This window comes from Astatotilapia calliptera, chromosome 13 (assembly GCF_900246225.1).
Source record: "Astatotilapia calliptera chromosome 13, fAstCal1.2, whole genome shotgun sequence".
Lineage (NCBI taxonomy): Eukaryota > Metazoa > Chordata > Actinopteri > Cichliformes > Cichlidae > Astatotilapia > Astatotilapia calliptera.
Genome location: NC_039314.1, coordinates 33,072,914 through 33,131,265, shown reverse-complemented (window position 1 = coordinate 33,131,265; position 58,352 = coordinate 33,072,914). Strand labels below are relative to the sequence as shown.

At 45.1% G+C, this 58,352-nt stretch overlaps 3 protein-coding genes across 7 annotated transcripts; all 3 read right to left on the bottom strand.

Moving 5' to 3' along the window:
- Window positions 1-5,471: 5,471 nt before the first annotated feature.
- On the bottom strand, window positions 5,472-33,457 carry eml4 (EMAP like 4). Of its 3 annotated transcripts, XM_026189261.1 has the most exons (24): window positions 33,184-33,457; window positions 28,958-29,143; window positions 28,741-28,861; window positions 27,227-27,418; window positions 25,534-25,674; window positions 25,381-25,406; window positions 25,185-25,220; window positions 24,457-24,580; window positions 23,966-24,115; window positions 23,809-23,878; window positions 23,551-23,652; window positions 23,369-23,464; window positions 23,152-23,286; window positions 20,023-20,158; window positions 18,646-18,794; window positions 18,398-18,523; window positions 18,155-18,292; window positions 18,011-18,078; window positions 17,843-17,931; window positions 17,356-17,453; window positions 8,969-9,056; window positions 8,757-8,855; window positions 8,493-8,623; window positions 5,472-6,592 (listed from the first exon to the last, which is right to left on the bottom strand). In XM_026189261.1, exons 1-24 carry the CDS (start codon window positions 33,206-33,208, stop codon window positions 6,137-6,139), a joined length of 2,982 nt encoding a protein of 993 aa, XP_026045046.1. In that variant the 5' UTR covers window positions 33,209-33,457; the 3' UTR covers window positions 5,472-6,136. The 3 variants fall into 3 exon arrangements, with proteins under 3 accessions (XP_026045046.1, XP_026045047.1, XP_026045048.1); XM_026189262.1 differs by lacking the exon at window positions 25,185-25,220; XM_026189263.1 differs by lacking the exon at window positions 27,227-27,418 and having other exon boundaries at window positions 33,184-33,454.
- A 3,274-nt stretch (window positions 33,458-36,731) lies between these two features.
- Window positions 36,732-46,703, bottom strand: tspan14 (tetraspanin 14). 3 transcript variants are annotated; one of them, XM_026189264.1, is made up of 9 exons: window positions 46,508-46,703; window positions 43,462-43,594; window positions 42,849-42,899; window positions 41,037-41,183; window positions 40,780-40,950; window positions 40,537-40,662; window positions 40,421-40,468; window positions 40,130-40,243; window positions 36,732-37,501 (listed from the first exon to the last, which is right to left on the bottom strand). In XM_026189264.1, the coding sequence occupies exons 2-9, from the start codon at window positions 43,540-43,542 to the stop codon at window positions 37,436-37,438; spliced, it is 804 nt and encodes a 267-aa protein (XP_026045049.1). In that variant the 5' UTR covers window positions 43,543-43,594; window positions 46,508-46,703; the 3' UTR covers window positions 36,732-37,435. The 3 variants fall into 3 exon arrangements, with proteins under 3 accessions (XP_026045049.1, XP_026045050.1, XP_026045051.1); XM_026189265.1 differs by having other exon boundaries at window positions 43,462-43,542; XM_026189266.1 differs by lacking the exon at window positions 46,508-46,703 and adding an exon at window positions 45,212-45,258.
- Window positions 46,704-54,380: 7,677 nt separating this feature from the next.
- LOC113034928 (potassium voltage-gated channel subfamily G member 3-like) lies at window positions 54,381-57,888 on the bottom strand. The gene is made up of 2 exons (XM_026190104.1): window positions 56,228-57,888; window positions 54,381-55,737 (listed from the first exon to the last, which is right to left on the bottom strand). The coding sequence occupies exons 1-2, from the start codon at window positions 56,794-56,796 to the stop codon at window positions 55,092-55,094; spliced, it is 1,215 nt and encodes a 404-aa protein (XP_026045889.1). The 5' UTR covers window positions 56,797-57,888; the 3' UTR covers window positions 54,381-55,091.
- Between the last annotated feature and the right edge of the window lie 464 nt (window positions 57,889-58,352).

Below are 58,352 nucleotides of genomic sequence, written 5' to 3'. Positions count from 1 at the left end.
TTCATTTCACCGAAACAATAACGTGGCGCACAGTGTGATGTCAAAAAATGCACACACCTTTGACACTGCGTTTTCTCCGCTTTTCTAGTCCACATGTAAATGCAAAAACAGAGTTTTCAAAAATATCCACCCTGGCCGGAGTTTTTAAAAATCTTCGTTTTCAGTGATCAAAAACGCCGTTTACGTGTGGACGAAAGGTGCAAACGCATAGAAAAATCTGCGTTTTCAAAAATACCCGGGTACGTGTGGACGTAGTGCATGCACCAGTTTATTGTATTTCCAGACTTGCTTTCAGCATAATTTACAGTGCACGCTACTGTTTTTTGTCAGACTTGAAATAGCCGAAATACCTTCACACTACGGAACTTCTATGGCTCTTCCGTTCGACAATCTCTCCGGCATTGGAACCATCATCTGTTTTCTCTTCTGTAACCTTCGGTCACGCTCGGTTGATTTTTCTAGTTTGCACACTCATTTCCTCCATTACCCGGGCGGTACGGTGGCTGGCTGCTTCCCAAACGAATACACATGTGCAGCTTGGCACTTCTGCTGTACGTAACAAGTCACGTGACGTGACGCTGCGGCTGTGATTGGTTCGGCTCTGCGCTACGTAATTTGGATTGGCTAGACCCCCTATGCTAAGCAAGCCTACCGCAGACATGAGCGAGACAGATAAATATGAAGGCATGCCGGCTCGGACGTCGCCCGGATCAACAAGGTCCGCATCAGGTGTTGAGGAACCAGGGCACCCTGACGAAAAGTGGGCTACTGGAACAAGAAGGCATCGGTGGGCAAGAGACGAAAACAGGGCATTGTTGGAATGCTACTACGCAAGTAACCCCGGCGGAAGGGGCTACATGAATAGGATGAGGGACCTATGGATTCTTCGATACCCAACATCCACAATGACGGCGAAACAACTAGTAGCTCAGTGTTCCAACATTCGAAAGAAGGGACTGCTCTCACAGCTAGAGATTGACGAGGTACAACACAAATGCTACAGCAAGGAGGAGTCAGGACGCCAGGTCAGGGGGCGATATCATCACCCCCACCCAAGATTGGGTACATAGCCCCAAGTGCGAGAGGAGAAGGATCGTTGAGTGCGAGAGGAACTGACCTGAAAAATAGGATCATGGCCAAGCTTGAAACCTGGATCCCCCGTAGCCGGTTACCAAGATTACGTGAAGTACCCTCAGAAGGTCTGCTAGATGATGTTAATGCAGCACTACGGGCAATACCTACAACCACGATTACCGACACTAACAAGCTGATCTACAATACGGCAGCAGTGATCAGTGAGATGCTTGGCTACAAGTTGAACAGCGACAAGGGGCAGTACCCTCCATGGAGAAGGAGGCTAGAGGGCAAGATCAAAGTAGCACGGAGGGAGGTTAGCCAACTAACGGAGTTGCAGAAAGATGCGACAAATAAGGTGCCTAAGAAATACAGCAAGCTGTCCATACCTGAGGCCTTGGAAACTGCCAAGCAAAGACTCAGCCTTGGCCAGCCGCTTGAGGAGGTACACCAGAGAGATAGAAGGCAGGAGAATAAACCAGCTGTTCTCCACAGAACCAGCAAAGGTGTACTCTCAGTGGCAAGGGAACAATAAGAGAACAGCACCACCAAGGCAGGAGACGGAGCAATACTGGAAGAGCATATGGGAGAAGGATGCAACCCATAACGGCAATGCTCAGTGGCTAGAGGATCTGAGGGCAGACCACAGCGACCTCCCTGAACAGGGTCCAGTAACCATCACAGTGGCAGATATCTCCAGTATGAAGAGTTGGACATGTTGAGCCCTGGTGCTGTTGGACAGCACCAGGGCCCGACATGGTTCACGCCTACTGGCTGAAGAAGCTGACTGCACTCCACGGGCGTCTGGCAGCACAAATGAACCAGCTGCTAGTTAACGAGAGACACCCGGAATGGCTAACTGAAGGCCGGACGGTCCTGATCCCCAAGGACCCCAAGAAGGGACCGGTCCCCTCCAACTACCGACCAATAACCTGCCTCAGTACTACATGGAAGCTCCTGTCAGGCATCATATCGGCTAAGATGAACAGGCACATGGGTCAATACATGAGCGGGACACAGAAAGGAATTGGCAAGAATACCAGAGGCGCAAAACACCAGCTACTGGTAGACAGAACAATCAGCCGAGACTGCAAGACCAGACTGACCAACCTGTGCACTTCCTGGATTGATTACAAGAAGGCCTATGACTCAATGCCCCACAGCTGGATACTGGAATGCCTAGAATTGTACAAGATCAATGGGACCCTAAGAGCCTTCATCAGGAACTCAATGGGGATGTGGCGTACAACACTAGAGGCCAACTCCAAGCCCATAGCACAAGTCACCATCAAGTGCGGGATCTACCAAGGAGATGCTCTGTCCCCACTGCTGTTCTGCATAGGCCTGAACCCCCTCAGTGAGATCATTAACAAGACTGGCTACGGATACCGACTACGGAACGGAGCAGTTGTCAGCCACTTCCTGTACATGGATGACATCAAGCTGTATGCCAAGAGTGAACGAGACATCGATTCACTGATCCACACTACCAGGCTATACAGCAATGACATTGGAATGTCGTTCGGACTGGAGAAGTGTAGTCGGATGGTAACAAAGAGAGGGAAGGTAGTCAGAACTGAGGGGATTGAACTACCAGAAGGCAACATTGCAGACATAGAGGACAGTTACAAGTACTTGGGGATCCCGCAGGCGAATGGGAACCATGAAGAGGCCGCTAGAAAAGCTGCAACCACCAAGTACCTGCAGAGGGTCAGGCAAGTCCTGAGGAGTCAGCTGAATGGTAAGAACAAGATCCGGGCCATCAACACGTACGCCCTGCCCGTGATCAGGTACCCTGCTGGGGTAATAGGCTGGCCAAAGGAGGAGATAGAAGCCACTGACATAAAGACAAGAAAGCTCCTTACCATGCATGTAGGGTTTCACCCCAAGTCCAGCACCCTGAGGCTGTACGCTAAGCGGAAGGAAGGGGGCCGGGGACTGGTGAGTATCAGCACCACAGTCCAGGATGAGACAACGAACATCCAAGAATACATTGGGAAGATGGCCCCAACTGACCGAGTGCTCAGTGAATACCTCAGGCAGCAGAAACCCAAGAAAGGGGAGGGAGACGAGGAACCATCATGGAAGGACAGGCCCCTGCACGGTATGTACCACCGGCAGATAGAGGAGGTTCCAATACCTTCTTGCTTTTTCTTTGTCCCCCAAAAAAGTTAAGTACAAAATGAAGGAGAACAATGCTGGTCCGTACAAAGACAGACTTGATGAAAAGTCAAAGAAAAGATACGAGGAAAAATCAAAAGGAGTGAAAGGGTTAGACCCGTACGAGCACACAGAGTGGACAAAATACGTTAATGTGCTGCCCAACTTTCACCACGCTCATATTTATAATTATACGGTTCTTGGAGTGAGTGCATACACTCGTGAAATTTAGTAACTTCAGGTCACTGCAACAAGCCCAGGTACAGTTTACCGACGGATGGGTACAGGACCTTGAAATGCACCGCGTAGAACGAAAGACCATCGTACCTATCATAAGTTTACCAGTCTCACAAATCGTCTTCATAAATACACATTCGCTAACAGTTTATTAATAGGACCTTTACGCTCAACGGTAATTAATTAGTAGTGGAAATAATTTCTGGTACGCATTACAGAAATGTAGCAGTGACAATAATGCTGTAATCGTACTGGGCAATTGGTGATACAAAAAAAACCCTGTTTTACCCTGTGAATAAAAGTATGTTTTTGTCAATGTACCATGGTAATAACAGAATCGAAACGCAATATTGTGTCAGGACATTTCACTATTTATGCACAATAAACAAAGGAGCATAGCGCGACAATTTCTGTTCAGTGCCAGACTTGCTTGTAACCTATATCACCAGTTATGTTATGAAAAATGACGTATTAACTACTACAAAACACTGACCTTTGTGGGAATGCTTGGAGCAGACTAACATGTGAGCTGGAGTGTTCTGGGACGTTATATTTGGTCTTTGAATGGCTGCAATCCAGGTCATCCGTCGCCTGTTTGTTACTTCGGAAAGATAGCTCGAACAATTTCTCTTCAACGACGTAATCCGATAACAACCAATCTCTTTACCCGTCAGGCGACCGGCTATTGCAGTTAATAATACAACAGCTTCTTGCCATTTTTTGTGTTTCTTTTTATCGCTGTGTGACTGATTTCAATTGAAAGCCTGCGTGCGCTAGTACCTCTTGCCACGAGTTCCCAGAATCCTTTGCGGTTTTACCCCTGAATGACATCACATTTTCAATCTCTATAGCTGTGGGGTGTGGTCGGGAAAGCCAACGCGTCTTAAATAAATCTCCACATCCCTGCACTTATAGAATATGTAGAGAGTGGAGAGTCTCTCACCTAGAGAACCACAGTTACAATGTAATCATACGTTACTAGGTGTTTTTATTGTAAATGCTTGCAAATGCTGCGTGACCGTACACATTAAACACTGTGGCACCTAAAGTCCGACATCATCAGACAACGTGCACAAAAAAATGTCTGTTTCTAAAACATTTATTTGCATTTCTTGTTCAAATCTTTAGTACAGTCCGTCCTCTGACAGGAATGCATGAGAAAAAACATGATTGGCTCAAAAACAGTCACATGAACATCATCACTGTCTCTGATGAACGCTCAAAAGTCCCCATCATGGCCCCACCCCTTCATGACCATTCAGGTGGGCTCCTGAACTGTGGACAAGCCCTTCAGAGACAAGTGTAAAAACATGGTATTAAAAAGGCAACAACATGAACAACCCAACACCACCCCTCCCTTAACCCACCTGAAAGGCCACGGCCCTGGAGTGACATCATCATGCCATCATTCAGAAAATATTTAACAGATGTGGTCCAGAAGCGACAAAAACATCACCAGCAGTCAAAATCACTGAAACCAGGTAATCAGAGGAGGGGAGCTATTATTTCCTGTCACCTGATTGGATGAGAGATGTGTGGCTGAGTGCTTTTACAGTGTCGCTGAGGAGCTGCTGCCCCTAATGGTGAACAGAAATATACACAGGTATCTGCAGTATATACAAACAGATCCTCAGAAGGAGACACGTCTCTGATCACCGGCCGTCAGATCAATAAAAACATTCACAGTTTTACTCTGGAGGTTGACTTCACGTTCCACATTTCACATTCTGATTACTTCCTGTTTACAACCCGATTACTTCCTATTTACATGACTGTACTCTGGAAACAAGCTCACATGTCTGAGGCTCAGACATGTCATCTTTGATTTTAATCTGAAACCACCATGTTTTTGGATTCAAATTCACACTTCCCGTGTTTCACATTAAAAGCTTCATGCCATTGCTTCCTTAAAGCTTTTATTCTGAAAAATGTGTTTAACCCTTTCTAAAAAAAAAAAAAAATCCACCAATAATCATTTACATTGTTTAAAAGACAAAAACAGGATTATTTTGGGGGTCTAAATACATTTTGGAAAAAAAAAAATCAGGAAAGTTTTAAGACTTTCAGATTCTCCCCAGCCCCACAACACTTCCTGTTCCTGAAACACAGGTGTGTGTGTGTGTGTTCGGAAAACGCTCCCCCTCCCTTCGCTTCTTCTAATGTGACCTTCCAGATGTTTAACTGTGACCTTGAGGTCTTCTTATCGCGTGATCTGTAGGTTTCAGACATTTGTACTTCTTGTGGGGATTCTTATTATTATTATTGATTAGAATTAATAACTATTATTAGAACTCAGAGTTTGTTCACATTCAAAGCAGCTGAAACCCACTGTGAGTAGCTCCTGTGAATCATGGATGTTCAGATTATTTATCACTAACCACTGCAAGGCTGAAGAAAACCAAAATCAGACTCTCAGGCAGCCTTTTGAACTGTCCCATTTCTCTGGTTTCTGACTGTGTGAAGAGTGGAGGTTTATTCTGAAGTAAATCAGAGACAATGACATCCTCTGGAAGTTTCTATCGTATTAGCCGTCCCATTAACATGCTGAACTATAACCCTAAACTGAACTGAAGCATCATAAAACCCAACAGAATCTCTTCGTTTGCAAAGCCATCCTCACTCGGAGCACAAGTGTGCCTGGTCCCCACAAAGACGCACAAACAGTCTACGATGGCGGGGTCAGAGGGGGCAGCCCCTCGTCGCTGGGCGTAGCCGTATCATCACTGGGCTCCAGACTGTCCTTCAGGCTCACCGTGCTGTCTGAGGGAGGCGGGGTTGACTCAGAATTGGGTGGTGTTAGCTCTGATGAGGGTGGAACTAATTGTGTAGGGGGCGGGGTTTCAGGGGAGGGTTCCTGAGTCCCATTGGCTGTCGGAGGAGGGTTGGGTTCCTGCGAGTGGGTGGTTCCAGTGGGAGGGGGTGGTGCGAATACAGGCTCAACTCGGCGGGGGGTAGAGTTAGAGATGATGCTGTCATTGAGGGACAGCGAAGACTTCTCAACCAAACGCCACTGCATTATGCTGGTGTCCTTCCCGCCCGTCGAGATGAGGTAACTGTCGTCATACAGGAAGGCCACGTTGGTCACATGACTACTGTGGGCGCTGTACTTATGGCTGGGGGCCTGCAGACAAAAACTTTATTAACAGAGCTGATGACACTGACATTTAGAATAGTCACACCCAAACCCTTTTACCTCTAATCAACACTCAGCAATTGATAAGGAACAGCTGGGTGGCTGTAGCTCAGGTACAGCCACCCGGTGGAGCAGGTCAGCTGCTGATCGGAAGGTTAGTTGTTCGATCCCTGCCTTCCCCAGTCTGCATGGGCAAGATACTAACCCCAAGTAGCTCTCTGATGCATCCATCAGAATATGTGTGTGAATGTAGTTAGAAAGCAGTCAGTGTAGAGCAAGTGCTTGTGAGAATGTGTGTGAATGTGGCTTTGAGTACTCCGGGAGAGTAGAAAAGCTATATAGCTATACAAAAATCAGTCCATTTACCATACCCCAATTATCTAATATCCAATGTGTACGAGGGTTCACGTGTGCACTGCAGACCTGCTTTTGGTTTACCTGCTGATTGACCAATCAGCAGGACACTTCTGGAGCGCCAGCTAGTTGAGGTGTTTGTGTCTGACTGGAAGCAGATGTCAGAACAAACAGAGGACACACTGAACAGATTAAACCTCTCGGCTGGCTTGGGAACAACTCTGTGTCCCACCAGAACAGTTAGAGGAGGAGAAGACAGGGAGGTCCTGGGATCTCTGATCAGATGGCTGCTCTCAACTCAGATCTCAGTCTTTGAAACCATCCATCCATCTTCTTCCGCTTATCCGAGGGCCGGGTCACAGGGCAGCAGCCTAAGCAGAGAAGCCCAGGAGACATCCTTGTCAGATGCCCGAACCAACTCAACTGGCTCCTTTTGATGTGGAGGAGCAGCGGCTCTACTCTGAGCCCCTCCCGAATTGCTTAACTCCTCACTCAAAGGGCGAGGCCAGCCACTGTTGGGAGGAAGCTCATTTCCAACAACTGTATCCACGATCTTGTTCTTTCAGTCACTACTCAGATCTCGTGACCATAGGTGAGGGTAGGGACATAGATCAGTAAATTGAGAGCTTCGTGTTTATACTCAGCTCTCTCTTCACCAAGACGGACTGCAGCCACTGCACCAATTCGTCTGTCGATCTCCCGCTCCCTTCACTCGTCACTCGTGAACAAGACCTCGAGATACTCAAACGCCTCCACTCCGGGGCAGTAACTCATCCCTGACCTGGAGTGGGCACTCCACCCTTTTCTGGCTGAGAACCATGGCCTCAGATTTGGAGGTGCCGATACTCCGCTTCACACTCGGCTGTGAACCGTTCCAAGGCGAGCTGGAGGCCATCACCTGTTGAAGCCAACAGAACCACATCATCCGCAAAAAGCAGAGATGAGGTTTTGAGGCCACCCAAGTGAAAGCCTTCCGCCATTTGGCTACGCCTAGAAATTCTGTCCATAAAAATTATGACCAGAATCGGTGAAAAACGGCAGCTCTGGCGGAGCCCATCACCCAGCAGGATTGACTCCAACTTATTGCTGCCTATGTGTACCAAGCTCCTGCAACCGTTGTATAAGGATTGAATGGCCTGTAGCAATGGGCCAGACACCCCATACTCCAGAAGTACTTCCCACAGGGCACTCCGAGGGACACGGTCGAATGCCTTCTCCAAGTCCACAAAACACATGTAGACTGGTTGGGGAAACGCCAATGCACCCTCGAGTATCCTTGAGAGGATAAAGAGCTGGTCCAGTGTTCTGCGACCAGGACCGAGGAAAACCGCATTGTTCCTCCTGTATTTGAGGTTCGACTAACGGACGGACTTGCCTTTCCAGCACCCTGGCATAGACTTTCCCAGGGAGGCTGAGGAGTTTGATCCTCCTCTAGTTGGAACACACCCTCCGGTCCGCATTTATAAAGTAAGCCTTTGAAACCATTTCAGTTTGACGATTAGCATTTTCAAATGTGTGTTTTTATGTGTGTCACCTTGAAGGTGGAGCATGGGTAGGCGAACAGGTGAACTTTACAGAAGTCGTCAGCCAGAGCGATCACCTTCCTGTTGTGGGACCTGATCAGAGCATTGATGTCGGTGCCGTCTGAACCCTCTGGCCAAACACCTGAGATAGGCAGACAGAATTTCAGAGTTAAGAAAGTTGTCCTGATTCAACAGTCAGGGAAGTATAAACATCTTCAGAATAAACACCCTAACACACACACACACAAATACACACACTCTCCCATTGTACTGACCAAACACATGATATCCCAGGACACAGGTGTAAGTCGCCCAGTCGATGTCTTTACACTCTGAACGATTTCTGATATATTTACAAGCGTTTGGAACGTCCCCTGAAAACAGACATCTGTCACTGTACATCAACAAAATACTGCAGTATTACAGTACTCTGTGATAACAGTACACAGTACTGTAGTGCCAGAGCCTATGATGAGAAGGTACTCACAGTAGAGGATCTCGTAGTCTCCAGAGTTGGACATGATGAAGTTGTTGTCAGGTGACCAGTCCAGGTGGGTGATGTAGCTCGAATGTCCCTGTTGAAACATTTAGTTAACTCATGAACACACCTGAGCACCACCACAAGTGTTTCCAAGTTTAACCCACAGAGGAGCTACATTCAATCTTGTAAAGTGGAATTTGTAGTTAAGGAGAGCAAACACAAGGGCCACTCTTGCTTGTATTGTTGTTGCTCCATGAGCCGCAAAGGAGAGCAAAGTTATGACACACAAAGAGTTAAAGTGAAACATAGTGTTAAAAACAATGAAAAGTTTCACTGTTGTCTGTGCTTGTCATGCTACATTTTATTATCTTTGAAGTGTTTTTACTGCAGTTCTCCCGTTCAGTCGGTCTCTGCTCTTTTCCGGCCCACTTGCAACCAATCAACATTAGGCAGTCGCTTACGTCATCCGCTTTGTCGAACGAACGGTTAGGATCTTGGAGGACTCCTCTCCTCCTCTCTGTCCAACCGAGTGGGACATGGATGGACACGTTTGTGGGACCATAAATCCCGCTTCAGAGACCTCTCCTCTCAGGTTCGCCTCTTATCACAGTAACTTGCACATGTGAAATTAACATCTACCATTAAAGTTACGTTTGGAGGTGAGGTGAGGCTTTCAAACCTAAGAAATCTGAACCAACTGCCAAGCACATAGTACCATTAGGGTTGGGCGATTGGACTAACATATCGGCTATCGACGATATGCTGAGCCCATCGACGTTATTACATGGGCGATTTACAGTGTTGGGAGTACCGGAATACATGTACCGGCATTATGCATTTAAAATACAAAATATGAGTAACTGTATCCCGTTACAGTTACTGTTTAAAAAGGTGGTATTCAGAATACAGTTACTTTGCAGAAATAAATGGATTACACAGCGGTCTTTTCCTGTTTCATATGTTAGGCTATGGTCTTTCTATTATTGGTAATTCCACACCGGTGGAAACCCAAACAAAACACACATTAAGAGGCTGTAATGTCTGTGTCTCAATCTCGCGGCCCATGGTGGCGCTGTCACTTGGTGTTCGCTCGCTCTGCGGTAGAGTATCACTTCCTGTTCCTGCTCAAACACAGTGGTGTTTCTGAGTAGCTTATTTGCTTAGCAATTTAATTAACAACTTTTAAATACATTCTTTTTCATAGTATAATCTTCACGTGCTTCATCCGAAGCACACTTTCTGTGTACTCACTACCTAATTTATAGCCAAAGTATTCACTCACTGTCTCTGTACTGTTTCGCTAGCTTAGCTTAGCTCGTAGCCGACTCGTTAGCACCATGGCTACTTCACCTGTCCCTCCTGCACTTTCTTGCTCATTGTGTCAGATGTTTAGTTACTCCTCGGCCTCCTTTAGCAGTAATGATATCTGTAACAAATGTAGCATATTTGCAGCTATGGAGGCCAGGATTACTGAATTGGAGACTCTGCTTCGCACCCTTCATTCACCCATAGCTAGCCAGGCCCCTGTAGCTGGTGCAGCCAAAGATAGCGTAGGCCCCGCTAGCTGTTCCCCGGCAGACCCCAAGCAGCTGGGGAAAGAGGGCGGCTGGGTCACGGTGAGGAAGAAGCAAAGTCCTAAACAGAAGCCCCAGGTACACCACCAACCCGTTCATGTGTCTAACCGTTTTTCCCCACTCGGCGACACACCCGCCGGGGGTCAAACTCTGGTAATTGGCGATTCTGTTCTCAGACATGTGAAGCTAGAGACACCGGCAACCATAGTCAATTGTCTTCCAGGGGCCAGAGCAGGCGACATTGAAGGAAATTTAAAACTGCTGGCTAAGGGTAAACGTAAATTCAGTAAGATCATAATTCACGTCGGCAGTAATGACACCCGGTTACGCCAATCGGAGGTCACTAAAATCAATATTGAATCGGTGTGTAACTTTGCCAAAACAATGTGGGACTCTGTAGTTTTCTCTGGTCCCCTCCCCAATCAGACCAGGAGTGACATGTTTAGCCGCATGTTCTCCTTAAATTGCTGGCTGTCTGAGTGGTGTCCCAGAAACGATGTGGGCTTCATAGATAATTGGCAAACCTTCTGGAGGAAACCTGGTCTTGTTAGGAGAGACGGCATCCATCCCACTTTGGATGGAGCAGCTCTCATTTCTAGAAATATGGACAAATTTATTAAACCCCCCAAAATATGACTATCCAGAGTTGGGACCAGGAAGCAGAGTTGCAGTCTTACACGCCTCTCTGCAGCTTCTCTCCTCCTGCTACCCCCCCAAAAACCCATCTCCATAGAGACTGTGTCAGCTCCCAAACAGACAAAAAACAAACTAAAAACCATCAACAAACAACTTAAACATAAACAATTACAAAGAAAGAACAATAAAGTATCCACATCTGAACCAAAGAGTAAAACGGTGAAATCTGGATTATTAAATATTAGGTCTCTCTCCTCCAAGTCTCTGTTAGTACATGACTTAATAATTGATCAACAAATTGATTTACTCTGCCTTACAGAAACCTGGTTGCAGCAGGATGATTATGTTAGTTTAAATGAATCAACACCCCCGAGTCATTCTAACTACCAGAAACCTCGAAGCACAGGCCGAGGGGGTGGTGTGGCAGCAATTTTTCACACCAGCCTATTAATTAATGAAAGACCAAGACAGACTTAATTCATTTGAAAGCCTGATGCTTAGCCTCGTCCACCCCAGCTGTAAAACTCAGAAACCAGTCTTACTTGTTATCATCTATCATCCACCTGGGCCTTACACAGAGTTTGTCTGATTTCTCAGACTTTATATCTAATTTAGTTCTGAGCTCAGATAAAATAATTATTGTGGGTGATTTTAACATCCATGTAGATGCTAAAAATGACAGCCTCAACATGGCATTTAATCTGTTATTAGACTCAATTGGTTTCTCTCAAAATGTAAAAGAACCCACCCACCACTTTAATCACACTCTAGATCTTGTTTTAACATATGGCATAGAAACTGAACATTTAACAGTGTTTCCTGAAAACCCTCTCCTGTCTGATCATTTCCTGATAACATTTACATTTACAATAATTGATTACACAGCGGTGGAGAGTAGACTTTATCAAAGTAGATGTCTTTCTGAAAGCGCTGTAACTAAGTTTAAGAATATAATCCACCCACTGTTATCATCTTCAATGCCCTGTACCAACATAGAGCAGAGCAGCTATCTGAACGCTACTCCAACAGAGGTCGATTATCTTGTTAATAATTTCACCTCCTCACTACGTACGACTCTGGATACTGTAGCTCCTGTGAAAACTAAGGTCTCTAATCAGAAGTACCTGACTCTGTGGTATAATTCTCAAACACGTACCCTAAAGCAGATGACTCGTAATCTGGAGAGGAAATGGCGTGTCACAAATTTAGAGGATCATCATTTAGCCTGGAGAAATAGTTTGCTGCTTTATAAGAAAGCCCTCCGCAAAGCCAGAACATCTTACTATTCATCACTGATTGAAGAAAATAAGAACAACCCCAGGTTTCTCTTCAGCACTGTAGCCAGTCTGACAAAAAGTCAGAGCTCTTTTGAGCCAACAATCCCTTTAACTAGTAATGACTTCATGAACTTCTTCACAAATAAAATTTTTTATCATTAGAGAAAAAATTACCAGTAATCATCCCACAGATGTAATATTATCTACAGCTACTCTTAGTACCATTGATGTTAAGTTAGACTCTTTTTCTCTAATTGATCTTTCTGAGTTAACTTCAATAATTACTTCCTCCAAACCATCAACGTGTCTTTTAGACCCCATTCCTACAAAACTGCTCAAAGAAGTCCTGCCATTAATTAATTCTTCGATCTTAAATATGATCAACCTATCTCTAATGATCGGCTATGTACCACAGGCCTTCAAGCTGGCTGTAGTTAAACCTTTACTCAAAAAGCATCTCTAGACCCAGCAGTCTTAGCTAATTATAGGCCAATCTCCAACCTTCCTTTCATATCAAAAATCCTTGAAAGAGCAGTTGTCAAACAGCTAACAGATCATCTGCAGAGGAATGGTTTATTTGAAGAGTTTCAGTCAGGTTTCAGAGCTCATCACAGCACAGAAACAGCTTTAGTGAAGGTTACAAATGATCTTCTTATGGCCTCTGACAGTGGACTCATCTCTGTGCTTGTCCTGCTAGACCTTAGTGCAGCATTCGATACTGTCGACCATAATATCCTATTAGAGCGATTAGAACATGCTGTAGGTATTACAGGTACTGCACTGCAGTGGTTTGTATCATATCTATCTAATAGACTCCAGTTTGTGCATGTAAATGGAGAGTCCTCTTCACACACTGAGGTTAATTATGGAGTTTCACAGGGTTCAGTGCTAGGACCAATTCTGTTTACATTATACATGCTTCCCTTAGGCAGCATCATTAGAAGACATAGCATACATTTACACTGCTATGCAGATGACACCCAGCTCTATCTGTCCATGAAGCCAGATAACACACACCAATGAGTTAAACTGCAGGAATGTCTTAAAGACATAAAGACCTGGATGGCCGCTAACTTTCTGCTTCTTAATTCAGATAAAACTGAGGTTATTGTACTCGGCCCTGAAAGGCCTAGAAATATGGTATCTAACCAGATTCTTACTCTGGATGGCATTACCTTGGCCTCCAGTAACGCTGTGAGGAACCTTGGAGTCATTTTTGACCAGGACATGTCCTTCAATGCACATATTAAACAAATATGTAAAACTGCGTTCTTCCATTTGCGCAACATCTCTAAAATTAGAATTATACTGTCTCAGAGTGACGCTGAAAAACTAGTTCATGCATTTATTACTTCCAGGCTGGACTAGTGTAATTCATTATTATCAGGATGTCCAAAAAACTCACTGAAAAGCCTTCAGCTAATCCAAAATGCTGCAGCAAGAGTACTGACAGGGACTAGAAAGAGAGAGCATATTTCTCCTGTTTTGGCTTCCCTTCATTGGCTTCCTGTTAAATCCAGAATTGAATTCAAAATCCTGCTGCTCACATACAAGGTCTTAAATAATCAGGCCCCATCTTATCTTAATGACCTTGTAGTACCATATCAGAATCAGAATACCGTAAATGTCGGGCTATAAGCCGCTACTTTTTGCACAAGCTTTGAACCCTGCGGCTTTTAGTCAGGTGCGGCTTTTCTATGGATTTTCCATGATTTTTGTGATATCGTAAGACGATTTGTTTTGTTTGTTCCGCTGTTGTACGGCACTACGTTGCCTGGCGGAAGGATCGGGGTTCAAGAGTGGTATGTTAGTCACATGTCCGTCCGCCAGGCAACGTAGTGCCGTACGAAGTAGCGCGAAAAACAAACTTCAAAGTAGCGCTACGCATTCAGCGGGAGGCATGGATGACGAGCGGCGATAAACTTGCGAAAAGCAAGTTATGCCCAACTCCACCGGTGGATTCTGACAGCGTGGAAAAGTGCGAAAACATCCACGATCACCAACGGATTTTGAAGGGCTGGACTGCTGCATGATGGAGAGGAGGACACCGCCACGGCCCTTCTGAGGGTGTTCGACTCTGACACTGACAACGAGGATTTCTTTGGTTTTGAAAGTGATAACGAAGGAGAGAAGCGGAGAGTGGATGACGAAGCCATCCTGAGCCTGTTTGTATCCGACATTGGAGAAGAGGACTTTGGTGGTTTTAGAGCGCAGGAAGAAGAGAAAGATGGTGAATGACTGACTTTTCTTCTTGTTACAGCCGTGTCACTGCACCTGAGCCTAAAAGGTAGTCCGAATCTATTTTTCTGGTGTGCTGTAGGTTACTGTTATGTACTACATGTGCAAATATGTACCCATAACTTGTTTTTCAAAATATTAATAAAAGGGGTGTGTCTCCAAACAGCCATCTCTTTCCTGACAATTCCCTTTGTGCATATTCTCTTACATATGATAAGTCAACATTGAAACACCTGCGGCTTTTAGTCAGGTGCGGCTAATGTATGTACAAAACAGGATTTTCCCCTGATTTTAGCTTGTGCGGCTAATATTCAGGTGCGCTTTGTAGTCCGGGAAATACGGTAATCAGAATTTATTGATCCCTGGGGGAAATTATTTTTTGTTACAGTGCTCCATTATAAACCAACATTAAGACAAGACAGAGAATACACTAACTAAGAATAGTACAATAAATATCACCCTATTAGAGCACTTCGCTCTCGCTCTGCAGGCCTACTTGTTGTTCCTAGAGTATTTAAAAGTAGAATGGGAGGGAGAGCCTTCAGTTTTCAGGCCCCTCTTCTGTGGAACCAGCTTCCAGTTTGGATTCAGGAGACAGACACTATCTCTACTTTCAAGATTAGCCTTCAAACTTTCCTTTTTGCTAAAGCATATAGTTAGGGCTGGACCAGGTGACCCTGAATCCTCCCTTAGTTATGCTGCAATAGACATAGGCTGCCGGGGGATTCCCATGATGCATTGAGTTTTTCCTTTCCAGTCACCTTTCTCGCTCACTATGTATTAACAGACCTCTCTGCATTGAATCATATCTGTTATTAATCTCTGTCTCTCTTTCACAGCATGTCTTTTATCCTGTCTTCCTTCTCTCACCCCAACCGGTCGCAGCAGATGGCCGCCCCTCCCTGAGCCTGGTTCTGCCGGGGGTTTCTTCCTGTTAAAAGGGAGTTTTTCCTTCCCACTGTTGCCAAAGTGCTTGCTCATAGGGGGTCATATGATTGTTGGGTTTTTCTCTGTATCTATGAAGTGCCTTGAGGCGACTTATGTTGTGATTTGGCGCTATATAAATAAAATTGAATTGAATTGAATGTCACCTCTACTTGCAGCCCGCATAATGACGTAAAGAGATATTTTTAAAAATTATTTAATATGAAGGCAATAGGCAGAGTGTTACAGGCATAGCCCTAAAGAATGTAGCCATATGGGCAGTGTAGTCCAGTTGTAAGTATTAAGACACTGCAAAAAGTGCAGCCTTACCTAATGTCCACCTACTGTTACTCATTTATATTAAGATTTAAACATCTAGTTGGTGTTGGTATGGAGAGTAACCTTCAGTAATAGTAATGAATCACACAGCAATAGTACATTCATGTAGCTGTAAAAAGATGATAATATATTAAGTAATCCAAAGTATTCAGAATACGTTACTCTCATTGAGTAACGTAACGGAATGCATTACAAAATACATTTTGGGGCATGTAATCTGTAGTGGAATACATTTTAAAAGTAACCTTCCCAGCACTGGCGATTTATTCGTTTGCCCATGAGTAAATTTGATAATAATAATGGAGCGAATAGAAGCAGTCAAAAGAAAGAAAAAAAAGATAATAGAGCTCTTTTAACAGCACCCTCTTTCATTTGAGAGCAAATGCCCCCTCCTCAGAGAGCACCCAAAAGCTTGTTGATGGAGCTGCAGAAGCTGGTGATAGCCTAGCATACTCAGCCGGATGGTGGACACGGACATCCTCATGCAAGTTAGTCAGGTTTGAGTACTTTGCTCGCATTTTACATCCGCACAAGTGGCACACCGCTTTGGTTACATTCTTAGGTTTACCTCTTTCATCCCAAATTGGTGACTTTTTTTATTTATTTATTTTTAGCGCTGTTAGCGTTAACATGCTGTCATCACGACAATTAACCCATCTGGAGCGTAGACTCAGTCAAAATCTCTGAAATGTCTCGCATTTTGGGTAGTTTGTCCAAAGTTTGTTCATTCTGCACTCCAGATGGGTTGAGCAGGTTAAAAATGTTAAAATTTCTGTGTTGTAAACGCGCAAATCAGTCCGTGCATGATTACAGTCGCCCATCGTTGATTATTGAACTGATGATTGTCGTTTGTAAAATTTTTATATATTGCCCAACCCTAAGTACCACGCCCATGGCTCTGGTACATTGCACAAAGTGGATGGAATACAGAAGGACGACAGCCTTCTTCGACTTTTCCTCAAATGAAGTTGAAGCTTGGACATAGCCGTGTGTTCTAGCAGAACAATGATCACAAACACACATCAGAAGTGATTTTGGACAAAGCAGGCTAACATTAAGCTTCTGGAATGGCCTTCCTAAAGTCTGCCCTCAGCACTAGAATATTTGTAAACTATGCTTACAAGCTGGGTCTGTGCTAAGAAACCAACCAAAACAAGCGTTACCAATTCTGCCAAGACGAGCAGCCTAATATCAGTGAGAAAAACGCCCGAAGCTTGTTAACTGATACCAAAACGTTTCGTTACTTATCCAAGTAATTCACCTGCATGATGAACCAATATTTCTCCCACTGAAAACACAATGTCCAGATGAACAGATTTAACTTTTTGGGGCAAACTGAACAAACTAACGGATGCAACAGGGGCAGACAGGTGTTCACTAAGCTGCAATTGTTTTTTTGACTCACCGTGCACTTTCCGTATCGGCTGTATTTGCGTCCTTGTTCAGAGACGTTGTAAAGGTAAATAAAGTTATCGTGAGATCCGACAGCCAGCATGCTTCCATCTGCAGAGAGAGATAGAGAGGTGCAAGCTGAGATTTGTAGTTCTCTCATAACACCGTTATGATCTTCAGTTTAATGAGTGTCCATGTTCAGGGGCTGCGTCCTGTGGCTGACACCGCATACAAGGTGGAGCTCTGTACAGCATCACAAACATCTGCTCTTGTCACCTAGCAACCACATCAATGACAGCCTACATTCTCAGAAATCTCTTAAATTTATTTACTACTGGAAGCCGTTACACAGTAACATGATATCACACCAAGAGGGCTGCCCATTGTTAGCGAACAGATAAAGATGCTCCGAGGTCAGCCGAAAGCTGGCGACCTCCAGACATCTGTTAGGCACACAGCGTGTTCCAGCCACAGCCCGTGAACAACGTAGCTCCACCCACCAATGGAGAAGCGCATCACTGACAGCTGCTCGTTCCCATCGGTGTGAATCCCCACCAGGTCGTTGGTTTCAGCATCCAGAACGTACCACCTGACAGGGACCAGAGGTCAGAGATACAAGGAAAGGATCTTTGAGTTCAGGTAGAAAAAAAACAAAACTCTGTACTGACTTTCCTGATCGCGTTCCTATGGCGACCACAGCGCCACTTGGATGGAAGTCTGCACAGTGTCCGTGTTCCTGAGGAGGAGAAACATGCGATCACCAATGACCAATCGATAAATAATCAATAAATTGCCTCCCCGTCACCACGCACCTTTTCATCCAGCGTGCGACTCCACAGCAGACTGTGATCGCTCGAGTTCCAGAGGCAGACGAGCCGGTCCTGAGCGCATGTCAGAAACAGGTCTTTGGACGGGTGAGCCGCCAAACCCCACAGCTCGTCTGTGTGGCCCTGAACACATCACAACACAGAGGTACTGAAGTTTTCTGGTCAGTGACGCCATGCGATCATGTGACCTCCTGGTCTGTCGTCACTTCCCGGAGGCGTTTTACTCACCTGGACCTCAACCAGGAAGCCATCGTTGAAAGTTCCTCTCAGGATGAAGTTACGCGACGTCCCGACCAGAAACTCGTCCCCCTTCCCCTCAGACACTGCTCTGATGGTTCCATATTGATCTGGGACCTGTGGGGATCAAACGCGTAGCCTCAGTCACATGGTTGACACTTTAGATTTGTGGAGATTGACGGCCGAGATGATGTCATCACAGCTGAGTTTCATTGAGGTGTGCATGTGTGCTGCGAGACCTCGATCTCACGGTGACGTTGCAGTTCGTGGTCCCACAGGATGATTTTTTGGTCCTTTTTTCCTCCAGTCAGCAGCATGCCGCTCCTCATCCCACACATACAGAAAACACTTCCCTCGTGACCATCGACATGATGAAGTATCCGAAAGGCTGCGTAGACAGACACACACACACACACACAGAGGTGAGTTATCAAACAAAAAAATAAGCTTTGATTAAAGGATTTTTTTTTTTAACTCTGAAAGTTGAAACAGGACGTGGCTGTTCCTAAATCTGAGAAACGCATCGTTCGTCTGTGACACGTCCTCTGGGGGTCACGTGACTAAGTGTTCAAAGCACAAAAGTGACCTCTGAATGAACAGAAAAGTTATGTTTCAGCCGTGACCACGTCACGCACCTCAAATGTTTTCCCACATTTATTAATCTGAAACTCTGATCATGTGCGATGTCACGTCCAATCATGTTTAAGGCGTCCCGACACAGATTTCTGCTCAGGGACTTTTCTGGACTTCCCCATGTCCTCACTGCTCCCATGGAAGTGCAAGCGGTACATGTTGGTTCTTCATGTTTACACAGGAAGTCAGAAAGTATGTTGCTGCTGATGTTCCTACAGGAAGCACCAACGTGTAACGTTCATGTAGATGAAAACAAACTGCTTTAAATAGGTTTAGTTCCTGCACTCTTTTTACAGAGCAGCTCACAAAACAACCAGCGGGAGGCAGCAGATCATAATGAAAACACTTCCTGTTCCTGCAGATTTCCTCCAAAAACCAAGTTTCCTGTTGCTTGTATGCACCAACGTGCTGCCGAGGGGTAAAAATCCATCTCCACTTTCACTGTCTTTTGTCCCCTTCTCAGAAAAAAAGCGCTCAGAGTAGAATTTCAGTAGAAAATCGTTTAATCCCTGGCATCATGTCTCTAAAAACCAGTTTAACAACATGACAAAAACCATTACTGAAACTGGGCCAACACACACAACCTGTTGTTGTTCTGTGGTTTTTCTGTAGTCGGTTGCTTACAGGACTCTGGAGCTGCTGGTTCTGGTCGGTTTAAATCAAACTCTTCACTCTGACATTTTCTGTGACCTTAAAATCAGCGAGACTGTCATTTGCTTTAGCATCGAACTCTGAAGCTGTAAAACCTGTCGGGATCCGTCTCGTGCAGGGAAACGCTTCAGGGCGGATACCAATGCAAACTCATTAAACAGACCGAGCTTATTTCATTAACAAGGCGAATGCCGTTTTACTCAGGATGAAAATATGCACGTCGTTTCCCTCACAGCGTCTCGGCTTGTTTGTTTCTCTGCTCTGCGGCTGCCCCGTGGCACACACCTGCACGATCTTTATGCAAAACACTGTGAACAACCCCAACCCGATACCTCGAGGCCCCTTCCCGGCCGGGTTCTCCGTGGCGCTCCTGGTCCAGACCAGCAGCCTACCCCCAGAATCTCCAGTGACGATGTCTCCGGTACTCAGAAACGCCAGGCACTGGATGAACTTTGGCTTTTCGTATTTCTAGAAAACAGGAGAAAGCAGGAGAGGAGTGTTGGAGTGAGTTCAAAGAAGGACCCGGGTTTCCTCTAAAGACAAAAAGCTGAGAAAAATCTTTGATTTAAATCAAGTAAAAAGTGTGTAGGTGCAAGTTTAATAAGCTCGATGTTTCTGCTGTGTTTTCATGGATAGATGCTTTTGTGTTTTGTGGACTCAGCAGCTGTTTCAGGGGATCTGCTGCAGAAATACCACCTTCATATCATCTGTTTAATTCTGTGATAAAGGGTTTTCTTTCTGTCCTCAGCCGGGTGGAGCTTCCTGTTCTCCTGTAGATTTTTACTGATTTTTCCACTAAGAGCAAACAGAGGAAGCGTTCACCATGATCACTTTTTTGACTCCTTTCACTTCATCTGCTGCAGAATCTGTTTATCAGCTCACTGGAATTACGTCACCGAAAGTGAAACCAGCAGAGAAACAGGGGTCCGACTTTTCACACCCGGGGGTCCGTCTGTCTTTGCTCCAGATCCAAACATTTAATCATGTACTCACTTCCTGTCGTCACGTACAGCTCGTTCAGCTCAGCAGGCAGCATCACCAGCTCGTGGTTGTATGCCTCTGACTACACGCTGCTTACAGTTTCCCTCTATCACGCTCCAGATTCACCTTTAACCTCTGCAATGACAACTGTTGTATTTTATCCATCGAGTGAGGCGCGTGTGACATTTTGCCATCGCTGGAAAATAAAATCTTAAGTTATGGTCAAAGAAGTGAATTAGTGAGGTCACAGAGACTTCTGAATCCAAACTGGCACAACCACGCCGAACAACCATCACTGCTTAAACTGCTGTGTTTTCAGCCCCTGCTGGGCGTCACTACACAAACCCTGCCTCTAATCAGCTCGGAGCTCCTTCAGCCTCTCTGCGTCTACACCGCATCTTCTCTGCTGTGTAACCACAGAAAGCTGAGGGTTCTTACTGGAACAAAAAACGAAACACTTTTAGTGCAGCTTCAGTTTAAGATCAGAGACCAACAGGTATGAAACCACTGCTTGCTGTCCATTCAGATCACCTGTACCCACCGTTTATTGTTTATTGGGGCGATCGTGGCTCAAGATCGTCTTGTAATCAGAAGGTTGCCGGTTCGAGCCCCGGCCCCGTTGTGTCCTTGGGCAAGACACTTCACCCGTTGCCTACTGGTGGTGGTCAGAGGGCCCGGTGGCGCCAGTGTCCGGCAGCCTCGCCTCTGTCAGTGCGCCCCAGGGTGGCTGTGGCTACAATGTAGCTGCCATCACCAGTGTGTGAATGGGTGTGTGACTGGATGTGTAAAGCGCTTTGGGGTCCTTAGGACCAAGTAAAGCGCGTAAAGCAAATACAGGCCATTTACCATATTGTGTTGGTAATAATAATAATAGTAATAATAACTTTATTTATAAAGAGCTTTCAAAGTTCTGTACAGCTATTTGAAAATAAAAAGGTAGATAAATCGACACATAGCAATTAAAGTTAAAAAGATAAGAATTTAAAAAACGAAATGGGACAGAATTAAGACATGTAGGAAAGGGTGAACAAGTGGGTCTTCAGAGCATGCCTGCCTAATATCTTGAGGGAGGTTGTTCCACAAAAACGGGGCACAAAAAGAAAACGCACACTCTCCAATTGTTTTTTCCTGGCCCTAGGAACCTTTAGAAGGCCAGAGTCCTGAGATCGGGGATGGAACATAAAGATGTAAAAGGTCGGAGAGGTATGAAGGTGCCACACTATTTAAAGCCTTGTAGGTGAGCAGCAGGACCTTAAAATCTGCTCGTAGTTAATGAAGAGATCTCAGTACAGGGGTACAGTTTTCGTTAAAATGCGAGCAGCTGCATTTTGCACCATCTGTAAACCTCTAAAACTTTTCTTTGGTAGCCCAGAAAGGAGAGCGTTACAATAATTGGCGATGTTCCTCAAGTTATCTTTGTTATCTCTTTTACATGAGACTCGAAGGAGAGCACCATGTCGAACCACACACCCAAGTTTTTAAATCTTGTCCCTGCAATTTATGACATAGTCGTCAATTTTCAAGATGAAATTTTAGGACACTTATTGACATTTTTGTGGTCCAGTGACCATCAACTCTGTCTTATCAGTATTTAGAAGCAGGAAGTTATCTGATAACCCGAACTTAATTGCAGATAGACAAGATTCTAATTTAGACACCTCAGCACAATGCAAATATTTTTCTTGTAAAACAAAGTGGGGCCTAGCAAAAAAGGTTTGGGAACCACTGGGTTAAAGGAACATAAAGCTGCAGGTAACAATGCGTAACAATGAAAGGTTACATTAAAAGAACACCAAGAGGCAGCAGACACAGAGAATACAGCAATGGTCCAAGTACGGAGCCCTGAGGCACCCCATGGCTCACTGCACAGGTCTCAGAGAGAACTAACAGTCTGACATCTCCCAGACAGGTAGGTTCTCAGCCATGATAAAACATTTCCTGTGACTCCAATAAAATTTTCCAGCCTATCCAATAAAATAGATTGATCCACAGTGTCAAACACAGCACTTAGATAAACATTGCAGAACCAAGAGACGGCGTGTCATGACACCCAGCGTCATCGATGTGGCTGATAGCGCAGGCATCAGGCAAACATCTTTATTTTCATTGTTCTAAAAGCCTTCGTACACGAAACTGGACACGTTCTAGTATTTGCACGTACACCAAGCACAAGTTTGTATTTTGGTTTTATTTCAAATAGACTTTATTTGGACAGCAGCTGCTAGTACTGACCAAGGCATTTAAATCTGACATACTGTTACAGACCCCCATCTCAGGGTCAGTCTGTCCCATTTAAACCATATGGTGTTAAATACCGACCTCCCCCGGTGCAATCTTCTTCCCCACCATCAAAGCTCAGCACAGCTTGTTTGGCAACAAATTTGATGGGTCTTTTTTTTGTCAATCACAGGTGCCGATCGTGAATCTATGAGTGCTTAATCAGTGATGAGCACTGTTACAGTTAAACTGCAGAAACTCACCCCAAAGATTCCCTGTTTACGAGCAAGCGCGTTCCCATTCCAGCTCCAGAAAAAGATGTGGGACTTCCCGCAGGTGACGATGGTGTTTTGGTCCGTTGGGTGGAACTCCACAACCAGGACCACATCATTGGTGGTCTGCAAAAACACAGCATTTGAGCACAGGTGGAACACGTTGGAACCGGTAAAAACCAGTGCAGTAACAAAAACGTGGGCTCACCTTGATCTCTGCTATCTTTGACTCCTTTTTCCAATCCCAGACTGTTAACATGTGGTCGTTACTGTCATCAATCACACTCAGGTGCCGACCAGAATCCTGAGAGACACAGCAAGGTTGATGATGCATAGAGCTGCAGGTATGTGAGAACTACAGCTCCCGTGGTGCACCTGGCTGATACTTACAACTTTGGAGAAAGCCAGGGAGCCGACGCCTCGTTCAAACGTTAGCTCACCTATGACGTGGAGCTTGGCCAGACTGACGCTGTCCCAGACATGAACTTGAGCCTGAGAGGGACAGCACCCTTGTCTTAATTGTTTTTATTCATTTATTTAAAAAGTTCTATCCATCAGCAGCTCTCCTGTTAGCCTCGGTTTTCGACTCGTATTTACATTTTCCTTTTGTCTGAAAGTTGACCTTAAAAATGTGGTATGTGTTCTCACCCGTCCATCTTTGTCGACTCCTGCGAGCTGTCCCGTGGCAATCCGGATTTTATCGGGATGGATGGCCAGGCTGACAGAAACAAAAAGAGCAGCTCACTTATCTGTCGCCTCAAACAGCCAATAGGAGAGCAGCGAGTACTACGGAGCTCTTTCTCACCATTTGACGCACTCGCTGTGTCCGAGGTAATGTCTCTGAGTCCGCTCCTCGTAGTTAAACAGAACCACGACCGACGCAATGAAGTAAACAATCTCTCCGGTTGGAAGGAGGTAGATGTTTGCTCTGCAGTCTCTTCCCCGGTAACCGTACCTGCACGAAGTCAAGGAAACACCTGGACAACAGCTGGAGATGTAGTGACATTCACAACAGAGCAGGTGAGGGATGCATGAAGATCTCTGAAGGCCGTGACCTGCTGATGCTTAGACTTTGGTTTTACTGATATACACAGATAACGCTGACCTGCCACACCCGTGGTCTCTCCTGAACTTCCAATACTCTGAATTTTGGCCTGGAATTCTGCATTTAAACACTGAGCTTTTACACATCAGTGTCAGAAAAGTGTTTCACTGCATAACACCTGTTTCATCAAAGCGGCCAATATTTATCACTGCTAAGTGTAAGAGCACTCCCGTGTCCCAGGTGAAGGATACACCCACGCCAGCTTCAGTCTTTCTGGAGGAAGTTCGGTCCGAATGTCGTTGTAGTTCTCCACGTCTGAAGGGATGAACATGGTGATCGGTCGACCACGCATGAACATCTTAATAGCATTCCCCTCTGAAACATTAGACAGACATTCCTCAGACTAGCACAGCAGTCCAACCCCAAAGCATAAATCCCAAACTGCAAAGCTAATCCTGTCAGAGTCTAATGGGTCTAGTTTTTATTGATTTGGCAAATAAATATCGGCATTGAAGCAGATTTGGTTACAGATGTTCTGTCTTTCAGGTGTGACAGTTGTTAGCAGAGGTGAAACAGGCCAAGATCTGAAAGGTGCTGCTGATTTAAGAAGAAAAAAAAAAAAAAGCAAGACAGATGAAGAAACTGAGGCTTTAAAGCTGTGCAGGTGAGGCAGCTCGGGCACGCGTTTGTGTGTGCGCACGGTGGGTGATTTGTCTGATTGGGAGTGTGAATAAATTTATTTTATTACTTTTTCACCTTATATGGGGGTAAATGATGTCAGGGAGTCAAACACAGGTATGACATCACCTGAACAGCCTGAAGGAGTAAGAGCAGGTGTGCGAGCGAGACTGGCAGCATCAAGCAGAGTGTGAGAGAGCAAGAGAGAGAGCTGTGATTGGTGCAGAAACAGGGAGCGCTCATACAGCAGCCGCTAGCACATTAGACCGTTAGCTTGCTCCGACAGATCGTTACGACTTACCAGCTTGGCTGTTTTTCTCTCGAGTTGAGATTTTGGCTGGTTTGAGACAAAGACACGATCACTGAGAAAAACCAACAACAGACAACACAAACAGCAGCAGCACAGCCTCGAAGACAAGAACGCTTTGAAACGTCTCCGAGGCTTTCTGTCCATTTCTACACACGATGATGATGATGAAGATGTGTGTGGTGTTTACCTTGGCTCATGACAGGATCTCTGTGCCTGAAAGAAAACAAAGTCTCACCATCAGTTTGTCAATATAAACACACGAAGGCCTGACAGTCCACAAAACAACGTCTGTACCGCGCGCACTCTTTGTGTGTACTGCACATGGGCTATGCGTCTGTACCTCTCTGTGTTCTTCACCACCTTGGCCAGCAGTTTGGAGGTGGACGCAGCTTTCACCAGTTTGTTCCTGTTTTCATCTGAAGTGTCCCAGGTGCTGCTCTGAGAGCGCTCCATCCCTGAGGACCGCTTCACGCTGGGGCCCCTGAACACACACGCACACAGTGAGTATTGCAGTACTAATCGGGGTTCAGCTTGTAAGCAGGAGGAGGAGGAAGAATCTCTGAGTCGTTTGTAGATCTGAAGTTTTATTTTCCTGGATTTTAAATTTAACTTTTGAAGTTTCTCATCTGATTTTTTAGTTTTTTCAATGAATTTCTATGAGACGGCGATCCAGACCAATCAGTCGTCAGAGACCAAACACCTTCTCCTCCAAAGAGCCAGAGGGACAAAGTCAAACATACAACTCGCAGAGAGGTTAGAGCTGGGATACATCAGAAACTCAAGACCCAGGCTGCATGAGGCCTGCAGGAGGAGGAGGAGTTAAAAAGAGGAGGTCCTGGGATAAAGCTGGGATGAGATCACATTAGTAATCATATTAAAACAAGCAGCAGAGACTAAAGAGGAGCCAGGCAGAGTCAAAGGTCACTGCTCCGAAAGACACACAGTCCTTACCACGTCAGAAATCAAAGGTCAGTACTAAGAAGCAGGCTTTGTGGTTATGAATAAAGCTTTGTGAACGCTTTGAGATTAGAAAGCAACAGATACAAAATGAACACCTACTGACCAATCAGATCTCTGGAAACTAGCATCACCTGAAAGATCCCACAGAGCACCGAGGGTCTCTGGGTTTAAGTTCCTCATCTGCACTCAGACAGAAAACTTTTCTACCATTTAAACATAAAAAGCAAACTTAAACTCATCGTGACTTTTTTCTACCTGCTTATTAGTATGGATGTGTGATATGACCAAAATCTCATATCTCAATATAAGACATCTATCATCCCGACAACGATACTTATCACAAAATTTTTACATTTTCTGTAAATTCTGTGAATCTCAGGCAACTCGACTTGCGTGAAGTGTTTTCAGCTATGTGTCGTGTACCTGGAGTCGAGAGTTACATAAGTTGAAACGGCCACAATTTTCTTTGTGAGTATTTATTACACGGCGTGTTCTAAGGTTTATTTTTTAGCACCTGACGGCTCTTTTTAGCTTCTTGTCCGTAAACACTCTGCATATTATTTCACGTAATTCAGTTTATTTTAAAAAATCTCAGCAGGATCTTCAGCTTTATTGTGAAAGGTTTACGTGGAAAATAAACAAGCGGACGGCGGAGCCACGCGATGGTTTTACCGTTGTTGTAACGACAAAGCATAAAAACAGTCGCTAGTCTGTCCGTAGTGTGGTTATATTAAATATAAGAGAACGAGAGAACTTAGAGAAATTCTACAGTGAAAAACAAAACCATGAAAAAATAAACTGTAAACAGTTTATTTTGCGACACCTCGAAACAAACGATAGCGTAATATGAAATGATAGACGTTTTCATCGAACAGCCCTACTTATTAGCATAAACGTCAAATCAGCTGATCAGCAACACCTGTCCATGCTGGTCAGGTGATTCGAGTTTAGGTGGAGCAGAGCAGGACGGTGTGTCCCGGGAGGCAGGGTTAGTAGCTACGTATAGAGTGACATCGGAACAGTGACGTCACAAGCAGGCAGTGAAGCCAAACCGACAAATCACAAAATGAAACCTTTTAGGAGGGGCGTGGCCTTTACTGCTCTCAGAGGAAACAGGTGGTCTCTGTTGCATCTGGGGAGCGGGAGTGGTTGGGGGGGGGTGGGGGGAAAAGGGGACAGGGGATGGGTTTGTATGGTGAGCGATCTCCTCGTGTTCCTGGATCTCCGCCATCTGAGAACGCTGACCATCCTTCTTGTCTGCACCACTGTGGAAAAACCAGTAGCATGAGAAACAGCCTGCTGAGGTTCTGCTGGTTCCACTACGGTTCTGTTGTAGTTCTACTGATGACAGATCAAACAGGCATTCTATTGAGGTTCTAATCTGGTTCTATTGGTTGTCTGCAGCTGCTCACTGACTCGATCTATCAGCAAGTCTTCAGGTACCTTCAGGTGAACGGGCGCTCTGGAGCAAGCATACAGGTCACGTCATAAACTGTGGTGTGACTAGAGATGGGTACCGGTTAGGGTTAGGGTTAGGCCATAATGGCACCGGATCTGATATAAACGGTAGTAACCAGACCGAAAAGCAGCGCACATTTCGGTGCTTTTTTCCCCCCTGAGATGTCACACACTTTGGATTCTAGCCAATCATTTTACCTTTCCGAGGATAGTAGGCGGGCCCAGGTGTGCGTTCTTTTAGAGCAGAGCTACAGATTAAAAACGCCCAAGGCAAAGCGGTCAAAGTCTGGCTGTACTTCACAGCAAAAGATGCAAACTCAGCAGCCTGCAACAAGTGCTTTAAGCTGATACTGTCAAAGGAGGTAACACCTCAAATCCGATGAAACACCTGGTGACGCATAGCGTTTTTTAAAAGCACCGTATTTGATAGCTTGCTGCGAGACCTCATATCGAGCACATCTACTGTGGGTGGGTTGCCTGTTATCGACCTGGAGTTAGCAATATCCCCCAAAAACCCGAAGAGGAGAGTCCTGGCCCCTAGCCCTGCCAGTGTAGCAGAAATGATGACGGGTGATGATGGCAGCAGCAGCTGTTCTTCTCTGTGTGAGTAGCTTAATGTTGTTCGTGTGTAATTTACGTTGAGTAGGCTAACCACGTTATTACATTAATGCACGTAAGGTGAACTAGCAAACACCGTCGTAGTTACATGCGGCTGTCTTCTTGTTTGATGGCAGGTACTACCTTCACCCTGGCCAAAAAGGCTAAAATGACCAAAGAAAAAGTGGAAAACAGCTAAACATGAGAGGTTTTTGGACAAAGTTTGTGTTTTTTCCATTGTTTAAGCACTGCTTCCAGCCAAGAGTGATACCATATATGCCCCATAGCTGCAGAAAAGGCTAACATTGTTATCGTTTTACAAAAAAAAAAACAGCTGAACATGAGAGGTTTTTGGACAAAGTTTGTGATCTGCATTCAGACCGTTTGAGCACCGTTAAAGCACCGACACTGTTTCAAAAGTACCAGTTTGGCACCGGTATCGGATAAAACCTAAACGACACCCATCCCTAGGTGTGACCTGACATAAATCTGTGTTCCTGGCATCCGCTTGCACGTGTTGCGGCGTTTTTACCTCTTGGCGGCAGACGACACAGTCTCCTTCCTGGTGACGGAGGTGGAGTCTCTCTTACGTGCGGATGAGCCTCCGTTGGCAATGCAGGACATGGAGTAGGCTTCACGCAGTGCAGCTCCACCTGCAGGGGGCAGGACACGACACAAGACTGCAGATTAAAAAGTCTTACGGGCTAATTTCACACCTCCACACATAAAGTTTTAACAAACACACTCACCCTTCCCACCGTGCTGCTTCTTGCTCGCAGAGGCCGCCGAGTCCTCAGAGGCAGCAAGGCGACGAAGGACGTCGGCGAGCGCCGCTTTCATCACTGTCAGCTCGTCCTCCTGCTGCTGGACACGAAGCTCAAGAGAAGACAGACGGTCGTTGACGTCCGATACACTGGCGCCGGACATACTGTCATCTACAGGGACACGGAAGCACGAAGTGAACACAAAGCAAACAGGAAGGTTTGGTTTGGTTTAAATGGCGACTGGGGCAGGAGAGCTGCTCGCAGGCGGCCGCTGTAAAAACCCACGAGCGAAGCTTCAGCGGGAGAAAAGTCAGATTTGTGAATTCAGGTTGACCATCTCACCATGATTGCTGTTCCAGCTAGGGCTGCTCAATTAATCGAATTTTAATCACGATTATGATCTGGGCTTTCAACGATCATTAAAAATGACTGAGCCGATTATTAGCCCCTCCCTGGGTGCTTTACTCTCGCGCTGCTCTGTGTGGCAAATCGAGCGCACCTCTCTGCATTTCGAACACGTGTCACAACAATTAAGAGCAGCGGTCTCCAACCTTTTTTGCGCCACGGACCGGTTTATGCCCGACAACATTTTCACGGACCGGCCTTTAAGGTGTCGCCTGATAAATGCAACAAAATAAAACTAGTACCGGTATCGAAAAAAAAGAAGATTTATTCATAACACACGTGAAAAGACCCAGAAAAAACGAGTAAACGATAAAAACAATAACAAAATAACGCTGAAAACCGATAAAAACCCAGAAAACTATACATTTCACACCTGAGCCTCAACTCTCGCGGCCCGGTACCAAACGACTCACGGACCGGTAGGGGTGGGGAAAAAATCAATACTGTGTAGTATTGTGATATTTTGTTTGCTAATAATGTATCGATACAGGGACAGCAGAAATCGATATGTTGTTACAAAAAAGTTTTCGTGGACTGGAACTCTGACTTCAGAGCATGTTGATCCTTTTTCTGAGCAAGAATCCTGACATTCCTTCACTCCCCAAATGTGTTTAACTTTTTTTTTTGGCAGCAATAAACATGACCGTTTACTTATTTTAATTTAAGACATGTTTTATTTTAAATTTTTATTTAATTCAATTTTATTTTATTTTATTTTAATTAAGTTTAAAACTTTTTTTATTTAATGTAAAATTATATTTTGTTTTAATCTACTTTCAAATTCTTCAGTTGCTGAAGGGGCTGCATAGTTTTCATAAATTGCATAGTTCAGAATAGCTATAATTGTACCAGATGGTTGCATCCAGTTAAGTTGGACTAGACTGTAATACAAACCGTTCAGTTTGTCAACAATAAAACTGACTGAAATGAGAGAAAGACTGAGTGCGAGACTTTGTTATTAGATAAAATGAATATTGATAAAGTTTACCTTTATGTACAGAATCTCAATATTGCAAAATATTTTTAAAATCGTGCATTAAGTATTGTGATAATATCGTATCGCGGGATGTATGGTGATTTCCACCTCTACGGACCGGTACCGGTCCGAGGCCCGGGGGTTGGGGACCGCTGATTAAGAGGACCCGAGGGAAGCTCGGAAAGCAAAGCAGAAGTTATTTGGAGAGGAGAGTGACTGCCGTTGGTTGAAAAGAGAGGTAAAAAAAAACTTCAGTGGTGTGGAAGCATTATGGGTTCATGGAGTCAGACTGGATCAAGTAGACACAGTGTGTAAACTTTGCTACAGTGTAGCTGCACCACAGAGCAACACTGCAAAGTTCACTAAACATAGATGTTTACATTTTTCATTTATTTTTATATTGCAAACATTTGCACTGTTATCAGTATTTGCACTATATATTGCACTATTTTATGACAATCTTTAAAGTCATTATTCAATACATTGTTATTGTTAAATAAATATCGTCAAATAATCGAGATCTCAATTTCAGTGAAAATAATCATGATTATCATTTTTGCCATAATTGAGCGGCCCTAGTTCCAGCCTCATCTACTTAGCCACCAATGCAAAAGCAGCACGTTGAATGACACGCCAAGCAACAACACACTGACCCATTGTGGGAAAAATGGAGGTCGAACATGTTTGGGATTCCAATGAAGCAGAAAATCTACGTCTGTGAGGACCATTTCAGTTAGGGTTGGGATTCAGCCAATCAACACTGACGCTTCTGCTCTAGGACCCCCCCCCCAAAGCTCCATGACCTCAGACTCGTGTATATACAATCAAGATCCAAGATTCTTTATTTGTCACGTGCATGGTTATACAGGTATAACACGCAGTGAAATGTGACCTGATACGCTCCTCAACTGTGCAAAGAAAAAAAAGAGACTACTAATCGAAACCAAACGCGCACTCTCTGCGCTTGCTCCAGGAGGCTGACTGTCCTGCACTCGACCTGGAGGAGGGCAGTCGAACTCAGCTGATCTGTTTATTTGAAGATGGACGAAGAGCCTCGTGATCATAACCTGAAGCGTACAGGTATTTCCCCAAAAGTTGATTCTGTTCATCTGGACGTTCTCAGTGGGAGAAACGTTTCGTCATCATCAGGTGACTCCTTCAGTCTCAGCTGACTGCAAGCTTCCCCAACCTTATAAACAGGACATTTGCACAAAGACTGAAACCAGCACCACTGAAGGAAGAGCATATTGCATACTAATGATCATAAACTGACCTACCAGCCCATTCATTCAGTGGTGCTGGTTTCAGTCATTGTTCAGATGAACTGAGAACATCCAGCTGAACAGAATCAACTTTTGGGGAAATACCTGTACGCTTCAGGTTATGATCACGAGGCTCTTCGTCCATCTTCAAATAAACAGATCAGCTCCAGGTTGAGTGCAGGATGGTCAACCTCCTGGAGCGAGCACAGAGAGTTTGGTTTGGACATGAGCTCAAAGAAAAAGCTTCTGAAACAAATGTATTTCGTCTCTAATGTTAGAGAAGAAATATGGAGCAGCGCAGAGGTCAGTGCGCGATCGTCCTCTGAGATGATCGAACAAAAGTGTAATAATGAACTTTACCACCTCAATGCAGCAGGTAGAAACTGATGTTCACCAGGAAACTACAGCACAGTGCGACCTTCAAAGATCACATGACAGAAAACACCAGACACGGAGAGCAAAGCTCACCCTTCGCACCAGCACCACGACACACACTTCAAAATGAACTTAAACCAGACGCATTGTTTCTTCGCGCTTCCTTCAAACCTGAACTTGAAGATGGTTCTTATTGAAACACTCAGCCAGTCTGAGCGTGCTCAAAGTGTGGGGCTCGGCGGTGGTTTGGTGCTCCTTTCGCCCCTAGCAGAGGTGCGCCTCATAGCACTTCTGCAGAAAGCAGCTTTGAGCTCTGAGCCAAGTTCTCTGTTATTCTTTCACAATCACACTAAATAATCGCGCTCAGGATTTCAGAGCCATGTTCAACAAAACGCAGACGCCTTCGTGTTTGCACTGAAGCACACATCCTCCTGACCTTCCTTCAGCTTCCTGAGGCAGGAAAACGCCAAGGCAGGAAGATGGCCTATGACTGGACTGAGAGAGAAACACAGACCCAGCAGGACCTGCTCCCAGCACCCACGGAGCCCAGGAGGAGCGAGTAAGACCAATAATGGCGCCCAAACCTGCAGTGCATGTGGACGGGACACCCGTGTTCACACATGGTTACATGAACAAATAAGAAACCCTGAAAGGTTCAACTCCACTGTTTTTAATGTTAATAAAGAAACACTAAACTTCATTTCCTGAGTAAATCTGAACAGCTGAGCTTAAATGTATGTAACTCTAACACGCATGTGCACGCGCGCACACACACACCGAGGTGTGAGGAGTGAATCAATAAGTCATTTCCTGAGTCTTTGTTCCGCAGATCAGAGTCCACGCGTGTGTGTGTACACACACACACACACACACACACACACAGTGCGGTGTCTAAATTGTGGTTTGCGGCCCTGCGGTTGAAACAAAGCCGAATGTACATTTCTGAGCCCGTCTTGGCTCTCACCCCCCCCTCAGGAGGTCTCCTGCAGGAGGTCCGGTTCTGCAGAGCCTCCTTCAGAGGAGGCCGTTGGTTTTGTGGCCCTGCAGATGCCGGAGGGGCGGTGCATACTCTCTGATAAATACACCAGTGACACGTGTAAAGCCGCCACAGGCGCGTGCGGCTCCCGCCGCCCCGCGGCAGCGCGGACAGGAGAGAGGGCGCCGCTCGGGGCTCGCGCGGCGGCCGGACTCACCCAAACTGCCGGCGAAGCCGTCCATTTTCCGGGAGAAAAAGCGGGAGTGGGGCCGGAGGCCTGCGGGAGGCTCCGCGCACACTGCGGGCCTCCGTCCGGGTTTTCACCGCCGAGACGAGCCGAGCTGCGTCTGTCCCCGCCGAGCCGCCTGCCGGATCTGCCGGTCCACAGGCCGAAGATCCCCCGCTTCGCTGCGGGCCGAAGGAGCAGAAGTGGCCGAGAGAGGAGCGAGATGAGCCGCGGAGCTGCAGACAGACGGACCGACGAGCATGCGCGTTTCCGACTCCGCCTGCTCTGGCAGCGCGCGCTTCGCCGGGAGGAGCGGGGGGTGGGGGGGAGCAGGAGCCTGAGGAGGTTCGGGTTTCAGAGCCACTGCTTCCTGTTCAGGTGCTGCAGCGCCGTCCAGCGGGCTCACCGCGCCATCACATGCCCGCTCAGGAGTCCGTGCCAGAGTGCTCTTGAGCACCTGTGAGTGACACACACGACCCAAGTATAAGGGCTCTGACGTCACACAGGAGGTAATCAATAAAACGTCTCTGGAGCGCCTTACATAGTTTCAGCCAATGAGTGAGCCTCCCAGGTAAGGGGGCGGAGTAAAGACTCCGCTTCCTCCAACAGCAGCGATGATGATCTCCAGCATTCATCTCGGAGATGTCGCGGGTCAGAACCACGTGACTGACTCACATCCTGTTTATGTGAAACACATTAAAGAAATCTGCTGTGATCAGGTGGCTGCAGAGGCTCCGTGTTCATGCAGAGGAGCACGTGTCAGCGCTGACCGTGACGTTTATCTTTAAAACATATTTCAAGTTGTTCAATTCCAATGAACAGCTTGAAATGGTAAAATGCTGAGTGGTGAACTGACAGAGGTTAAAAAAGGTAAGGTTATCCAAAACTGGAAAATAATGTACTTTTCTGGATTACTTCCCCCTCTGTCTGCATTAAAGCAGTGTTGGAACACCATACCATACCCTTGTGAGCATCAGCTGGACGGTATTGTAGTGCAGAAAGTAGTGTGTTGCTACAGAAATAACGAGAAAAAGGTGATTAACGATGGAAGACAACAGACCATCATAAAAATGTAGGTCTGTCCGACAGAGAAATTGCAAAGAAAGTCAAGGTGTCAGTGAGCACGGTTTCCTTCGCACTCAGAAACAAACTGACAGGAAGAGGTCTATGGGCTCAAAATGTGGTCATAAATATTTTGTACTTGTAAAAAAGATTTGTGTGGACTTAGCCAAAAAAAAAAAAGTATGAATTTTGACCCTATTTTTCTTCCTTTCATCTGATTGGTCAATGTCATGTCAATCACAAATGTAACAATCCAATCAGAGAACAGCTGGGCGCTTTTTTGAACTGCAGGTCCTTGAAGGGTGATACAGTTTGGAGGATCGCTATATAAATATCCGATAGCAGCTAGGTCCCCTAACTTTCAGCAGCTGTTGAAAGGAAAAAGTTGTGCTATATCAGTGGTTAGAAATACCATTATTACTTTAGGATTAGTTTAACACAAAGTCAGGGCTGACCCAGGACCATTGCTGTGAGTCACAGTGCGCAGCATAAAGGTCCTTTCACATCGGACGCAGGATGTGCTGCTAATGCTAACTGCTAACTAAAAGCAAAGGATCCAGAATTTGTTGCTGGCTGCTGGGCTCTGTGGGTTTTTGCAGCAGCTCTACCTGTACTAGATGCACCTGCTCCTTGTCTTTTCTATCTCTGACTTTATGTCCTCTACAAGAGTTTGGTTTTTTTGCTGGTTCTTCAAATGTTCAATAAAAACATGTATGCTAATTCATAACGAAGAAAGCTTTGTAATGAAGACTGTCATTTCCAAAACACTGCCCGCCCCCACCCCGCGGTCCGCAGCGCTGTTGAAAAGGCTGTGGAAGTCCCTGTATTAAACACGTAGACCTGTGACACAAAAATCACCACACTCGGACGACCACAGACTGTTTTCCTTAGTGGTGATGAAGGAAAACGCTGGGTTGGCATGTAAAAGGGCATTTATTCCCTTCAAAGACCTGCAGTTCAAAAAAAGCGCCCCTCGACAGCCAAACCCATCTGTTCTCTGATTGGATTGTTACATTTGTGATTGACATGACATTGACCAATCAGATGAAAGGAAGAAAAATAGGGTCAAAATTCATACTTTTTTTTTTGGCTAAGTCCACACAAATCTTTTTTACGCACACACAAATTCTTTTTACACATACAAATCTTTTTTACAAGTACAAAATATTTATGACCACATTTTGAGCCCATAGAGTTCTAGCAGACCCAGAGACACAACTGAAACACAGGCCAAGTTTCGGAGCGTTAACAGCTTGATAGGCGGCTCACAGGACAACATGAAGAAGTTATTATGGAGGAATCAACATTTGAACTCTTTGGTTCTTCACACAGGATCTTTGTACGCCGTGGAGAAGATGAAAAGACGGTTCCACAGTGTGTGGCATCGACTGTCAAACATGGAGGAGGAAGTGTGATAGTCTCGGGCTGTTTGCTGATCCAGGGTCAGTGACTACCACGGCATTCTGCAGTGCCATGCAGTACCCTCTGGTATGCACCTAGTTGGTCAGGGGTTCATCCTACAGCAACATAATGACCTAAAACACAAGACCAGGCTGTGCCAAAACTACCTCAGGAAAAAAGAACAAGATGGTGAGCTTGTAAACATGGAGTGTCCAGCACAGTCTCCAGACTTAAACCCCATCAAGCTGGTTTGGGATGAACTGGTCATCCCAAACTGCTGTCATGATTTCCCCAGCTTAAAAACAGAATAGAATACAACAGGCCTTTGTCATCGTTCACGTACAATGCAATCCTAATTTTACATGTGAAATCTAAGCCTAACCCTTATGTTTGAGACAAAACGTACGGAAACACAAACTAAAGATCTAAACACACTCAGCCTGCTGATGGGCCTGATATTAGTTACCTATAGCATTACCATTACTGGATAAAAATGATTAAACACAGATTATAATAAGAGATGATTGATCAGTGTGTAAGATGCAGTGATGTCATCACTGTACACAGAGTGAAGATGGAGGCTACAGATTTGATCCTGATCTGTGACATCATCACTGCCTCCATCCTGATATATTGACGACTGAATGACTGTAAACAAAGCAGCAAACTAACATCAGTCTGGGATTTAGCTTTTCTACAAACATGAACACCTGCAGATTACTTCTCTCCTCTGAGCTTTGACAGATTTTACTTTATGAGTCAGAGTATCAGTCACTTGGTTCAGGTGCAGCAGGAGGGGAGGGTCAGAGAATCTGTTACCATGGCAACTGACTCAGTTAGCTTTAATGGTCTTTCTGGAACAGAAAACTAGTTTTCCTCATCTCGGGGTTAACAAACTCAGATTTTATTGGTTTTACTTTAAGGAACCAGTCAGTCACAGATATGTTGTAAATTCCTGTCTTACAGATTCATCCAATTTGTGACCTTTTACTCAATTAGCCGGGTTTTTTTTTTTTATCAAATCAATCAGTTTTGTCTTGTGGAAACTTGGCAATCAATAACTGATCAGGACAAAATAAACAAAACAAATTTTTATTCTGGCAAATACAAAAAGGTAAAAATTCACTTTATTAGACACTACTTCAGAATAAATGCCTTTAAACAGGAAACAAAAGTAGGAAGTTTCAACAATAAAAGTCCTGAAATCTTTATTTCAACAAAACTTTATGTATTCAAAGCTTGTTAACAGCAGTCCAGTGTTACTAACGGCTGACTTAATCACACGATCACCTTTACAGGAACAGTTTGAATTTAAGGCTTCTTCTTTTGTGGTACTACCCAGGTTTGTCTTCAGCCTTCTGTGATGACATCACATTTGATGTCACAGACCGGAAGTTGTTTATTCAGAAAATTATCAGCCGATTGATGGAGGTTAAGTACTGGTGATCCTCGGACCGCCCGCAGAGAACCTGAACTCTGTTCTAGGAAGCACTAAGCGGTAAAGTCGGTAGGTCAAAGGTCACATTGGTTTCTAAACATTCATCGAAGCAGCCTAGGGTGGAACTTCGTCACATGACCCCGAACAAGCAAAAAAACAAAACAAAATACACAAACAGAAAGTGGCTTCCGTGCTGTTGTACGTTCCCAGTTTACAACAGAATGCCTTGTTTCAGTTACGATGGCAATGACATCAGAGGAGGAAGAGGAAGAAGAAGGCACATCTGAAGAAAGTTGGTCCTGTAACACCTGGTGTAAGCTCCCCACCCTCCCCTTGCAGGCTTCAGTAGCTGAATTTAACCTTCTCGATGTCGGCGATCAGATTCCTGGCCAGGTAGATCCCCACCATCTGCTCAGAGACACATCAGCCAGTAAGTACTCAGGCAGACAGGTACACAGATAGCACTACTTCAAAGTACCACCAGAGTTCAGATGAGCTGATGAAAGCACAAGTTGTGCAGGTGAGTTTATAACAGATTATAAACACAGGTGTTGTAAAGAAATACACCTGATGAGGAGTGAATCTAACAGAGTGAGCAGGTGAGAGCAGAGACGGCTGAGTGGACTCTGTGGGATCGTTTAGCTGTGACAGCAGAGGTGGGCTCAGGTCATTACAAGCACCTAACACACACACCTGACAGCTGGAACCACTGGAGAAGCCACATTTCCACCTGTTCTTCTTCTTCTTTATCTAAATCCCTGCAGGTAGAATCGCACTCACCTGACCACGACTTTCTAAAGTCCAAAAGTCCTGAGTTAACTGAGAGAACAATTTCAGCTTTTAGACCAACACGAGCTTGTTCTGAATTTGATGGAAGCCACACATCTTTAAAAAGTTCTAAAGAGAAACAGCTGGAGGAACATTTAACAGATAATCATGATAATTTTCAGCAGGTGGGTCACATGATCGGGTATATCAATCAATCAAAATTTATTTATATAGCACATTTTTAAAGACCGAAGTACACCAAAGTGCTTTCCAGTAAAATCATGATACAGATAAAAAAAAAAAAAAATCACAATATAAAATATAAATTACAGATATAAATAAAATATAAAATAATTACATAATCTAAATGCAAAGCCAGATGTAAATTACCCTAATTCGCCTTGAATGCCAGGTTAAACAAATACGTTTTTAAACGTGATTTAAAAGACTGAATGGAATCTGATGCGCGAATATGAAGAGGAAGAGTATTCCATAACCTGGGTGCAGCAACGGCAAAGGCACGGTCTCCTCTGGTCTTCAGCCGAGACCTAGGTTGCACTAAGAGCAGTTGGCCCGATGATCTTAGTGCTCTCTGAGGGCTATACAGACAGAGGAGATCAGCTAGGTAGTCAGGTGCCATATTGTTTAGAATTTTATAAGTAAACAATAAAATTTTAAAATCAATTTGGTATTTAATAGGAAGCCAGTGTAAATTTGCCAGAACAGGGGTGATAGAATCGTACTTTCTAGTGCCAGTCAAGAGACGTGCTGCGGCATTTTGGACCAGCTGCAAACGCTGAAGAAGAGAAGATTGTAGGCCCAAGTAGAGAGAATTACAATAATCCAGTCTTGAAGTGATGAAAGCATGAATGAGTTTCTCCAGATCTTTGTGAGGTATGTAAGGTTTAGCCTTAGAAATTAGGCGTAGTTGGTGAAAGCTGGTTTTTACCACAGTAAGCGATCGTGGCTCAAGAGTTGGGAGTTCGCCTTGTAATCGGAAGGTTGCCGGTTCGAGCCCCGGCTTGGACAGTCTCGGTCGTTGTGTCCTTGGGCAAGACACTTCACCCACTGCCTACTGGTGGTGGTCAGAGGGCCCGGTGGCGCCAGTGTCCGGCAGCCTCACCTCTGTCAGTGCGCCCCAGGGTGGCTGTGGCTACAATGTAGCTTGCCATCACCAGTGTGTGAATGTGTGTGTGAATGGGTGGATGACTGGATATGTAAAGCGCTTTGGGGTCCTTAGGGACTAGTAAAGCGCTATATAAATACAGGCCATTTACCATTTACAGTAGAGACCTGTTTATCTAGTTTGAAGGAGCTATCCATGAAAACTCCAAGATTCCTAGCAGCATCAGTGAGGTGGTTAGCAACAGGCCCGAATGTGCCAGTCAGTTGTCCCAGAGGCATATTTCTATCAAAAACAATAATTTCTGTCTTCTTTTCATTTAAAGTAAGAAAGTTACGTAAAGAGCATATTAGAGAGGCAGAGCTTGCCCACTGTGAAAACTACACATCACTGTGAACATCTAATCATCTACAGAACATGACTTCATCAAAATACCCTGGAGGCCTCCCTGGAGGGATGAGGCTGATGACTGATCCTCAGGCAACACTGCGTTAAAAACCGACATAATTCTGAGATGGAAACCAGTCACCCTGCACATCTGGAAAGGCTCCATCAGTGCAGAAAAGTACAAACCGGTTCTAGAGCCACATCTGCTCTGTCCAGATGTGTTCTTCAGGAAGGCCTTCATGTCCGATCAGGACCATGCTAAACTGCATCTATTCAAGCAGCACGGCTCTGCAGAAGAAGAGTCCGGCTGCTGAACCTGCCCGACTGCAGTCCAGAGCTTTTATACCAACAACAGGACGAAGCAGAGCGAGAGAGACTGCTCAGCTCACAGACCAGATATTGTCGAAACGGTGAAATGATTTTCTCAGTTTGATGGTTTTCTGTTCTTTTGTGAATAAAATAGGAGTTTATGAGGGTTGGGTTGCTCTGTCAGACACCTGAACCACACATATGTGGATATTCGCACAAACAGCAATTTGTGTTTTGGGGCCGTTTGGATCTCGCCAATCTACCTGAAAGCCATCTGTGACACTTCAGAACGTCGAGAAAAACAGCCAGGTGAATGAATCGCCTGCTGCAAACCTCCAAAGGATGTGAAAGTTGTTCAGGAAGCCTCCAGCAGTGGGAACTTATCAGGTCAAAGTTCTGACGCTGATAAAACCCTGAGCCTTCTCACAGAGTAAAAGATGTTTGCTTACCTGCAGCAGGGAGATGACTACGAAGACGATGGCCACCGTGTACAGATTTCTCGGCAACCAGTCCTCCAACGCCGCAATGCAGCCTTTGGTGTAGATATGCTTACTCCACTCTGACTGCACAGGAACCCGAGAACATCAGAGAACGTTAGGCTGTGAGGTTCTCAATGGAACATGCAACTTATTTATACAAGTCTATTCCTCTGTCAGCAGCTGGGATGCCACATCGGCCTCATGTTATATCTGCTCACCTGTCCAGCAGGTGTTAAATGACACCACAGGAAGTGACCTCACCTGGTTGCGCCTCACGTCATAGCCACACTGAGTGTTCATCACCAAGTCCTGAAACAGATGGCAGGTTAACGGTTTGATTGCCTGCACCGATCAGAACTGATTATTGATCAACTCACAGCAGGATCTTGGATGCAGCAGGAGAACGGAACGCCGCACTTCTCTCTGCTACGGTTATTCTCGTCGCAGCTGAAGTACACGTTCTGGTTCCAGTCCTGCGGGGTCTGAGCGCCACAGCAGGCGTTCTGTGTGAGAATAGTTCCAAAGGTAAGACCCCAAAGAACTAAAAGCTGAAAGTTCCTCTATAAAGAAATAGTTCTCAAGGTTTTTTTCCCCGGTACTAAAGGGAACAGATGTTTTACCATCCTCTGCACAGAGTCGATGAGGTTCTGCAGGTCGATGTCGTCTCTGTACCCCTTGATGTTTGCCAGGAAGAACTCGTTGATCCATGCTCTGACCTGACTTTGGAAAACCACCACCAGCACTGCCGCCGTCAGCTCCAGGAAGAAGATCAAGCCAATCACACCTGAGAACTGATCACAAGAACCACACAGAACATTTCAACATTGAAAATCTGATGCACAGCAGGAAGTTTCCAGCTTAAAATGTGTTCACGTACAAACTTCAGCAGACAGATGTTTTCCCTCAGCGCTCCCACGCAGCCAGCAAACCCCAGGACGAAGGTGATGCCACCAACTGCCAGAACCAACCAAACTGGGTCGAACCCGTGCACCCGGGTTACCTGGGTTAGGTCCATCAGCACTCCCTGTGAACCAGCAGAGAAAGCCTCATGTAGTCTGCAGCAACCATCACAGCAAAGTGGTTTCAGCTGACCGTGGTGAAATCGTTTTTTGTTTTTCCCCAAACTATGAATCAAATTTGGTGCTCCGGCCGAGTTTTGGTCACAGCAGGAAAATGTTTGTGAAGATGGCTGTAAATCAGGGCCTCGAGGGCCGGTGTCCTGCAGGTTTTAGACATCACCTTCAGTCAACGCACCTGAATCAAATGACGAATTCATTACCAGGGTTCTGGAGAATTTCAAGACATGTTGAGGAGGTCATTTAACCATTTGAATCAGCAGACACGTCTAAACCTGCAGGACACTGAGCCTTGAGGCCTGGAGTTCCCCACCCCTGATCTAGATGGAGTCACCTGTTATTACAGGATTGGTCGGCGTGGAAACAGGCAAAACCAACCCCCGACACCTAAAAGTCAAAGCCGTTGATCAGCTGTTCTTCGCATTGTCATCTAAAAGCTTGCAGTTTGAGAAAACAAACTGTGGTCTAAGTCATTTCAGTAGAAACAGCCTAGACTTAAAGTTTTCATGTGTTGATGACCAGTGTTGGTCAAGTTACTTGAAAAAAGTAATCAGTAACTAATTACTGATTACTCCCCCAAAAAAGTAATCCTGTTACTTTACTGATTACTTATTTTCAAAAGTAATTAATTACTTAGTTACTTAGTTACTTTTTAAAAACACGATTTACAACCTGAACAGGTGATAAAGCGATAGATCTTTCAGCCCCATTCTACTTTTTCTGCATAATCCATCATACAAAATGTAATCAAATGGAAAAGTCTCTTTTTTTAACTTGTTTTATCAGTTTTAATCTTTTAACTTTATGCATCAAGCAAACATTAAATTATCTGCAACATTCTCTGACTTGAATAAATTAGTTTAACATTTAAACCTATTTTCTGCATATTCCAGCACATAAAATAAAATATTTGTGTTTACACTCAGTCTTTCAAATAGATGCAAGTAAAACACAACAGACAATAAATAAAGTCAAAGACTCAGCGGTCCTGTTGCTCTATTTTCACCTGTAAAGCAGGAGTGGGGTAGGCGGAGGTTTACCCTGGTGCAGGTGTGCCGCGGTCAGTGGAAGAATCCGCGAGTTTCCCATTACCTCGTTGCGCACTCGGTGCTTGCTTGGAAGTTTAGGGGTTTTTTTCACTGTAAAAAGTTTTCTTCCCACGCACAGTGGACACTAATGTTTTTGTCACTTTTTATGGGATCAAACTCAAAGTAAGGTCAGTACTTCCACGCTTTAAACGCTGCACGCTCATACTCTCTCCGCACTCGATATATGATCCATTGTTGATCTGCACACAGCTGTTGTCACGAACGTCGCACTCGCTTACGTCACTGTCGTGAGACATTCTCGCAAAAAAATCACGGTTTTAGTAACGCAGTAACGCAGCGTTCCTACGGGAAAGTAACGGTAATCTAATTACCGATTTTGCAATAGTAATCCCTTACTTTACTCGTTACTTGAAAAAAGTAATCAGATTACAGTAACGCGTTACTTGTAACTTGTAACGTTACTTGTAACGCGTTACTGCCCATCTCTGTTGATGACTCATCGCGAGACTTACACTTGCTCTCAGCAAGACAAAGACTGAGACCACACCCCTCAGCGTCACTCACCTTCTCACTCCATGCCCAGAAACCTGCTGCAATGAAGGCAATGCCAGCCAGCTGCAACACAGACACACCAGCAATTAAACAGAGCCACGGAAACAAGACTCAACTGACCAACGTTTAGACCGATCCCACCCTGCTGAATTAATTCCAGATGTTTTACATGTGACCACACAGTGTCTGATTGGTTGGTCTGCTGCAGTCAGCCAAACTCATATAAACATGTCACAGACAAGAAGTGTTGGACAGACTGAACCTCACACAATCTCATCTGTTAACCCCACACTTCCTCTAAACAGGAAGCGAGTGACCTCACTTCCTGTCACCCATGGGCAGACAGGAAACAGAGTGTCTAGTTTAGCTCAGTGAAAGTCTGTACAGGAAACAGCACAGACACAGGAAATCTCTTTAGCTCTGTTCTCTTGTTATTGTTCTGTTCTGGTGTGTGCAGAACCTCTGCTGTATCTGCATGCTGCCAGCAGGGGGCAATGGTCTCCCATACTCATGTACCTTCTACTACTTCATTTTTTTTTTTTTTATCTTTTTGTCATGGAAAACAAACGGCATCATGCCATTGAGGTCAGACAAGAGGAACAGGTGATAGATGTGTGAAACTCACCCAGAAGATAATATTGTAGCTGAACATCAGGTATTTGTAGCAGCAGTTGATCTCAGCATTCTCATAGCGATAGTAATACATCTGAGAAAGAATCCACACACTATAACCAAACAGGAAGTGATGCGCTGAAGTTCTGAGAAAACAGGAAACAGAGTCTGTCATAGTTTACTCAAACAGAAAATAGGTTCATGTAAGGAGCTCACTGCAGATGCGACATGTGACTGTCAGGTTACATCAAAAAATTTAACATCATCAGTCAGAGCGCCACACTGACCCACGCACAGATGTGCCATCACTGCTATTCACCTGGGGTCCGTTCTTCGTACCTCGCTTACTACATCCAAGATCAAATCATCGCGCTAACTTTGAGCTCGCTATTCCGGTTCTCCGAACACACCTGTTGTTGACGATTAGTATAGCTGGATGAAGTAATGTGAGATCACTGGGTGGCTTAACAGGGGCTACGCATCGATAGTAGAAACATTGATCGGCAACCCTTTGATTGGTCGGCGAAAATGTCGAAGGAGCGCGCTCAGTATTTTTCAGCAGCAGAGCAAGAACTCTTGATTGAGGGATTTCAGGAGTTTCAGAGTTTAATTAAAACGCAAGGGAACACTGCAAAGGCTGCAAAAGCAAGGAGAGAGGGCTGGCAGGAAGTTGCTGACAAATTAAACTCGTAAGTAATTTAATAATAACAATAATAATGGAGTGGATTTATATAGCGCTTTTCAAGGCACCCAAAGCGATTTACAATGCCACTATCCAGTCACTCTCACATTCACACACTGGTGGAGGCAGCTACAGTTGTAGCCACAGCTGCCCTGGGGCAGACTGACAGAAGCCAGGCTGCCATATTGCGCCATCGGCCCCTCTGGCCAACACCAGTAGGCGGTAGGGTAGATTTATCATATCACACCATATTATCCAATATTATATTACATTATATTATATTATGTTATATTACATTATATCCTCTTTCACATTAGAGCCACAACAGGACCCACTAGAACATGGGAACAAGTAAAAGTGAAATATAAGAATATTCTACAGAATGGTAATATTTATCACTTATATTGCTTTTAGTCTCTTGCAAAGAGACCCTGAAATAATCTGTTTGTTTATAACAGCAACCAAGGGCAGAGCAAAAAAAGACAGGTGGTGGTCCTGCACCCCTTCGTCAACAAGTTGGTTAAGTGAATAATACCCTCAAGGGAAAATCGATATCTCTCTATGAGCACACTGTCGCGCTGAGCTAAAGGATCCTGTCTGTCCCGCAATATACGCTGAATTCTGAAAACTCTCCTTATCAATCTTGCACCTTCCGCAATGGGTGGCTCGCGTATACGGACAGGACATGGCTGCGACAGGCTTCCCAAATCCACCTTCGCTTTTATAGCCGTGGTCTCTCATCTTGATTACATGAAGTAATTTACTATTACTACTCTAAAATATGAATTACATCTGAAATAATCAAATACATGACATAGAATGATTAATAGTATGTATCTGTATGAAATCAATAAAAGGATCAAGTACTGCATTATCTTTAGTTACATTGATAATATGTATAAATGAAGCGGATATACCTGAGTGGGCGCGATCTAATCCTGTTTACATAAAGTAAGCCTGCTCCCAAGCAGGTTTACGCTTACGGATCTGTTGCTATGACAGCAAGTCCCGGATGAGCTTCGGAGAACCGAACGATCCAAGATCACGCGAAATCGTCAACAATCAAATCCAGCTAACTTACTTAGCGAGGTACGAAGAACGGACCCCTGGTCCAGGCTGTGTGGACAGCTGACAGTCAGGTGACGAGTTTTCAGACGTAAGTGGTTAAGGTCAGGGGTCAGAGATATTTTGGCTTAACGGGAAGTTAGATGCTTTCAGAATAAAGGTTTACAACAGTATCAAGATTCTTTATTTGTCACATGCATAGTTATACGAGCACAACACGCAGTGAAATCAATACCAGTGTCACACACAGCTCCCACCCACTAACAGCTGAAGTCGACACAGTTCGTCACACTGAACAACACTTTAAGAGGAAGTTCAGATGTCAGTAAAGCTCCCGTTTCAACAACACTGAAGTATTAAACAGTCACACAAACGTTAACTTGGTCGGCGTACATGTTAGCATTAGCTGTTTAACTGTTAGCAGTGACCCCATAATCACATTGGCCATCTGTTACCATTAACGTACAGTTAGCAGACTTATCGCAGCTGAACGGGTCGTGGATGCAATGAGGGCAGAGCAGCCAATCAGACGCTTTCAGGCCTGACGAGCAGAGCCGAGCGAGGCTGCAGGCGGACGTGGACTTTTCTATTTTAACATCGTTTATTAAAATGTTTTTGTAGCAGCTGTAAGGTCAGTTTTAAAATGCTCGCAGTCATCAGTTCAATCGTTCACAGTGAGCGCTCTGTTATACATCTTCTTTATTTCAGCATAAATAACGCCGCTCTCCATCCATACTTAGCCCTTGCCCATAATGCTCTTCTTCTACAATAAATAAATGATTCGGATGTGTTACTTCTTGTGTTTAATCTAACGAATAAATTGGAGCTTTTTTGAGAAACGACGTCTTCGTCGTTACTTGTTTCACAGGGCGGGCTGAAGACAGCAGATGTGACCCTCCAATCGGTCTGATTGGATTCGGGTTAAAGTTTATTGATCAGGTCTTTTCACACTGCACTGATAGGGGTTTTATTGATCACAGTCCAATCACACTGAAGTTTAATAAACTGGCAAACTATTCCCTGTCTGGTCTTATTGATCAGTGATGAGTTCCGGTGATGAGTAATTGATCAGTTACTGAGTTCAGCTCAGGCTGACCTGTAATTCCTAATTAATCGATTATCAACCCACGTCAATCCGCAGAGCATCGATTATTGCCCACCATTCGTCAGTTTGCCATCATATTATTGACTGGTCTATTACTCAGTTTTGGTATCGACAAACAGGAAGTTCCTGATGCTAAATGTTAGCACGGAAAAGCTAAGGAAGAGACACAACGTATAAAAGCAGAAGCGAGCTCCTCCCGAAACTCACCTCCGATCACTGACCAATAGATCCTTCTCCCGCTCCGATCTCTAATCGATAATGTTTTAACTTTGAGTTGAGAGCCGAACTTCCTTTTCTTCCGCTGTTAACGCACTTCCTCTTCTTCTGTGGTGCAACAGGGGACAGAGTGAATCAGTGACACCTGCTAGAGGAGAAGAGAACTGCAACAACAAACGCCTGAAATCTGCGTTAACGCACCAACTGTTAATTTATACTGAGCACTGAAAAGGTTTTACACAACCGCGCAGAGAGCGAGAGAATAGAATAGAAGCGAATATTCCACTAAGGAACTAGAAGTTAATTTGGAGAACCAGCTTCAACAAAACAACGTTGGTGAAGTCTGGAGAGGCCTCAGAACCATCTCGGGCCACAAACAGCAGAACTCTCTGCCTGGGAGGGATGTGAGGTGGGCAAATGAACTGAATCATTTCTTCAACAGATTTGATTCAGCCATGAGGCAGTCTACAACATCGGCTGCAGACTCACCCACCCCCACTGCTGCTGTTCCACCTCAGACACTTCACACCTCCTCTATTCACCCTGCTCACTCCCCCCCACCCCCAACTGCAGCATCCAATACACACTCAACACAAGGCTCCAGCCTGTCTCTCTCAACCACCCAGGTTAGGAGGGAACTGAGGAGGATTAATGGCAAGAAGGCAGTGGGTCCAGATGGCATCAGCTCGAGGGTCGTCAGGTCCTGCGCGGACCAACTGTGTGGGGTGATGGAGCACCTCTTCAACCTGAGCCTGAGGTTGGGAAGAGTCCCACAGCTCTGGAAAACATCCTGTGTTGTACCAGTGCCAAAGACTTCACGCCCCAAAGACCTCAACAGCTACAGGCCGGTGGCTCTGACATCCCACCTGATGAAGACCCTGGAGCGGTTGGTCCTGGCTCAGCTTCGGCGCCTAATAAGCTCATCACTGGACCCACTTCAGTTTGCCTACCAGCCTGGCATTGGAGCGGATGATGCCGTCATTCACCTCCTACATCGTTCCCTCGCTCACCTGGAGACCGCTGGAAGCACTGTGAGAATCATGTTCTTTGATTTCTCCAGTGCCTTCAACACTATTCTTCCCTCGGTTCTAAAGGACAAGCTGGTGAACTCTGGAGTGGACCATCACCTCACTACCTGGATCCTGGACTACCTCACCGACCGACCACAGTATGTGAGGACTCAGGGCTGTGTGTCGGACAGGGTCGTCTGCAGTACGGGGGCCCCACAGGGAACGGTTCTGGCTCCGTTCCTCTTCACCATCTACACTGCAGACTTCTCCCACAATTCCACCCAGTGCTTCCTGCAGAAGTTCTCTGATGACTCTGCAATAGTCGGCCTCATCACTGATGGGGACGACAAGGAGTACAGAGGTCTGACCCAAGACTTTGTGGACTGGTGCCAGCTGAACTACCTCCAGATCAACGCCAGTAAAACCAAGGAACTGGTGGTAGACTTCCGCAGGCACAAGCATTCTCCACTGCAACCACTGAACATCCAAGGTATGGACATTGAGGCTGTGGACAGCTACAGGTACCTTGGTGTTCATCTGAACAATAGACTGGACTGGACTCATAACTCAGACGCCCTCTACAGGAAAGGGCAGAGCAGGCTGTACCTGCTGCGGAGACTCAGGTCGTTTGGAGTGGAGGGCCCACTCCTGAAGAAATTCTATGACTCTGTTGTGGCTTCTGCTATCTTTTATGGCGTGGTCTGCTGGGGCGGCAGCATCTCTGCTGGGGACAGGAAGAGACTGAACAGGGTGATCCGAAGGGCCAGCTCTGTTCTAGGATGCCCTCTGGACCCAGTGGAGGTGGTGAGTGACAGGAGAACGGCGGCTAAGCTGTCATCCCTGTTGGACAACGTCTCCCACCCCATGCAGCAGACTGTGACAGCACTGAGCAGCTCCTTCAGTGGGAGACTGCGGCACCCACGGTGTGGGACGGAGAGATTTCGCAGGTCTTTCCTCCCCACTGCTGTCAGACTCCATAATAAAGACTTTAACTGATCAAGCACACACATCCATACATATGCAATAATCCTTTCTGTCATCGTTGTATTTTTACTCAGTTGTATATAGTATTTGTATTTGTATTCTATTTTTATCTTATTGTATATTTATTTTATTTTATTCTACTGTATATAGTATATTATTTTATTCTATTCTGTACAGTTGTGTACTGTATTTATTCTTATTGTATTCTAATTTTTGCCTCATAACTTTTGCACTGTCCATTTCCTGCTGTGACAAAACAAATTTCCCACGTGTGGGACTAATAAAGGTTATCTTATCTTATCTTATCTTATCTTATCTTATCTTATTTAGAAAGGCGACAAAATATTTCAAAATATATACTAGAGATGGCACGATACTACTTTTTTATGTCCGATACCGATATCATAAATTTGGATATCTGCCGATACCGATATGAATCCGATATAGTGTTTTTTAATCAACAAAACTGTTTTTTAAATATCTTGCTGCATTTTGTGTAAGTTCACACTCAAGTTTAAAACAACAACTACACTAAAGCTGTTCTGTTATACCTGTATGCAAAAAAAAAAAAATTTCATAGTTCAGCAATACTGATCAATCTAATAAACTTAAACCTACACCATCCTCCCTATTCTGGTATTTTAAAGAGTACTTAGCATAAATATTAAGCAACCTAACTAATAGGGTTCCAACTCCCAGCAACAACAAAAATAAATAAATAAAAAATGGGGAACCACCCCTCACGCTCCACCTCATGATGCTTAATCAACGTAATCAACCTTAATGTGATGCAGTGCACAGAAAATGCACAGAAATCAATTATTTTTCAAGAAATATTAAATAGATTCAACATCTTTCTTCAACAAAATTGCAGACTGCACAGATGGTACCTTCCCAAAGGAAAAAGTACTATAGCTTACTAGGGTATATATATATATATATATATTAGACTTAATAGTTACTATATACAGTAATGGACTTCTATTCATTTTACATCAGATTAAAACTTTGGGTGTCAGATAATTATTTATTAAAAGCTCGACATTTTAAATGAGAATAAGAAAGAAAAGTATGTCTTTGTGCCCCCTTTTCCCTGTTAATGCCCTATCGGCCCCCCTGGCTAAACTTTGCTAGATCCGCCCCTGCACAGTTACCAGCCGTCAGCTGTAGAAAAAGATCCTCGAGTAGAAAGTAATATTAAATAAATTCTAACAACAGCTGATCAAGCTTAAACGTGCTGCTGTTGTTCAGCCGCTGGTTTCCAGCCTCATCAGCAGCCAGGTTTATAACCACAAAGGAGTCCAAACGAAGAATGAGCTCTGCAAACTAGATAGGAAATCTGAAAAACTCTGCAGGAAGTCTTGAAACTGCAAAAACTGAAGTTGTGATCTCTTCCCCTCAGTTTTAAAAGTGTTGTTGTTGTTGTTTTGCCTCACTGCTCCTTATGTTCTTGTGTTTATTTTCAGTCAGACTTTAAGACCACCGAAATGATCACATGACTGGAACAGAAATTAGGTGATAGAGGAGTTTATTGATCGTATAATTATGAATTATTTGAAACACTCGGAACCCCAAAGAGCGGATAAATTTGTTTCTTTGTTTTTACTTGAGGCCCTAATGGATGAATGGGTTGCTAAATTTGGGAAAGAACTGACATGTATGTAAGTGGCATGTATGTTTTGACACCCTGTAGCGTAACCATGACAACAGCCAATCAGAGCTGCCTACTAATGTTTTTCATGGCCACGATTAACTTCCTGTCAGGCTGTCATGGTAATATGTCACATATCACTTATTTGAGGCCTTTGCCTTGCTGTTGCCAAGGAAACAGTGGCCTGGTGCTTTCTGTTGTCATGGTTACCGATGGTCAGCTGTGAGGATCAGCTGCAGTTTTGAAAAAACAATAACACAAACATAAAGTGTGTGTGTGTGTTCCTGTCTAGCTATCTTTCTGAGCACTGAAATCTGCATTCTACTATACTTGTGTGAACCAGCAGTCACTTGTGAGGACACACACACCGGTCCTTTTTGAGGCTCAAAATGTGGTGTCAGGGTTACAATTAGATTATGGTTAGGTATAGGGTAAGGGTTAGACATTCATTTTAATGGTTAGGATTAGGGTAAGGGGCTAGGGAAACCATTATGTCAATGAAGGTCCTCACTAAGATAGCTGAAAGGGCTTGTGTGTGTGTGTGTGTGTGTGTGTGTGTGTGTGTGTGTGTGTGTGTGTGTGTGTGTGTGTGTGTGTGTGTGATCTCTTACCCTGACATCTTGCTTCAAGCATCCTGTCACCATCTCCATGGCAACAGAGGGAGAACTATGGCACGCAGCAGCTTTGGAAGAACAAATGTGTGTAACATTTTAAAAAATCCTCCTCATTTTATTTTGAAAATCTCCTCCTGATCAATATTTCTAATGAACTCTATTTCAGAACCTTTCAGAATCTCACCAAATAAAAGATGAGTAGAAAATGTGTGTGTGTCTTTCAAAGGTGTGTGTGAATAGAAACCTGCGTGTCCAAACTGAAAGCAGGATGTGTGTGTCTGAGCAGATGTGAAGGTCGTCAGATTAAAAGCGTGTTGAATGAATCAGACATGTTCATCGCCTCCGTGTGTGACATCATCAGTTTTTATTTGAGGGGAAACTCTTGGCTCAACTCCAGACACACCTGAGCTCAGTTAGCCCATTTAACCTCCGGGTGGGCTCAGGCTTTATTTAGCCCTGCACTGTCCCGATGATGATGGTGATGACGTTTGGTTCTTTCTAATGACCCCTGACCCCTCCTGAGGGCCGAATCCCTCAAAGGAGGTGTGAAGTGAGCGACACCTGAGGCTCTCCAGCCTCTCCGGGCTTTTGGACCGTTTTCCAGTCCTGTGGGAATCTTCGTGACTCTGAGCTGCAGAGATTCGAGGCTGCAGTTCTGTGGATGAAAATGACTGAAAATAGAAGCTGCTGTTCCGCAGAGAGCAGCTGAACTCACTAAGCGTGCTCACTGAGTGTGCTCACTGAGTGTGCTCACTGAGTCATATCTCCAAACCTATGAGCATGCTACACTCACTGCAGCTGCTTCACTGAAATCACTGTGCGTCTAGTAAAAAAACATCAATTTTATCGTTCACAGCTGCTTCTAGGTCTAATTGACAAACTTACTTTCATTCAATAAGCTGATTGAGGTCAAAGTTCAGCAGAGAGGTTGATCTTATTTTAATTTTGTTTTTGTGGTTTTATTTTTTGGCAGCTCTTCACCAAACAAGAGCATTTAATGAAGGTTTTAAATTAATTCATGCTTTGATTTGAATTATAATTGCTTTGTATTTATTAGAATTTTTATTAAGGTGGCTGCAATGAAACCATCGGGTTTTTTCAGGTGTGTTGGTTCACTGTAGACCAGGTTTGTTCTATCAAGCAGAACTCGGATCTGTTCTTGGTGAATGTTGGACTTTTTCAGGCTTTCTAAGTGCAGCCAAGCGATGGAGGGTGAAGGGGGGAGGGTTTGATGGTCTCAGAATCTCTCTGATGCGGTTCTGTTGGTCCATCAGATGGTGATCTCCAGTAGGCAGTGAGGCAGTACACAGGAATAACAATGAAGTGTCCCGTCCAGGTCAGCACGCCTCCTCAGGGCTCTAGAGTGCGACCAATTTGGTCACAAATGCGACCAAATTTTTCAGTGGTGTGACTAAAAAAAGATATTTGGTTGCACCTGTGCGACCAAATGTTCCGGTAGCAAAAAACAAAAAATCTGCAACCTTCCCTGTGGTCAACAACAGACACACATTATGCCCCTATCGTGGACTAAACCAATCAGAGATAGTAAGGGGCGGGACCTCTCTGATTGGCCGTGGTCCAGTTGAAAGTGCAGGTGGAAGTGGGAGGTGAGTAGCTTGAATAAAGCGATATCAATTCATTAAATCCTGAATCGACTTTTAAATATAACTGTGTTTTGCCAGAAATGCCAGATTCTCAGATTAAAGCTCACCAAACCATTTCAACAACAACCAAACAGCAAATGAGAGCAGGTACACGGACTCCACACAAAGACGTAAACACAGAACAGACCCCACGCATCAGAATCAGCTTTGTCTTTCTAGGCTTTCTCACCCGACGGCCCGTAGACGGACACGCTGTCGGAGCTTAGCGATCCTGATGCGTCCGGTCGGCGCTGTGATTACGTCTTTTTGCGCTGATTCTGAGCTGCAGGTTTTGTCTCTCCAACCAAAATTGAACAAGAACACTGAGAGTAGTAGTTCTAAAACAGCTGGGTTTATTTGAGGAGTTTCCATCAGGTTTCAGAGCCCATCACAGCACAGAAACAGCTTTAGTGAAGGTTACAGGTGATCTTCTTATGGCTTCTGATCTCTCGCCTCTGTCATTGCGCCCCAGGGCAGCTGTGGCTACAATGTAGCTTGCCATTGCCAGTGTGTGAATGTGTCTGTGAATGACTGAATGTAGTGTAAAGCGCTTTGGGGTCCTTAGGGACTGAGTAAAGCGCTATACAAATGCAGGCCATTTGCCATTTACCATCTCAGACTGGATTATAGATGGCAGACAGTTGGTGTCGTAAGCCCCACCCTCTGTTCAAAGATGGTTGTTCACAGTGGACATGCTTCCTTCACTCCATCTGTCTTCTCTGTCCAACATGTGGGCATTCTCAAAGAGTGACCTTTGACCTTTAGATGCAGATGAACAGCTGGCTGTTTGCTGTCTCAGATACTATATCCATTCATGAGAAACTGAAGGGGTTACCACAGACTGGATAAAAAATCTGCAGGAAGTTATTCCTGAAGACTGGGTGATGCTGGTGTTTATTCTCCCCACAGAATCATTTTACATTTGCTGATGTTTCTGCAAAACAAAAGACTGAAAGGTTCCTGTGCCTCGTCTCTATCTGCAGACCCGGCTAATAATAAGCTGAACTCTGCTCCTGTCTCTGATCAGCCACGTCCTTCAGAGATGCTCGACACGCTGCGTTCCTGTGAGAACTCACACACTCCGTGAATGTTTTCTCTGATTTAAGATTTGGAGTCACACGGCAAGAGGCGATGAACCACGCGTGATTCATCACAAACTCGCTTTATTGTGACGACCTTCCCGCCTCCTCGCTGCTCTCGTCTACTTCCAGCTCGCTCGGTTTGTTAACAGATGATTTAGAAAGAGTTTTTTTAAACTCAAAGAGAGGAGCTGATCCAAGGTCAGCTTCAGGCACCGAGGAGATCTCAGCCCAATCAGAATCAACTAATCACCATCAGCACGCCACTTGGCATGTGCATGCTTGGATTTAAAAACATCAAACTAACGTGATGTGTGACGTCACACACAAAGAACACAAACAAACATTTGCTGAGAAAAGTTCACAAATGAGATGGTCTCGGCTGTTCAGCTGCCATGTTACTGATTAGCTCTCACTCTGAGAACACGCCAGGAGAACCCGTCAGACACACACACACACCCTCACAGCGTGTGGGTGTGTGTGTGTGTCCCCAGAGGACGGCTCAGCCGGATAGTAAAAATCTTGGGTCTCACGAGGCCCACGGTCTGTTGCTCTCACAGTTTGTCAGAAGCTCTGAGTGTGGACTTTCTCATCACTCAGGTGTTTCCAGGTTACTTCGTTCTTCGTCTTTATTTAGCTGAAACCTTCAGCATCTTCTCAGAGTCTCACCTGTAAAATATATGAAGAGGTTTTTTTTTTATGTTTCAGCCTTTTGTCTGACCTTCTGACATGGACTCCACCTGTGACACAGTGGGAGGAGCTTTAATGTCAGGTGTTTTGTGTGAATCCCATTGTAACTCTAATGTGAAAACCTGATTTCATTGTTATTGTATTTTGTGCAACACTGAGACGATGTTTAAATGATGGACAGGTGGAGTCAGTGAGGTTTTCAGGTTTAACCTTTAATGAGCTGATGTGGTTTTCTGATCGAAATCAGGCAACAGAGGTCAGAGTTCATAAACACATGAGCCTTTTAAACACTCTCCTAAATGGAGAGTTTGACATCTCTGAAGTAAAGGTCAAAGGTTAAAGGGGTCGCCTGTATAAGTGTACTTTGGTTCAAACCCTGCAGCATTTCACACAGAAGAAGAAGTAGTCAGATACTTCACACTCCGCCCGCTTCTCCATCCGGACATTCAAACCAAATGCTTTCAACACTTCAGCTGACTGGCTCTATGGTCATCATGGAAACAAAGGAGGGGTTCAATTATGCCACAGACCGCCGGGTTGCCTCTCATGCCTAACCTGAGGGGGCATTGCATGGTGTGAGTTTATCTCACCACCATTTCATTGTGTGAGCGCATTATTCCCCGACTCTTCTGAGCAACCTAACAGAACCTGACTGTCTGTGAGATCGAATCAGGATGAGAAACTATCAAAGTAAAGTCACCTGAGTCCTGTTTGGACTTGAAAACAGCAAATGGAGGGTTAGGTTATGTTTCACTACACCCTGTATTCAGCCAATCACACACACTCACTCTGATGGAGGCGTCAGGGGAAAACTCAAGTTGCTTTTTGATCGGTCCGATCGATTGTATCCTTCTCATTGTGATGGAGCTGATGGCAGCGCCCCTCCTCAGCAGCAGGATGACGGTCAGTTGATGAATTCGCCCGACAGACTGCGGCCACAGCGAGCTGAACGCATCTTCAGCTCGTGGTAGCACTGGACAAAGCTGTGATAGATGAAGGTGATGGGCAGCGCCAGCAGGACGATGCCGCTCACCACGCAGAGGCCTCCGAGCATGCGTCCCGCCACCGTCATCGGGTACATGTCCCCGTAGCCCACTGTGGTCATGGATATGATGACCCACCAGCAGGCAGCGGGGATACTGGCGTAGTCATGGTTTCCAGCCTCCAGGTCAAGGCCGTGCTCTAGCAGCTGAGCCAGCGCACTGAAGATCGCCATGGCAACACAGACGAAGACCAGGAGCATTACCATCTCACGATAGCAGCGACGAAGCGTCAGGCCAAGTGTCTGCAGGCCCATGAAGTGACGCGCCAGCTTGATAACCCAGAAGATCCGCATCATGCGAAGAACACGCAGTGTCACACCGGCTCGCTGCAGCTGCGAGTTCTCGCCCGTCAGGCTCGTCATGGCAACAGAGATGTAGTATGGCAGGATGGCCAGAAGGTCAATGATGTTCAGAGGCCGCTGAATGAAGTCCCACTTATCACGAGACACTAGGAAATGGACAATGCACTCTGCTGTGAACCAACCAATGCACACCGCCTCGATGATGCTGCAAGGGAGGGGCCAGAGGGGACAAATGAGAAAGCAGAGATAGACCAATGAGATGTTGCTGAAAATTAACAAATCACAGGTGGAGATGTCAGACAATCATTCACAATGGTTTCACACAGAAGGGGAGTTAAGTTATTCATATTAGGTACACTGACAATGACGCAATGGTTAACGCATTTGCTTGGTGAGCAAAAGGTTGCTGGTTTGATTCCAGCTGGAGACACAGATCCCTCTGCGGTTGTGTTGGGTAGCACATCTCACAGCCAACTCAAGCATGCAGAGCTACCACTGTGGCAAGAAGCTTTACACACACAGGAGCATGTACACTTTGTGACTTATCAGTCAATTATCAATAATCCGCTGCTGGTCCCGGTTTTCCTCCGAACTGCACCAGTTCTCTACCTGCTGCAGGTACCCGTCAGAACTGGACCGGGTCTGTCAGGGGCTGATTCTGAATAGTGCAGTGTGTGTGTCAGTGTGAGTCCTACCTTTGCTGTTCCAGCGCTGTCCAATCAGGTAAGGTGCTGGCACATAGCATCACCATGGAGATGACTACAAACAGCACTGACACTGAAGCAAGGAGCTGCGCAGCCAACGAGGACGTGGGCTCCTCAAATGTTCTCCTCATCTTCTCCAGCCAAGGATTCTGCGTAATCTCAGGGCCACGTGGTGGCTCCTCCTCCGGGAAGAAGTGCACGAGGGCGTCAGACATGCGGTCGTCCAGAAGACGCTGGCAGCACAGCTGCAGATCAGAGCTCTCCAGGCCCCAGTACAGCATCTCGTTGTAGAAGGAAAGCTCACACATGTGTGGCACAAAGCGCAGTTTCCCGTGCTGCACGTACAGCATGATGAAACTGAAGGCCTCAGAGTGGCGGTCAAAGAAGAACTCATTGCGATCACGATCGTAGTCATCGCAGAGCTCAAGAAGCTCGCTCTCCGACACGCAGCGAAGCAGTCGACTGAGTCTGCTGAGGGGGAGACGCCTCATCAGCTCCGCAGTGTAGGAGAACCTGCGGCCACCAACGTTCAGCGTGCAGAGGCTGCTGCCACATTTCATGTTTTCTCTGCGTGAGGAGGCGTTGCCGCAATTCGTGCTGGAAACCTTCAGACTCCTGCGAGCGCAGCCAAGATGCTCCAAAGTTTCATGTCAGCAGCCAAAGAGTGCGAGAACGCTGTTGCTTCTCAAGTTTCCTCCTCAGATAAAAATGTCTTTGCAGCTTCAGTGAAAATGGAAGCGTGTCAGGAATGTAAAGAAGATCAAATGAGCAGTGACCCACTTTCATCGATTATTTTTAGTCAAACTCTGAGAAACTGAATCAATGCCATAGACAGATTTCCTGCTCAGCAGAAATCAGCGAGGATTCTCTTTGACTTCTGCTGCATCTCTGAGAGTGAAGAGCAGCAGCTCACCCTCCTCCTCCTCCTGTCAGAGAGGGGGAGGATCACTCGCTGATCCGAAGAGTCCGAGCCAGAGACACTTTATATCCCCCAAAACCTCCTTCCTGTGCTTCAGCATCTCCTCATCCTCTGCTGTTGATCTTCTTCCTCTTTAGCTGTCCTCATTTTCATCACATATTAAACATTTAATCCTCTTAATCATAATTTAATGTTTCAGTGCGCATCAAAGCATGTGTGCATAATGATTTTATGAACTCAGTAATAACCTGCAGAGCTGTGTAAAGGTTTCCCCCTGCTGGACACAGCTCATCATCATCATCATCATCATCATCATCATCATCATCATCATCATCATCATCCTCATCATCATCATCGGATTTTGGAGAAAACAAGGAACTACAGCCATGCAACAAAAACGAATAAAGATTAATAAATGTCTTTACAAGGCTAAGTTGTTCCAAATGTTTTACGAGCTGTAACGGTGAAGGTGCCCTCTGAGCTTATGCTTAGTTTTCGATACACTCAGGAGCAGCTGATCGGCCGACCTGAGAGAACAGGAAGTAATGTGGGACGAGATAATTAGAGCCTTTTAAAGCAATTCCAAAAGTGATCCTAAAATTTATAGGCGGCCAGTGGTTCCAGGTTAAAATGGGAGAAACATGCTTATAATTGTGTGTGCTGGTTCAAAGACATGCAGCAGCATTCTGTACTAACTGAAGATGAGCCACTGAAGAAGCACCAGCCCTCAAGCAAAGTTCATTCCAGTAGTCCAGCAGAATGGTAACAAAGGTGTGGATTACACTCTCAAAGTGCTGCCTGGAAAGAACTGGCTTTATTTTGGCCAGCTGCCTCAACTGGAAATAAAATAATTTTTCCACACTGGTTTGTAATAGTCAGCCTGATGTACTGGGCCAAGGAACAGATATCAACAAGGGTGTCAGAGTGATACCTGCAAACATCATCACTTCAGTCTTTTTCTCATTAAAATTGAAGAGGTTAAGGGCCTGGATGGCCTTTAAGTCTTCAACACACTTGAACAGCAGTCTAGCAGAATATGTTTCTGTCACGACGTAACTCTCTCCAGGTTGTTGGACACAGGTGCTACCAATGATGCCATGATGTACAAAACAACATAAAATAATCAATTTTTTACAGTAAGGCGTTCTCATAAAGCATATTATTCAACAACATAAACATTCACATTTTGACCTTTAC

Bases quoted from the DNA above. Each gene is read 5' to 3' on its own strand.
- LOC113034928 (XM_026190104.1), bottom strand. From the start codon at position 56,796: ATGAAATGTGGCAGCAGCCTCTGCACGCTGAACGTTGGTGGCCGCAGG. The intron at 55,738-56,227 runs GTAGGACTCACA...CCTCCCTTGCAG, and splicing joins ACAGCGCTGGAACAGCAAAG to CATCATCGAGGCGGTGTGCA.
- eml4 (XM_026189261.1), bottom strand. From the start codon at position 33,208: ATGGACGGCTTCGCCGGCAGTTTGG. The intron at 17,454-17,842 runs GTGGGTGGAGCT...CTCTCTCTGCAG, and splicing joins AGTGATGCGCTTCTCCATTG to ATGGAAGCATGCTGGCTGTC. The intron at 6,593-8,492 runs GTGACACACATA...TTTTGTCTGCAG, and splicing joins ACCCATGCTCCACCTTCAAG to GCCCCCAGCCATAAGTACAG.
- tspan14 (XM_026189264.1), bottom strand. From the start codon at position 43,542: ATGTATTACTATCGCTATGAGAATGCTGAGATCAACTGCTGCTACAAA. The intron at 40,469-40,536 runs GTGAGTTGATCA...CATCTGTTTCAG, and splicing joins GCTGCATCCAAGATCCTGCT to GACTTGGTGATGAACACTCA. The intron at 37,502-40,129 runs GTAAGCAAACAT...GTCTCTGAGCAG, and splicing joins TAGTCATCTCCCTGCTGCAG to ATGGTGGGGATCTACCTGGC.